The sequence below is a fragment of the Achroia grisella genome, unplaced genomic scaffold (assembly GCF_030625045.1).
Source record: "Achroia grisella isolate CSIRO2021 unplaced genomic scaffold, CSIRO_AGI_Agris_v1 utg460, whole genome shotgun sequence".
Lineage (NCBI taxonomy): Eukaryota > Metazoa > Arthropoda > Insecta > Lepidoptera > Pyralidae > Achroia > Achroia grisella.
The window spans coordinates 1863570-1928828 of record NW_026712870.1 but is presented as its reverse complement, the minus strand read 5'-3'; the positions used below and the strand labels follow the sequence as shown (position 1 = coordinate 1928828).

At 46.4% G+C, this 65259-nt stretch overlaps 2 protein-coding genes across 2 annotated transcripts; both read right to left on the bottom strand.

Moving 5' to 3' along the window:
• Nucleotides 1-4829: 4829 nt before the first annotated feature.
• LOC131845210 (uncharacterized) lies at nucleotides 4830-6448 on the bottom strand (the record flags this gene model as incomplete). The annotated part of the gene is made up of 2 exons (XM_059194252.1): nucleotides 5486-6448; nucleotides 4830-5421 (listed from the first exon to the last, which is right to left on the bottom strand). Coding segments are annotated over exons 1-2 (1555 nt in total), but the record flags the coding sequence as incomplete, so codon positions are not given.
• Nucleotides 6449-10236: 3788 nt separating this feature from the next.
• Nucleotides 10237-13840, bottom strand: LOC131845209 (uncharacterized). The gene is made up of 2 exons (XM_059194251.1): nucleotides 13738-13840; nucleotides 10237-12476 (listed from the first exon to the last, which is right to left on the bottom strand). Exons 1-2 carry the CDS (start codon nucleotides 13838-13840, stop codon nucleotides 10237-10239), a joined length of 2343 nt encoding a protein of 780 aa, XP_059050234.1.
• Between the last annotated feature and the right edge of the window lie 51419 nt (nucleotides 13841-65259).

Here is a 65259-nt window from a genome sequence, read left to right as displayed (position 1 = left end):
GGCTGTACAGGTTAAGGTTAAAACGCAATGGCTGTCTCTGAACAGCACCTCCCCCTCATTCCTTCCCCCCTGTCTCTTTCCCCCCTCATTTCCTTTGCTGCAGACCTAGTCTGCCTCCTCTCCGCTGCAAGATCGCAGTCCTCTTCCTCCTCTACCTCCTGGCGACTTTTGCCCCCCCCAGAATACGGGCAGACCGGCCCCGCCGAATGCGGTGCGCCGGTGGAGGATTCTCCACCCGTTGAACGGGTGGTACCTCCCTGGGGTAAACTACTTTTTAAGTGCGCCATACCCATCTGTTTTCCTTTTTAACGGGTGAGGTCCCGTACCTCCGCTCTTCGAAGAGAAGATGAAAACGAAAAAGGATAGACAACATAAAGACAGAAAAGACGAAAGACAAAACGAAACAAAACAAAACCCATTTCAAAATAAACAAACACACAAGAAGAAACAACAACAAAATAAACTAAACAAACAAACTAATAACACTATATACAAACTATAATCAAATCAACCCTAAACCTAAAATAAATATATTAACAAGTATATACAGAATATTTACATCTCCTCTTCTTGGACGAGCGCCGAATACGACACCCGCCCCCTAACCTACTCGCCGGACTATCGGCCGACATAGTAGCAGTATCCCGAAGGAACGTCTACTATCCCGCCCAGGGCGTACCAGAACCAAACCATTGCTCGGCCACCGTTCCCCGCGGACGTATCCACGAGGATGGGGAAGCCTCCCAATGGATGGCCCATACTTGGAGGTTGCCCGACACACGCCCCAACCTAACCTAACCTAACCTTTTTTTTTTTTTTTTTTTTTTTAACGTGTGGAAAAATCTTCAAAAGACCGTCACCCCGCCGGAGGGATGGCGAGGTGGTGTGTGGGACTTGTACCCACTAAAAAACCACACGGTGTACCTACGAGCGCCTATGCCGGAGCCAGGGGATTCGCAAGTGCATTCTACCCCAGCTCCGACGGCGACGGCCCGCCCTGTAGATGTTGTAGGGCAGGCCCCATCTCGTTTTGTGGTTAGGGCGACCTATTTCGCCCTACTCCATTGTGGAGGCGTGTGGGTACACGCGCACACCTCCGGGGCCTTTGGATTGGGGGGACTGCCTCCCTCAAGGCAGTCACCCCGGCCCCAGTGGGGGATAGAGGGGGACGGAGTTGGATACGCTCCCACCTCTAGGCCTGGCTCTTCTGCGGCGGAGGGAAGCGGGACGAGCTGACTCCCGCTCCTTTCCGCCGCCTCCTTCCGCGAGATAACTTCCTCGCAGAAGGAGCTCACCGCCAGCCACGATCTCTCGCTACTGACCATCCTCCGAACTAAATTCGGCAGCGAGAGATCGTCCCCCACTATTCGTGTGAGGACACGGCGCTCACTCTCGAACGCTGGACATTCGTCCAGCGTGTGTTGCGCCGTGTCCTCCACACCTCCGCACTCGTGGCAGCCGGTCGTCGGCTCCTTCTTCGCCACATGACACACAGATACCGCCCGAAGCACCCGTGCCCGGACAGTATCTGCGTCATGCGGTACGTCAGTGGCCATCTCCTATTCATCCACCTTTGAGGATGGGACGGACAGCCTCGACGGTCCTCAGGCCGGCCGATGGACTGGCCAGCCTTTCTCTCCACCTGATCCTGAGGATCCGCCGAAAGTCGGACCTCCGCGCTCCAATCTCGTGGCCAGCGGGTGCCTCCCCATGGAACGTCGCTCCGCGCGCCAGTGATACACTGACGCGTGGAGCTCCGCTACCAAGTCCCACGGAGGAGACCCCGCCAGCAGACACGCCGCCTCCCCGGATATGGTGCGGTAGCCTCTTATGGCCCGTATGGCCATGACCCTGTGTGGCCTGTTAAGGCAGGCCACATTTTCCCTACCTAGGGCCCCCACCCAGATGGGGGCTCCGTACAGGGCCATGGACCGCACCACGCCGAGGTATAGGCGGCGGGAACCTTCTCCCGGGCCCCTCACGTTTGGCAGCAGCCAGCTAAGAGCGCCGGCGGCTGCCATAAGGCGAGGGACCAGGTTCCGAAAGTGAGCGCGGAAGCTCCAACGACTGTCCAGGTCAAGCCCCAAATACCTAATACAGGGCTTGACCCCCACCCTCTGGCCACTGACGACCAGCTGGGCATCCGGAGGTGGCGCGCGCCGAGGCCCATGAAAACATAGGACCTCGGTCTTCTCCAGCGCCACCTGGAGCCCAAGCCTCCTTATTCGGCCGACGACCAGTGCCACGCTTGCCGTGGCAAAGCGGGTAGCCTCCCGTAGGTCCCGCCCCCGGGCAGTGACCAAGGTGTCATCCGCGTAACACACGAGGTCAGTGCCCGTTAAAAGGGCGCCCCGCAGGTTCCAATCATACCCGATGTTCCACAGGATCGGGCCCAGAACCGACCCCTGTGGAACACCGCGTTGCATGTCCCTCGGCACTACAACGCCGTTCCGCCCCGTGCATAGCACAGACCTGTCTTCGAGATAGGCCCCGATCACGTCCCGAATGTAGGGAGGCGCGCGATGGTATTTCAGCGCCTCCCTAATAGTCGCAAAGGGCAGGGTGTTGAAGGCGTTCTTTATATCCAACGAGACCGCCAACAACACCCCACCCTGGGACGTCGCCTCTTCCGAGAGGGAGCGCACACGTGAGATCGCGTCAATCGTCGAGCGCCCCTCTCGGAACCCGAACTGCTTCGGGCTGAGATCGGGACCTACCTGAGACAGGTGTTGGACGAGTCGGCCCGCCAAGATTCTCTCGAAGAGCTTGCCGATCTCGTCCAACAGCACTATGGGGCGGAACGCCGAGGGAACCACCGAACCTGCAGGGTGCTCCGCTTTGCGGAGCAGGACCACTCTACCCGCTTTCCACTGATTGGGAAACCGTCCCGACTCCAGACACGCGTTGAACAAGCGCCGGAGTCGGTCCCCTAGGGTGTTTAGGGCCAAGGCCAGGACGCGGCCGTGGATACCATCCGGACCCGGGGCGACGTTCTTGCCCCGGAGTTTATCCACGGCCGCGGCGAACTCCTCCTCGGTGATGGCAGGAACCGCAGCAGCGCGGACGCCGCTGGCCTCTCCATCACTGCCACGCGGCATCATCGGAGGAGGTGTGAAGGGAGGCTGTCTCGGGAACAGCTCCTCCAACACCTCCTCCAGCTGCTGCGGCTGGAGACCCTCTGCCACGGGGGGCGCCCAGGGGCGTAATTTGCCCCTGACGAACCTATAAGGTCGCCCCCATGGATCCCTGTCCAGGGTCTCCAGGAGTTCTTCCCTGGCTGTCTCCTTGGCCCTGCTGATGGACAGCTGCAGAGCTTTCTTCTTCTCTTTGTACTGCTCGTACAGCTGTGCTTCCTCGTCGGCGTCGCGGCCCCGCCTGAGTCGGCGGTGCCTGGTGTACCGGCGGCGGGCGGCGGAGCACTCCTCCCTCAACGCCGCTATCTCCTCCGACCACCAGTACACCTGACGCCTAGGAGGTCGAGGGCCGGCTCGGGGCATCGCCGCGTCGCAAATGTGCGACAGAGCCTCGCCGAACCAGCCCACCTCTGCGTCGACCTCCACAGGCCCCTCCGGTATGGGAACCCAGGCCTGGACGATGGAAGCCTCCATCAGCACGTCTTTATCTAGACGTTTCAACACCCATCTGGGGAGTTGTGGGACATTCCTCTCCTGGCGACCGGGGTGCGGAGCTACGGGTGAGGGGAGAACGTCTATCCGAATATAACGATGATCGGATAGCGTCTCCACCTCATCCAACACCTGCCAGCTCCGCACCCTCTGTGCGATCGCTGGACTGCAGAGGGATACGTCGACATGCGACTCCCTGCTGTCTCACGCACGTGGCGGCCGACCCTCGGTTCAACACCACCAGGCCGGCCGCGGCCGCCCAGTCTTCCAGGACCCTGCCTCGAGAGTCGGTGATGGGGGAGCCCCATGCCGTGGATTTGGCATTGAAGTCCCCCATCACCATCATTGGACGGGCCGAGTATAGCTCCAGAGCGGCCCCCAGCCCGTCCATGAACTGCTCGAACTCGGCGAGAGTCCTGTTCGGAGAGAAGTATGTCCCGACAACGACGGTTTCCCCCCAACTCACTCCTATGTACCCCGCTCCGCCGAATAGGCGGCTGACGAGCGGGGTCGCGGGGTTGCCCGCGCCGACAATGGCCACCAGGCCAGAGGGGTCGCCGAACCAATGGTCGCTTTGTGGGACGCGATATGGTTCGGCGACCACTGCAAGGTCAACTCCCCACTGCACCGCGCTCTGCAGAAGCAGATCCTGGGCGCGCGCGCAGTGGTTCAGATTCCCCTGCAGGAGGCGATGGACTGCCATTATTAACCGGTGTCCATCACCTCAGCCTCTCCCCGGCGGCCATTGCCGCGGGCCGATGACAGTGCGGATCCCCTCGCTCTCTTGACCGGGATTGGGGGCACTTTTGGCCCCCACCCGGTGATCAGCTGGGCGACCCGCCGCTGCGCAGACCACGCAGTGTGGGGCCGCCGAACATCCGGCCGCTTTGTGGCCGGGAGCCCCACACCGGTAGCAAAGGCCACTCCGGTCCTCCTCGTGCGAGCACCGTGCCACCACGTGCCCGCTTTCGAGGCACTTGAAACACCGGAGTGGCTTCTGCCGAAGCAGCTCCACAGCGGCCGAGACCCAGCCGATCCGGATCCGCCCTGCCGTCGAGACTTTCTTGACCGCGGCCAATGGGGCCCGCACCCAGCAGGTGCCCAGGCCCGACGCGCCGCGCCGAATCTCCCCGACGTTGACGGCGTCCGCCGTGCACTCGCCGTGCTGTGCCACGGCGGCCGCCACCTCCTCCCGGTCGGTACCGTCATCCAGGCCCATGACCCTCATCTCCGCGGTCTTGGTGGGCCTGGCGATGCGGACCGTACCGTCCGGGAACACGTCCCGGAACTTCGACGCGAGCGCGTCGGCCTGGTCTCCCGTCTGGGACCCTGGGATCTCTAGGATCCGGGCCCCAGTGGCCGCGGTCTTAAACCGCAGACTGTTTATGCCCAAGGAGGCGAGGTCAATCTTGTCCTTCGCCTCCTTGAGGACCTTTGAATAGGTCATTCCCGCCGCTTCCGCCTCCGGACAAAGGGAGACAACTACAGCCGCCGAGCGCGGTGCGCGCAATTTTGATGGTGAGGGCGGGGCCGGTTTGCCCTTCTTCCCCTGAGAGGGGGCCCCCGAGCTCCTCTGAGTACCTTGAGTACTCTGGGTCTGCCTCTCAGGGACGTTGCGATTTTTACCGCCCCGTCTCACCACCGTGCTCCAGCCATCGTTTGCGCGCCCCGCGCCCGACGGCCCCGGCTGTTGACTACCGGAGGTCGGCCGGCTGGTCGGTTGAGCCGCTGGAAGCGGCGGGAATTCAGCACCTCGCGCCCCGCGCAAATGGGGGCGTCCCGAAGCCCGGTCCCCCTGCGCCAGGGATGCGGGACAGAACCTCATACTGCCCATCGCTCTGCAGCGGCGGGCGGTGTACCGGGCGGATCGACGCCTCCTGAAGGGAATGAACCTTTTGGATCATTTCCTTCAGCTCCTGGAAACGGGCGTCGACCATAAACCCGGTCGAGCGCAGAAGTTCCGCCCGCAGTTCCTCGGTGTCTATCACTGACGCCGGGGCCGGGCCAGGTGCCCTCACCCTCGCAGGCCCCTGTGGTGCCTGGGAAGCAGCTGAGGGAGTCTGTGGTGTCCTCGCCGCGAGCTGCTGCATTTGTGTTTGGAGCTCCTGGATCTGGCGACGGAGCTCCTTATTTTCTTTATGGAGCTCCCCAATTCGCTTCTCCATATCCCGGCGCTCCACAGCCATCGCGGTGAAGTCGTTGTTGGCGGGGGCATTAACATCCAAGCCCTCCGCCAATCGCATCACAGCGCCGATGTTGTCCCTCAGCAGCTTTTGGTCGGTCCCCTTAAGGTTTCCGCACCTGCGCACCGTCTCCAGGGCAGCCACCAGCTTTTTCTGGGCCTCCGCCCTGAAGACGGCCACAGGCTGCATGTCATCCTTTGGGGGGACCTTCCCCTTCCCCACAGGGACCTCCGAGGGTCGGACGAACATCTCGTCGTCCCCCTGTTTCTCTTGCCGCCGGGATTTCGGCGACGTTGCCGGACTCTCCGTATTACGGCCCAGGGGCACCAATAAGGTGACCCCGTTTCCGGCCGACGGGCAGGGCATCTTCGACGGCTTGGCACTCCCGCCCGCCGCCCCGGAAGGGCCCGGTCCATCCGCGTGCGGCCGCTTCGACACGGCCGTTTTTGCGAGCCCGTCTTCGCTCGACACTAAACATCCGGACATCTCGTCCTCCACCAGCATCGAGCGCGTTGAGCGCGTAGAGCGCGTCGACGACGCTGAGGAAGGCCGAGACGCCCGCGACCTGGCCCGCGAGACGGGCCGCGACCTCGCCGACCGCACCGTGTCGGCATCCGCCAGCGTGATAGAGTCCGACATGGACCAAAACGCTAAGTCCCGCGGCAGAGACAAGCACTCCTCGTCCCCCCCAGTGGGGGACGGGAAAAGGAAGGGGCTGCTACTACCAGCCAACTTCCTCAACCCGGCCGCAAGGACGTCACGCCCGACCTAAGTCGGGCGGGTACTATGGAGGCTTGCGCCTCCACAAACTGCTCCAGGGTTTCCCCTGGAGCGGGGCACACGAGACTGGAGGTACCTCCGCGCCGTTCCCGGTGACACACCACAAACACCTCAGCGCATACAATAAAACAAAAACAATAACAAACCTAACCTAACTTACACTATCTTAACCTAACTGGCTTAACCTAACTATATGTACAGACCTAACTATGTATATACAAACTTAACCTAACTAATTAGTAAGAAAAGGAAAAGAAAAAGAAAAACAAATCACTGCAAAAGTTGCGCCAAAAACATCCAAAACATAATCCGACTCGAGTCCCAAAATGCAACCAACCTAACCTAACCTTTTTTTTTTTTTTTTTTTTTTCACGTCAGGAAAATCCATCATGGAGAACCATTCCCTTAGGGAAGAATGGATACTGCCGGACTCCTACCTGCTAAAAACCTGACGACTGTTCCTCCTCGACATAATCGCCGTGGCCATGGGATACGCAAAGCATTCACCAAGACCACCGGCATGGTTCCCATCGAAGGGACCTCCATCTAGGCGTGCAGGGAACAGTCTCTGCACGCCACCTCCAGACCCTAATGCCTCCCCGGTGAGCTTCGGATTGCCCTAACAATCCTCCACCCTAGGGTCAAGTCTGGAGTCGATGCCCACCTGATTGCTCAGGTGTCCATCGACTCCCCCCCCCCACCTGTGGCCCGTGCCGCGGCTCGGGCCGTTGGCGGGCGACACAGGCTTGTGACGCCCACTCGATGGTCGGACTTGCGACCCGCCGCGGCACAGTACCGACAGTTCGGTGATGGCGCGGCGCACCGTGCGGCCTTGTGGCCGGGCTCGCTGCAGCGGAAGCAAATTCCGCTGCTGTCTTCCTCAGCGGTGCATCGCAGGCCCACGTGACCTGTGAGCAGGCAGCGATAGCACCGCTGCGGCCTTGGGTCCAAAGGACTGAACCCGCGCCATCACCCAACCGATCTTGAGCCGACCGGCATCGGCCAAGTTCTTGGCGGCGGCCTCAGGACACCGCACCCAGACTGAGCCCGTACCCTGCGGGTTGCGCCGGATTTCCCCGGTTTTCACCGAGGACTCCCGGCACCCCCCGCCGCATGACGCGACCACCACGTCGGCTACCGACACCGAGTCGTCCAGGTCGACGAGCCTGAGCTCGGCCGGTTTGACAGGTCTCGGGACCCGGACGTCCTCGGGCAGGACCTCCTCTATTTTGGCAGCCAACGCGTCCGCCTTGTCGCCTGTGTCTGATCCGGGGACTTCGAGGATACGGGCCCCAGTCCTTCCCACTCTGTACCTAAGGTCGGTGATACCGAGCTGGGCCAATGAGATATTGGCCTTCGCATCGGTGAGCACCGACCTATAGGTGACGCCCCTCTCCTCGGCTCCCGGCCTTATGGTCAGAACCACAGCCGATGACCGAGGGGGGCGCGCCTTCACCTTCCGCGCGGGCTTCTTTTTCCGCTGCGGTTCCTGCGCTTGGCCGCCGCTTGGCCCCTTCTCCGGGCGCGCGTTGGCAGGAGCCGTCTGGCTTGCGCCAGCGCCCTTGCGCTTCCCGCGCCGAACCACCGTCGACCATCCCTCCCGGTTGGCTGATGTCGACGGTTGCGGGACGTCCTCCGCCACTGGGCTCCCGCTGCGGGACCCTAGTCGACCGCTGTACCGGATGATCCGGCAGTAGGCGTACTCTTGGCAGCTTTTGGCGGCCGCTTGCGCTTCGCCGAGATCCGCTCTTCCATCTCGGCGAAGCGGCGATCCATCAATTCGCCTACTCGCCGGATAATCCGGTCTTCGGCGTCCTCTTTGTGTGTCTGAGGTGGGGCACCTTCCGGCGCAGCCTCTGCGGTTCCCGTTATTACGACCGGTGGAAACTCGGCCGCAGTCTTCAGGTCCTCCACTTGCTGTAGGGCTTTTTGGAGGGCAAGGCGGTCTAGAGCGTTCTGTTTCCTCAGATCCTCTATTTTCTGAACGCTCTCCCGCGTTTGCCTCTCCCACCCCTCTCTCTCCGCCTTCAGCGCTGCCAGTTCGTCGGCCAGCGCGGCGGAAGACTGTGAAGCCATTTGGAGCTGTCGGAATTTCTTCCGCTCCTCGACGGACTCCTTCAACATGGCCGACTTCATTTCCTTCACGTCATCCAGCTCGGCGCGAAGCTTGCGGACTTCCCTCCTTAATGCGTCCTCCTCAGAGGAGCCGGACCTCAGCTTCAGGGTTCTGGACGCCGAGCGGATGACGCCAATGGCGCGGTTTATCTCTCCTGATTATTGTGCCCTTCAGGTTGCCGGACTTTCTCACGGCGTCTAGTACCTGAAGGCACCGTCCTCTACTTTGGCTCCGAGTTCGTCGGATCCCAAATGGTCCCTCGGACGCTTGGCAGATGGCAGCCACAGTACCGGGAGATTCCGCTTCGGACGCCGAAGCCTCAGTCTCCATACGGGACGACGGCGTGGCTGTCCGCGCTCCTCTCTTGGCCGATTGCTGGCCCCTGGACCGGTTCGACCTGGACCCCGTCGAGGCAACCTCCACCAGGTCCACCTCATCATCGTCGGAGTCCAACTCCCGACGCTTCTCGATGATCCTCCTCTTGCGGTGTTTCTTGGGTGGCGAGGTCCTTCCTCGAGCCAACCCAAGGCTGTCCTCAGATCTTAGTGACAGCGACGAACCTGTCCGCTCAGAGTCCATCTGCGACTCCCTCAAGTGCGTCGAGAACCTCCAGCTCATCCAGGATCACGACCCTTCTCATCATCAATCTCCTCAAAACTTCGGCGCTGGTCGTGTCCCCCCCAGAATACGTGGGACAGTCCACCCCCGGCAAATCCGGTGCGGTGGTGGAGGATTCTCCGATCGTTGAACGACCGGTACCTCCCTGGGGTAACTTCTTTTTCCGATCAGCCATGGTCATAATTGTCCTTTTTACGGGTGTGGTCCCGGACTTCGACGAGAAACGGAAACAGAAAACAAACCAAAAAGATAGAAAGACCAACAGACAGACAAAGACAGATAAGAACCAAACAAACTAAAAATAAAACAAATTAAACCCAAATAAAAAGAAGAACGAAACAACCAAATAAAAGAAGAAGAAACAAAAAACAAAAACAAAACGAAGAGAAAGTTGGGCGGGTTCCTGACTATCCTCGACTTTTGTCGAGGCATAGGAATCCTAAACCCGCCCAACCTGTGTGGGCTACTGGCCGACATAGTAGCCGTATCCCGAAGGAACGACTACTATCCCGCCCGGGGCGTACCAGAACCAAACCATTGCTCGGCCACCGTTCCCCGCGGACGTATCCACGAGGATGGGGAAGCCTCCCAATGGCAGGCCCATACTAGGAGGTTGCCCGACCCACGCCCCAACCTAACCTAACCTAACCTAACCTAACCTAACCTTTTTTTTTTTTTTTTTTTTTTTTACATCAGGAAAATCCGTCATGGAGACCCATTCGCCATAGGGGGCGAATGGGTACTGCCGGACTCCTACCGGCTAAAAACCTGATGGTATACCTCTCAGCCCATGGCGGGCGAGGTCGCGGGAACAGAGAGACATTCTTCCGCTTCCCCGCCCTGGGCTCGGATGGACACTCCCGGAAGGCGCCGCGGGGTATACGCCGGGCGCCTCCGCTCGGGCCACTAACCTTCATGGAGCTTTGGATGGCCCTACCCATCCGCCGCTCTGTGGCCCAGGTTGGATTGGATGGACTACGTGTCCATCCTCTCCTCCACTTCCGCTGGCCGGCGCGGGTGCGCGGGCCTTAGGAGCGCGGCATTGCTTGCCGCTGCCTATCCGGTGGTCGGCGTCACGACCAGCCGCCGCGCAGTACCGACAATGCGGCTTTGGCGCGACGCACGACGCGGCCTTGTGACCGGCCTGTCCGCAGCGGAAGCACATGCCGCCGCAGTCCTCTCTCGCGGTGCACCGCTGTCCCACGTGCCCCGTGAGAAGGCAGCGGTAGCACCGCAGTGGCCTCGGGTCTAAGGAGAACACCCGCGCCATCGTCCATCCAATTTTAACCCTGCCGGCGTCGACGAGGGCCTTCGCGGCTGCTACTGGGCAGCGCACCCATAAGGTGCCCACACCTGAGGAAGTGCGACGGATTTCCCCCGACTTAACGGTTTCCACCGTGCACTTCCCCTCCCGCGCCACCGCGGCCACTACTTCGGCTGCTGTAGCCGAATCGTCCAGGTCTCCAATGCGGAGCTCCGCCGATTTCATCGGCCTGGAGACCCGGACGGATCCCTCTGGCAGGATGGACGCCAGCTTATTTGCCAGCTGATCCGCTTTATCACCGGAGTCGCCCGGCACCTCAAGGATGCGCGCTCCGGTGATGGCCGGCTTGAATTTCAACTCGGTAATCCCGAGTTCCGCGAGGGAAATCTTATCTTTCGCCTCGCGGAGCACCGAACTGTATGTCAGTCCCCCCTTTTCGGCTTCTGGCTGAATTGTTAAGACAATCGCCGAAGAGCGGGGGGGACGCAGTCTTCTCTTTTTCGGCTTGGCCGATTCTTTTGTAGCCTCCCTTGTAGGGGCCGCTTGTGCGGCCGGCGCCTTCTGGGTTTTCGTCGCCGCCGAGCTCTTCTTGCCCCGCCGTACGACCGTCGACCACCCCTCCTCTGCTGTGCTTGTCGACGGTTGCTGGGAGAGGCCAGGGCTCATTTTGGCAACCGGACCTGGTCGATCCGTGGCCTCCTTTTTGTTCGCCGCGGCCCTAGCTGCTGGAGTTTTGGGCGGCGGCTGCACAGTCTTCTGGACGTCTTGCTTGGGAGGCGTCTTCTTCTTCTCCTTCTTTTTCCCTTTTTGGGGAAGTGCCTCCTCTAGTTTTGCAAATCGGGCGTTGAACATCTCCCCGATTTGCCTCACTATGCGACCCTCCATGTCGTCACTCGGTGTCAGGAGCACCGGTGGGTCGCATGACGTCACCTCCATCTTTTCCGGGATCGGCGGTGCGGGTGCAGGACTCGGCTCCGCGGAGTTCTGGGAAGCACTCCGTTGTGCCTTCCGCAGCGCCACATTACCCGCCAGGACTTTCTGTCGTAGCTCCACGTTGTCCTTGACGTATCGGTCAAGCTGTGCCTCCAGTTCGGCGTTTTCCTGCTTGAGCCGGGCGACTTCTGTCGGATCCGGCCCAGGTGTTACCCCTCTCTTTTTTAGTCCGCGGAGTTCAGCCATCTCCTTATCCATTTGGGCGAACTCGACGCGGAATCCCGCCATCATTTCTTTCAGGTCAAAGACCTCCTTCTCCAGGCGGGAATTGGCCGCCCTAAGGCGAGCGCATTCCGCCGTTGCTGACCTTGTCACTAGGACGTCTGAAGCCCGACGGATCGAGGCAACAGCGTCCTTTATCTCCCGGATGACACTCCCTTTAAGGTTGCCGGATCGGCGAACCGCCTCCAATATCTGATGCGCTTCCACATCGACCTGCTTCCCTAGGTCTTCTGCATGGCGCAACTCCTCCTCCTGCGATGGCCGACGGAATACCGGGCGCGCCGCCGGTTTCTTCGCCGACACATCCGAACCGTCGTCCGAATCCGTCTTCGCGTTTACGGGCGTGGCCCGCTTCCGCGTCCTTTGGCCGTGTTTCGGCGTCTCCACACTTAGTGCCGCTTCGAGCTCTGAGTACAGCGACAGAGATGAAGCCGTGAGCTCAGAGTCGAATTCCGTGTCCGGGTATGCGCTTAACGACCGGGGGACACTAGGGATCCCGGCCCTTTGGCGCTTTGTCCTGTCCCTGTGGCGCCACCTATCGACGCACTCCTGTTGCGAGTCAGCCTGACTGCGCACTCTTTCATCACTACGTCCTTCGCGGACCCACTCGGTGCTCCGTCCTTCGCGGACACTCTTCGTTCGCCGTCCTTCGCGGACCCACTTCGTTCGCCGTCCTTCACGGACCCAACATCGGATTTTTTGTGTTGTCTTTCCATATTTGTTCCCACGAGTATGGGGGAAAGGTTGCACAGCCGGCGTTGCCCCCTGCTACCGACTGCGGCCTAATACTCTTTGGGTGCGGCTGGTGCCCAAAGGTTGGTGCCCTTGCGGCCGGAGTTACTCCTCCGACCCGGCCGCCCCGGAGAACACGCTAACTGAAACGAATTCCAGCAGCGTGCTCCGCGTGACGACCTGTCCCTCGCCAGGCACCGAGCTTAGACAAGAGGTTTTTTATAGAGGTTGACTCCTCGCGGCCCCGGGCAATTAAGCCAAGAGCCCCCGCTCCTACACTGGGCCGATAGACGTGATCACCGACACCCAGTGCAAGTTTACGGTTTGAAGTCAGTTGCACCGAAGTGCTGTCCGGCTGCGCAGTTAAGCACCCACCGGACCTGACTTGCCAGTAGGCAAAGAAGAAAAAGAAGAAAAGAAAACAGAACGACAGAAAAGATTGAAAGAGAAAGAAAAGAAAAAGATGAAAACAGAAAAAGACAAAAGAAGTGCCTACTCCTACTCGCCGGACTATCGGCCGACATAGTAGCAGTATCCCGAAGGAACGTCTACTATCCCGCCCAGGGCGTACCAGAACCAAACCATTGCTCGGCCACCGTTCCCCGCGGACGTATCCACGAGGATGGGGAAGCCTCCCAATGGCAGGCCCATACTTGGAGGTTGCCCGACACACGCCCCAACCTAACCTAACCTAACCTAACCTAACCTAACCTAACCTAACCTAACCTAACCTAACCTAACCTAACCTAACCTAACCTAACCTTTTTTTTTTTTTTTTTCACGTCAGGAAAATCCATCATGGAGAACCATTCCCTTAGGGAAGAATGGATACTGCCGGACTCCTACCTGCTAAAAACCTGACGACTGTTCCTCCTCGACATATCGCCGGGCCATGGGATTCGCAAAGCATTCACCAAGACCACCGGCATGGTACCCATCGAAGGGACCTCCATCTAGGCGTGCAGGGAACAGTCTCTGCACGCCACCTCCAGACCCTAAAACCTCCCCGGCGAGCTTCGGATTGCCCTAACAATCCTCCACCCTAGGGTCAAGTTTGGAGTCGATGCACACCTGATTTTACTCAAGTGTCCATCGACTCCCCCCCCACCTGTGGCCCGCGCCGCGGCTCGGGCCTTAGGCGGGCGACACAAATTAGTGACGCCCACTCTATGGTCGGATTTCCGACCCGCCGCGGCACAGTACCGACAGTTCGGTGATGGCGCGGCGCACCGTCTCTCGCCTTCATGGCCGAACTAAATTTTGCAGCGAGAAACAGATTCCGCTGCAGTCTTCCCCGGCGGTGCATCGGACGCCCACATGGCCTGTAAGAAGGCACCGATAACACCGCTGAGGTCGCGGGTCCAGAGCCTGTACCCGCGCCATCACCCACCCCATCCAAAGCCGGCCGGCCGCGGCCAACTTCTTAGCGGCGGCCACAGGGCACCGCACCCACACGGAGCCCGTACCCAGGGAGTTGCGCCGGATTTCCCCGGTTTTAACCGCGGACTCAGGCAACCCCCCGCGCATCACGGCGACGACAACGTCAGCCACCAGTGTCGAGTCGTCCAGGTCTCCGATCCTAGCGGCGGCCAGTTCGGCCGACCTAACCTGGCCTAGACCCGGACGACGTCCTCGGGCAGGACCTGGACGACGTCCTCGGGCAGGGACCTCTCGATCCTGGCGGCTAACGCGTCTGCCGCCTCGCCTGTGTTCGCGCCGGGTATTTCTAAAATACGGGCTCCGGTCCTTCCCACGCGGAACCTCAGGTCGGTGATACCGAGCTGGGCCAAGGAAATCTTGGCCTTCGCCTCGGTGAGCACCGACCCATAGGTGACGCCCCTCTCCTCGGCTCCCGGCCTCATGGTCAGGACGACCGCCGACGATCGAGGGGGGCGTGCCTTCACCTTCCGCGCGGAAGGCTTCCGCTGCGGTTCCTCTTTATGGCCGCCGCTTGGCGCCTTCGTTGGTCGCGCGCTGGTGGGACCTGTCGGCTTGCGCCAGCACCTTGCGCTTCCCGTGCCGCGGCGCACAACCGTCGCCCAGCCCTCCTTGTTTGCTCCGGACGTCGACGGTTGAGAGGCACGTCCTCCACTGGGCTCCCCGGTCTGCGAGGTCCCACCAGCCACCGTGCCGGATGATCCGGCGGCGGGCGCACTCTTCGCGGCCTTCTGAACCCGCGTTCGCTTCACCGAGATCCGCTCCTCCATCTCGGCGAAGCGGATGTTCATGAGCTCGCCCACTCGCCGGATGATCCGGTCCTCAGCGTGCTCGGGCACGGTCTGGGGCGTGATACCCTCCGGCACTTCCGCCGTCGCCCCGGTGATCACCACTGGCGGGAGTTGCGCGGCGGTTTCCGCCTCCTCCAGCCTTCGCAAAGCCTTTTGCAGGGCTACACGGTCTAGAGCGCTTGACTTCTTTAGGTCTTCCAGTTGTCTGGCGCTCCCCCGTGCCTGCCGCTGCCACTCCTCCCTCTCCGTCTTCATCAGCTCGAGTTGTTCCGCCAATGAAGCGAAGGAACTGGCCTTCACCCGGAGGGCGACCAACTCGCGCCTCTCCTTCAGGCCCTCCTGGACCGCCGCATTTGACAGCTGCTGGGCCTCGTCCAGCTCAACACGCAGCATGGCGACCTGCCTCGTGAGGGCCATTACCTCCGCGCTGGTCGACCGCTCTTTGAGGACATCGGACGCCGAACGGATGGCAGAGACGGCGTCCTTTACGTCCCTTACAATGGTGCCCTTCAGGTTGCCGGACTTCTTTATGGCGGCGAGTACCTGAAGTGCACTGTCCTCTATTTTGGCGCCCAGCTCATCGGCGCGCAACGACTCGTCCGCAGTTGATCGGCGGACGGCAGTCCTCGACGCGGAGACGGACCTGGAGGATCCGGCCGAGGCCGAACCCTCTGTCTCCATGCGGGAGGCTGGCCTGCGCTTCCCCTTCCCACCTATCTTCGGGATCGCAGCCCGCTCCACCTGCACCACTTCGACGTCGTCGTCGGAGTCAAGGTGTTGTGACTTCTCGACGACACGCCTCTTACGCCTAAGCCTTTTGGGCGACGTGCTCACCCTCAGGCAGTCCTCCGTCGTTACCGACAGGGAGTTGCGGCAGTCCTCCGACGCAACCGACAGTCCGGACTCCGTACACTCGGAGTCCATGCCGGCCACGTGGATTTCCAGCTCCTCAATCCCCTGTACGGCCTCGACGCACCTCATGACCTCTTTCTCCCACTCCCTCCTACGACTGAGCGTGTCCCCCCCAGAAGACGCGGGACAGCCCACCCCCGGCAAATCCGGTGCGGTGGGGGAGGATTCTCCGGCCGCAGAGCGACCGGTACCTCCCTGGGGTACTTTTTTATTTCGTTCAGCCATCGTCATTTTGTTCCTTTTTACGGGTGTGGTCCCGGACTCCTACCTACAGCGAAACAGAAAAAGAAAGAAAACCAAAAAGGACAGAAAAGACAAAAGACAGACAAAGACAGATAAAAACCTAAGACAAACTAAAACCAAATAAATAAAAACACAAACAAAAAGAAGAAAAACCAAACAAAACAAAAGAAGGAGAAACAAACAAAAAGAAGACTAAAAGAAAAGTTGGGCGGGTTCCTAACTCCGGGATCCTCGACTTTGTCGAGGCATAGGAATCCTAAACCCGCCCAACCTGCCGGGCTACTGGCCGACATAGTAGCCGTATCCCGAAGGAACGACTACTATCCCGCCCGGGGCGTACCAGAACCAAACCATTGCTCGGCCACCGTTCCCCGCGGACGTATCCACGAGGATGGGGAAGCCTCCCAATGGCAGGCCCATACTAGGAGGTTGCCCGACACACGCCCCGGAACGCTTCAACCTAACCTAACCTTTTTTTTTTTTTTTTTTTTTTTTTTTTTTTTTTTTTCACGTCAGGAAAATCCATCATGGAGAACCATTCCCTTAGGGAAGAATGGATACTGCCGGACTCCTACCTGCTAAAAACCTGACGACTGTTCCTCCTCGACATAATCGCCGTGGCCATGGGATACGCAAAGCATTCACCAAGACCACCGGCATGGTTCCCATCGAAGGGACCTCCATCTAGGCGTGCAGGGAACAGTCTCTGCACGCCACCTCCAGACCCTAATGCCTCCCCGGTGAGCTTCGGATTGCCCTAACAATCCTCCACCCTAGGGTCAATTTTGGAGTCGATGCACACCTGATTTTACTCAAGTGTCCATCGACTCCCCCCCCCTGTGGCCCGTGCCGCGGCTCGGGCCTTTGGCGGGCGACACAAATTTGTGACGCCCACTCTATGGTCGGACTTGCGACCCGCCGCGGCACAGTACCGACACTTCGGTGATGGCGCGGCGCAGCGTGCGGCCTTATGTCCGGGCTCGCTGCAGCGGAAGCAAATTCCGCTGCTGTCTTCCGCAGCGGTGCATCGCACTCCCACGTGGCCTGTAAGCAGGCAGCGATAGCACCGCTGAGGACGCGGGTCCAGCGACTGCACCCGCGCCATCACCCACCCGATCTTGAGCCGGCCGGCCTCGGCCAACTTCTTTGCGGCGGCCACAGGGCACCGCACCCACACAGATCCCGTACCCTGGGTGTTGCGCCGGATTTCCCCGGTTTTCACCGAGGACTCCGGCAACCCCCTCACGCATCACGGCTACGACCACGTCGGCCACCATCACCGAGTCGTCCAGATCTCCGATCCGCAGTTCGGCCGACTTAACTGGCCTGGAGACCCGGACGTCCTCGGGCAGGACCTCCTCGATTTTGGCGGCCAACGCGTCTGCCGCCTCGCCTGTGTGCGTTCCGGGGATTTCCAGGATACGGGACCCGGTTCTCCCTCCTCTGAACCTCAGGTCGGTGATACCGAGCTGGGCCAAGGAAATCTTGGCCTTCGCTTCGGTGAGCACCGACCTGTAGGTGACGCCTCTCTCCTCGGCTCCCGGCCTCATGGTGAGAACCACCGCCGATGACCGAGGAGGGCGTGCTTTCGCCTTCTTCTTCCGAGCGGGAGTCTTCCGCTGCGGTTCCTCTGTTGGGCCGCCGCGTGGCCCCTTCCCCGAGCGCGCATTGGCGGGAGCCGCCACGCCTGCGCCAGCACCCTTGCGCTTCCCGCGCCGTACCACCGTCGACCATCCCTCCTTGTTTGCTGAGGTCGACGGTGGCGGGACACTTCCTCCGCTGGACTCCCCGATCTGTGGGGCCCTATCAGCCGCTGTACCGGATGATCCGGCAGTAGGCATACTCTTTGCGGCTTTTGGTGGCCGCGTTCGCTTCGCCGAGATCCGCTCCTCCATCTCGGCGAAGCGGGTGTTCATGATTTCGCCTACTCGCCGGATAATCCGGTCTTCGGCGTCCTCCGTCAGGGTCCGGGGCGTGGCACCTTGCGGCGCTTCCGCCGTGGTCCCTGAGATGACCACTGGAGGCAACTCGGCAGCGGTTTTGGCCTCCTCTAATTGCCGCATCGCTTTGTGAAGGGCGGCGCGGTCGAGAGCGTTCGAGTCCTTGAGCTCCTTCAGCTGTCGAACGCTGTCGCGCGCCTGCCGCTCCCACTCCTCGCGCTCCGCCTTCAACGCGGCCAGTTCTTCGGCCAGCGCGGCGGAAGACGCGACGCCATCTGGAGCTGTCGGAACTTCTTCCTCTCCTCGACAGACCAACCTTCAGCATCGCAGCCTTCATTTCCCGGACCTCGTCCAACTCCTCACGGAGTTTGCGGACCTCCCGACTGAGGGCTTCCTCCTCCGGGTTTGACGAACTTTGCCTCAGGGCACCCGCCGCCGATAGGATGGTGTGGATGGCGCGGTTGATCTCACCTTGACTATGGTACCCTTCAGGTTGCTGGACTTTCTCACTGCAGCAAGGACCTGAAGGGCACTGTCTTCAACCTTGGCGCCCAACTCGTCGGCGCCCAGCGTGGTGTTCTCCGCCGACTCCCTACGGGCGCGCGAGACGGACCTGGACGATTCGGGTTCAGAGGCCGAAACCCTGTCCCCGATCGTGCCGCAGACTTGGCCGCTCGCGCTCCCCTCTTGGCCGTTGGAGGGCCCTTGGCCCTACTTCTTCGAGCCGCTGACGACAGCTGGATCTCATCATCGTCAGAGTCCAACTCGTCCTGACCCCTCTCCACGATCCGCCTCTTTCGATGTTTTTTGGGGGGCGAGGTCCTCCCTCTAGCCTCCCCAATGTTATCGTCGGATCGGAACGACATGGAGGACCCTGTACACTCCGAGTCCATGTCCGCCACATGCCGTTCGAGGGCCTCCGATAATCGACGGCCCCGTACTTCCTCATCAGCTCCCTCTTGTACATCTCCTCATTGCTGTTCGTGTCCCCCCCAGAAGACGTGGGACAGTCCACCCCCGGCAAGTCCGGTGCGGTGGAGGAGGATTCTCCGGCCGCTAAGCGGCCGGTACCTCCCTGGGGTAAATTCTTCTTTCGATCAGCCATTCATAGATGTGGTGTGATTCCTTTTTTACGGGTGTGGTCCCGGACTTCTACCAGAAATAGAAAACGAAAACAAAAACAAAAGGATAGGAAAGACAAAAGACAGAAAAAGACAGACAAACAACCAAAACAAACTAAAACCAAAACAAACAAATTTGAACATAAAGAAGAAGAACAAAACAACCGAACCAAAAGAAGAAGAACAAAAACAAAAGAAAAACGAAGAGGAAGTTGGGGGGGTTCGCCGGCTCCGGCAGCCTCGACTTTGTCGAGGCATGGGAACCGCGAACACGCCCAACCTGCCGGGCTACTGGCCGACATAGTAGCCGTATCCCGAAGGAACGACTACTATCCCGCCCAGGGCGTACCAGAACCAAACCATTGCTCGGCCACCGTTCCCCGCGGACGTATCCACGAGGATGGGGAAGCCTCCCAATGGCAGGCCCATACTTGGAGGTTGCCCGACTCACGCACACGCCCCAACCTAACCTAACCTAACCTAACCTAACCTAACCTAACCTAACCTAACCTACCCTAACCCTAACCTAACCTAACCTAACCTAACCTAACCCTAACCTAACCTTTTTTTTTTTTTTTTTTTTTTTTTTTTTTTTTTTTTTTTTTTTTTTTTTTTTTTTTTTTCGAGGGGAAAGGTTTCAGTACCGAAACGTCCGCCTTTATGAAGGGGAGCGGACGAATACTGTGGGACTGGACGAATCCGACCCACCAAAACCCCCGGTGTTCCTCCTTTAAAACCGCGTGAAAGCGCCGTCATGCGGGTCCGCCGAAGCATTCGTCCGCATGCCGGCCGCGGGTCTCCACTGAAGGAGCCGCTCGGATGCGGGCGCGGGGACCACTCCGCGCCCGCCCTCCTCTGACCACTCGCCTCCTTGGAGCTTTGGATGCCCCTACATCCGCCGCCCCGAGTGTCTAGGTTGGGACTTCGGGTGCACGCACCGTCCGCCCCCCTCCACGCCGGGCGCACGAAGGCGGCGGAATAGCAACACCGCCCCGCCCGGTGCCCCGACACGGGTCGGGGACTCTCACACAGACCACCAACAGCGACCAATTCAGCCGTCAGTGGTCTGGGCCGCTGACCGTCTTAGGGAACGGTCCACGGCATCACTCACGCGGGGTGCAAGGCACCCCACAAACATACATACCCCGGGTCGCAAGGCGTTCCCCGGGGTAGTACGGCTCTACTACGAACGCGGTGGATTCACCATCACCGCGCCCGGCCCCCGCAATGGGGGGGCAGCTACTCTCATCGGGCTTAAAAGCCCGGCGCTCCGAAGAGCCACTACACCGCTCCGCCGATCGTCCTTGCGGACGCCAGGCAGGAGCGAGCCACCAGGGGAGCAAGTCCCCATCGCCGGAAGGAGGGCACTAAGTGCTCGCCTCCTCCAGCGCCACACAGTCAAGTCCGGGTTCGGCACTCCACACACAAACAGTCCCGTGTCCACACACTTGCGGAGCCCACACGGCTCCGCCAGGGGCCACAGTCCTGTCGGCGGCGGCGGGAGCAGGCCACACCCGCCGCATGCCAGTCCTCTCCATAGAACAAGTCCCGCGGGACACACCAGCGGCGCCCACCCGGCTCCGCTGGGTCTCCGCGGTCCCGACGGCGGCGGCGGGGGCCAGGCCACACCCGCCGCAAGCCAGTCCACACAATTGTACCGCGCGGCGCGACGCCGAGCGACGCATCGAAGCGACACCGGGTGCGCCGCGCGGTCCTCCAAATGGTCCCGCGGGACGCGCCGGCGGTGCCCACGCGGCTCCGCCGGGTCCCGCGGTCCCGCACCGGCGGGGGACGAGCCACGCCCGCCGGCGCCACCACACACAGTCCGCCGCGACACACCGACCCGCCGAGCGGCACCAGCGGCCCCGCGGGCACCGAGCGGCCCCGCAGCGGCCCCGAGGCGCCACGGAGGCGGTACCCGGCGCGCCGCGACAGTCCGTCTCGCATAGCAACAGGGCACTGCCTCACTATTGCTATGGCGACTCACCTCAGTCCGTGTATTGCGCGTGGGCGGGGGCCGAGCCACACCCGCCGTTCGCACAATAAGTCCACTCCGGTAGCAACAGGGGCCACCTGCCCGCTGTTGCTATAGTGTCACTGTCACTCACTTCGCACAAAGTCACTTTTTCAGTCACACGGTGTGCCATCTGACAGGGTCACAGACACGACCGCCAAATGACACATCATTTGACCTACTTCCGTGACCTCACTCGCGATGGCGTACGAAACACGGAGAACAAGTCTCGACGTGTTCGCAGCGCGACTCCCGGAGCCGCCAGAGCGGCGCCGGGCCCCGCCGACGGACGCCGGGCGCCCGCGGAGCGGACGGCGGCGGCCGCGGAGCGACCCGGCACCGCTCCGGAGCCACCGTGCGCACGTCCGCACGCCACGGCGGCTCGAACGCGACTCCAACCTAACCTAACCTAACCTAACCTAACCTAACCTAACCTAACCTAACCTAACCTAACCTAACCTAACCTAACCTAACCTAACCTAACCTAACCTAACCTAACCTAACCTTTTTTTTTTTTTTTTTTTTTTTTTTTTTTCGAGGGGAAAGGTTTCAGTACCGAAACGTCCGCCTTTATGAAGGGGAGCGGACGAATACTGTGGGACTGGACGAATCCGACCCACCAAAACCCCCGGTGTTCCTCCTTTAAAACCGCGTGAAAGCGCCGTCATGCGGGTCCGCCGAAGCATTCGTCCGCATGCCGGCCGCGGGTCTCCACTGAAGGAGCCGCTCGGATGCGGGCGCGGGGACCACTCCGCGCCCGCCCTCCTCTGACCACTCGCCTCCTTGGAGCTTTGGATGCCCCTACATCCGCCGCCCCGAGTGTCTAGGTTGGGACTTCGGGTGCACGCACCGTCCGCCCCCTCCACGCCGGGCGCACGAAGGCGGCGGAATAGCAACACCGCCCCGCCCGGTGCCCCGACACGGGTCGGGGACTCTCACACAGACCACCAACAGCGACCAATTCAGCCGTCAGTGGTCTGGGCCGCTGACCGTCTTAGGGAACGGTCCACGGCATCACTCACGCGGGGTGCAAGGCACCCCACAAACATACATACCCCGGGTCGCAAGGCGTTCCCGGGGTAGTACGATCTACTACGAACGCGGTGGATTCACCATCACCGCGCCCGGCCCCCGCAATGGGGGGGCAGCTACTCTCATCGGGCTTAAAAGCCCGGCGCTCCGAAGAGCCACTACACCGCTCCGCCGATCGTCCTTGCGGACGCCAGGCAGGAGCGAGCCACCAGGGGAGCAAGTCCCCATCGCCGGAAGGAGGGCACTAAGTGCTCGCCTCCTCCAGCGCCACACAGTCAAGTCCGGGTTCGGCACTCCACACACAAACAGTCCCGTGTCCACACACTTGCGGAGCCCACACGGCTCCGCCAGGGGCCACAGTCCTGTCGGCGGCGGCGGGAGCAGGCCACACCCGCCGCATGCCAGTCCTCTCCATAGAACCGCGCGGCGCCGCGCGCGCGCGCGGTCCAAGTCCCGCGGGACACACCAGCGGCGCCCACCCGGCTCCGCTGGGTCTCCGCGGTCCCGACGGCGGCGGCGGGGGCCAGGCCACACCCGCCGCAAGCCAGTCCACACAATTGTACCGCGCGGCGCGACGCCGAGCGACGCATCGAAGCGACACCGGGTGCGCCGCGCGGTCCTCCAAATGGTCCCGCGGGACGCGCCGGCGGTGCCCACGCGGCTCCGCCGGGTCCCGCGGTCCCGCACCGGCGGGGGACGAGCCACGCCCGCCGGCGCCACCACACACAGTCCGCCGCGACACACCGTGCCGAGCGGCACCAGCGGCCCCGCGGGCACCGAGCGGCCCCGCAGCGGCCCCGAGGCGCCACGGAGGCGGTACCCGGCGCGCCGCGACAGTCCGTCTCGCATAGCAACAGGGCACTGCCTCACTATTGCTATGGCGACTCACCTCAGTCCGTGTATTGCGCGTGGGCGGGGGCCGAGCCACACCCGCCGTTCGCACAATAAGTCCACTCCGGTAGCAACAGGGGCCACCTGCCCGCTGTTGCTATAGTGTCACTGTCACTCACTTCGCACAAAGTCACTTTTTCAGTCACACGGTGTGCCATCTGACAGGGTCACAGACACGACCGCCAAATGACACATCATTTGACCTACTTCCGTGACCTCACTCGCGATGGCGTACGAAACACGGAGAACAAGTCTCGACGTGTTCGCAGCGCGACTCCCGGAGCCGCCAGAGCGGCGCCGGGCCCCGCCGACGGACGCCGGGCGCCCGCGGAGCGGACGGCGGCGGCCGCGGAGCGACCCGGCACCGCTCCGGAGCCACCGTGCGCACGTCCGCACGCCACGGCGGCTCGAACGCGACTCCCAACCTAACCTAACCTAACCTAACCTAACCTAACCTAACCTAACCTAACCTAACCTAACCTAACCTAACCTAACCTAACCTAACCTAACCTAACCTAACCTAAACCTAAACCTAAACCGCAGGTTTTGTTTGCATTCTCAGAGATATGATGATTCCTTGAAACGAAACTTAATCGCGTTGTAGGTTTGCTATACGCGCCATTTGGTGTGTAGTAATGATACTGATTAATATTGTAAATTAAATGAAATAGATAGATAAATAAATAAATAATTTCTACCTGTTATTCACACCATCGTCATCGTCGCATTGATCACTCCCCCCCCGATATTAGTAGTGTGTACCCCCCCCCCTTCCTTCCCCCCCCCCCTCCATAAACTAACTCCAACCCCCCCCCCCCCCTCCCCCCCCTCCCCACCGTACTTTACGTTAACTCCCTCCCCTCCCTCTTCCCTTCTTCCCCTTACTCCTTCTACGTTTACCAGTCATCCAAGTTTCCGGTGTTTCCGAACGGACTCAAGAACTTCAGAACTTCACCCTCTTCGAGCGTGAACTGATTACAACAAAAGAAGGTCGAAGCCGCTCAATTATAGTTGTGACGGCGGCTGTGAAGGAAGGGGGGGGGGGGGGAGGGGGGGAGACATCTCCATCGCAGGCCCATGGAAGACCCTCCGCCATCGTGAGGATTTTTATTATTATTATTCAAACCTATGTAAATGTAATGCTCGCTCCACGAGCTTGACCTTCGTCTCCTCTGAGACACGACTGACAGGATATGATATGATATGAATAACTTCCGTGGTGCAGTGCGGTGTAAATGTTGGGTGGCACTCGCTAGGTTGTCTCTCCTTGTTGTTCCAACACCAGGGAATGACAGATGTTTCCCGGAAATTACCACCCCATCCTTTTTGGCATACATGGGAAAACTGCGAAAGCTGCAACTGGGAAATTTTCAGGTGATTCGGTTATCAGTCAACAAAGCTGCGGCCGGAGCGTGTGCTCCACCATCTGGCTGTAGAGCAAAACCGTGGTCGGCTCGTCGTCGGTGTCTTTTACGATAAATATGAACAATAATGGTCAGCTAAGCTGATGTAGTAATAGTATAGTTATTAGTGGAATCTCTGATCAACAATTTGGATAAAGTTATTGTTAGCTACAAAGAAACAAGTACTCACTACTAATATCAGGTAAATCAGTAAGGCACAGTTTGTTTATCGGCTTGTAATTTTAACTCTATTAACAAATTAACGTCTAACGTTTCATGATGCTTTGGACCAAATTTGAGAAGTATATATATTTATGAACGTGTAGGTCATCCAAATGGAAAGCACATTTTTTTTTTTTTTTTTGTCTTTTATGTATTGCGAATGTAAGCGTGAATTAATGAGTTGCAGAATGATATTGAAAATCGACAGGAACGAGGAGGTTCGTCGCAATTTATTAATGAATCGAGACTTGAGAGGGGAGGAACAGTCAGTGGTAGTAATTCTATATTGAAGCGAGCCCCTGATGGGCAGAAGCTACTGCGAACTGGGAAAGCAGGACGACCGCGAAAGATTTATAGGACGGTAGAACCTGAACTGCAGCAGCAGTCAACCATGATGGATGTTGATTAATCACTCATATATTAATGTAATGTAAGAACGACAGCGCCACGGAAACGCAAGTGTTTGAGTGCACTACATGCTACTATCCACTGTACCCCACGCTCCCCTATATGGTGAGTCAGGAAAAGTCGCGTACTCGTCATGTGACTCGCTACTCAGCCTGAGTATATGACTTTACCTGAGACGATTGAAAGAAGCTGTTTATATTAATAGTCTATAAGGTGTAACAGAGCAATCTACGTACGTTTAACGTAACGTTTAACATTATATGTCGATAACTAAGGGAGCCTTTACCTGCTTTAAACACTAGAGCCGTGACAAATGTCACAACTCACAATTAACATCTAACATTCAGTAATTATAATATATATAATGAGTATTTTTTTGTTTTATGCATCACAGTAAAGATTGAAAATAAAGTTTTTTTTTTTTATTATTATTTTTGTTTTTTTTTTTTGTATGTAAAAGTATAATTACCAAAAATAAAGTAGGATACGTTATTTTATAGTATGGTTGGCAACCCTGGCAGTAAACATGTTATGGACAATGATGAGATTGAAGTGAGACATGAGCCCACTGAAATTATGGTAGCTGATGTAGCCGTAGGTTAACAAGTGTTTGGGTGTTTGTACTATTTTATTTAACCGACTTAAATTTAAATATAAAGGTGTGTGTTGGAACTTTGTTAAATTTAAATTTATATCTGGCCGTTATTGATAGAAGACAACTTGAATTTCATATTTACAAATGTCTTTAATAGTTCGCAAATTTTGCAATGTTCGCAAATTTAGTGGACAATGTCCTGTTCCTTGTTGTCGTAGTGTCGAAAGATGTTACATAATAAAAATCCTTACTTAATATTATAAATGCGAAAGTAACTCTGTCTGTCTGTCTGTCTGTCTCGCTTTCACGCCAAAACTACTGAACCGATTTAAATGAAATTTGGTACGCAGATAGTCTAGACACAGAGGAAGGACATAGGCTACTTTTTAATGCCTAAAAAGGGTTGTAAGGGGTTCAAAATGGAAATACAATGTTATCTTTATGCGGTTGAATCCTTATTCGTCATCTTTTCATTTCACTAGCTAACAACCAATCAACACATCGCGTGCGTTTGCGCCATTCGCCATCTTTTCATTACACTAGCTAACAACCAATCAACACATCGCGTGCGTTTGCGCCAATACGGTATCCATCACAGAGAATAAAACCACAGATAACATAATGTAAAACGAAAGATCTTGCCGGAAACATGACGTTGACGTTTAGTGAAAATATTGTTTTTTGACACTTTTTTTTTTATGATAAAATCGTATATCGTGTGTATGTGTTTTTTCTTTAAACCTGAAATTGGCCGATTGCGAGACAAATTTGGCGATTTTTTTTTTTATTAATTTATTTTACGGCTCTGGATACAAGCCCAGTTTAGCCCAACTTAAAGTTTTACAATATATATTACAAAAATTAAAGTTAATGTCCAATGTTAAATAATAATAAATGTCAAATGTTGTTTCCCTGTTCTGACAAACTTAAAAAAAAAAAAAAAAAAAAAAAAAAAAAAAAAAAAAAAAAAAAAAAAAAAAAAAAAAAAAAAAAAAAAAAAAAAAAAAAAAAAAAAAAAAAAAAAAAAAAAAAAAAACTTAATGACAATCACAATTTCTTCACATTTTATTATTTACATTTTTTAAAGAATGTTGTGGTGTGGCACTATCCGAAATTAAATTATTTACCCATTTTTGTAGGTTATACAGAAATTATGTGTGGGTGTTTATTTAAAAAGCATTAACACAAAATTAATAAAGTATAGGTATTAATAAATATATGGTTGTTGTATCCAAATAGAATTTTCTTATTTTTCACTAAAATAAAAACTAACTGTCTCTTTTATAAAATAAATGACCTTTTCATTGTGCCATATATTTAAATTATTTAGCTGATTGTAAGAAACAAAATGTTGGTTTGTAGATTAATACTGTAAAATTATTATTTGTACGGAAACGATAAAAATATATTTTTGTGCTGCGACAAAAACTAATATTATAAATATGAAAGTAACTCTGTCTGTCTGTCTCGCTTTCACGCCAAAACTACAGAACCGATTTGAATGAAATTTGGTATACAGATAGTCTAGACCCTGAGAACGGACATAGGCTACTTTTTAATGCGAAAAAAGGGTTGTAAGGGGTTAAAAGGGGGGATGAAAGATTGTATGGAAGAATCGTCATTTTTGAAGCTAGAAGCTTGAAACTTATTTTTGAAACTGTTGATTAAATATAAATAAAAATGACATTCAATGTTTGTAAAAAAATACCCTTAAGGGGGTAAAATAAAATAGGGGATACAAGTTTTTATGTAAAATCGTCATTTTTGAAGCTAGAAGCTTGAAACTTATTTTTGAGGCTGTTGATTAAATATAAATACACATGACATTCATTGTTTGTAAAAAAATTACCCTTAAGGGGGTAAAATAAAATAGGGGATGCAAGTTTTTATGTAAACACGTCATTTTTGAAGCTAGAACAATGAAACTATTTTCATTGGTTCTTTTGGGGTAGATTTTTAAATACCCCACTAATGTTATAACTGTGAAAGTAACTCTGTTTGTCTTTCTGTCAGTCTTACGCTCCAAAACAAAATAAAAATTTAAATGAAATTTGGTACACAGTTAGTTTACACCCGGACAAAGAATATAGGGTACTTTTGAATGTGAAAAAAGGATTGTAAGGGGGTTGCAATGGTAGGCTGTATGGAAGAATCGTCATTTTTTAAAACTAGAAGTTTGAGACTCATTTATAGGCTGTTGTTTAAATATCAATAAATATGACATTTGTCTTGCGTTGTGAGGATAGCCGTTTGGGTTTTATATAAAATAATAAAGACGGACGACGACGATTGTATGTTCTTTATTCGAGCACCGGAAACGGACGACAACATTAGGAAAATAATCTAAGCACAGAGTACAACATAATAAAATAACTTTTTCTAAATATTAAGTATTTGGATACTCTAACAACATTCAATGTTTGTAAAATTTTTACTCTTAGGGGGGGGGGGGGTAGTAAAATAAAATAGGGAATGAAAGTTATTGTGGAAATTTGCTGTTTGTGTGGTTGTGGAAGCTAGAACGATTAAACTTTTTTCTTTGTCTTTTTAGGGTTAGTTTATTAAATACCTTTCTGATATTATAAATGTGAAAGTAACTTTGTCTGTTTGTCTCGCTTACACGCCAAAAATACTGAACCAATTTAAATTGAAATTTGAAACAGACATAGATAGACTAGATCCTGAGAAAGGACATAGGTTACTTTTTAATGTGTAAAAGGGTTGCAAGAGGATTGAAAGGGTAGATCCAAGGTTATATAGATGTATCGTCATGTTTAAAGCTAGAAGCTTGAAATTTATTTTTTAGCCTACTGATTAAATATTTATTTTTACTTTTTATCATTTTTGAAGCTAAAACGATGAAACTTATTTATTTGACTTATATTGTGTTAATTGAGTTAAATATTTTTTCATTATTTACGCGGACGCAGTCGCGGGTACAGCTAGTAATAATAATAAGTTTATTTATTTCATTAACCAGATGTTTTACGTTGTATTACATATCAACAAGGGCATTATTATTATATGTTATTATATTCTTATTTGTATATTTTCTTGAGCCGGGGCTGGGATCTCCTTGTAAACATAATTAAATACTTGTGATAGGAGATCACGCTCTTCTACGGTTATTTATTACTATATTAAGAATTTGTTTCTACTGTAACTGACATGTGTGTGTATGTGTGTATGTGTGTTGGGTGCGAATGTATGTTTATTAAAATATTATAATTATTGTATATCTATTAGACAGCCACGAATAGAGCTGTCCACGGACCATCACACCATAAGCTGTCTATAACAGACAGACACATAGGCCATTAGTATTAGTTAGTAGGTATATTACATTGTGACTACATTCCTCAGGACTGCAGTCCAATTGCACATACACCATGCTGTCATCCAGCACTATACAAAATAGCTTCAATTTCGTCATAGTTTTTAGATTTTAGCCACTTTGTTAAAGCTATTTTTTTACAGGTATAAAGATTCATAGCGTAGATGTTAAGAATTTTATTTACAGCGATATAAATATAAGTTGATTGTTTACCAAACTGTCCAGCATTGTGCTTCCTTCTTTTGCTTAAAGGTTTGTAGTCATAAACGAGGTTTTTATGTACTCTTACTTGGATTATGTAAAGTTGCCTGGAAGAAAGAAGATCACACATCTGATAAAGGTTTTCCGTAGGAAACCTATGTTTCTGGAAATACTTATAATTAATAATGGCGTATCCCTTATATTATTTATATTATAATAACAGCAGCACTGCAACGACGTGGCATTGATTCAATCAATTTTATACATTTTTCTAGGAGGATTGAATTCCATGTGTCTATTGGACAGTAACAGAAATTAAACTCCTACATGTGTAAGTAATATGCTTTATATTTTACGTTTCCAGTCATTTTCCTCTTTTTTTTTTTTAATCTATAGAAATGTCTAACCTTCTCTTTTATTTTATTATTATATATCTGACTGTGGGGGAGGGAGGGGGGGGGGCGGTTTAAGTCCACAGTTCCGTGATAATGATATTAGTTGATGTATTGATTGATTGATTGATTGATTGATTGATGAGGGGTTTTTGCTAAATAGAACCGCCTCGGTTGAATGCTACTCGAACACTGATTTTTATTACTAAAATAAATATAATGAGATGAAATTGCATGTGCAGGCAATTGTGTCAGTACACAATACACGGTAAGCAGACATGTGCGGTTGCCCGTACACTGGCCATTCTTAAATTCTAAATCTCATGACTCATGACGAATAAAATGATATAAATTTGTGGGCTTTTGTCCTGTACAATGACTCAGTAGTAAATTACATTTCAAATTTTATAAGTCAATATATTTCCATTATTCTCCATTTAACATAATAACCTACTAAAATAATTTGATGTACAGAAATAACCTGAAGATTCTCAAAGTAATCTGTTTCCTACATCGCCCGAGGTGTAGGACGATCCTCGCAGCGGTTGAACAGATGCTGTCACCCATTCAGCGGGTAGCAGGCTCCAGCGGCATCCAGGTCTTCATCCTGCCGTCCTGCACAGTTCCACGGACTGGCGAGCGGGGTATCGCACATTCGAGTCTCAACTTCTGTATTTTAACCTATGCTACAGTGCACTGTGGGCTGGCGAGTGTGAAGTGTGTGAAGTGAATCTCTACCGCACCTTCGGGGCCTCCCGGGCGTCGCGCCCTCCTCTAAAGAAGACTATGTTTAATACAGTTGTGTTTGATACTCGTGTCTGTTTTCATATTTATTTGTATTCTTTTTTTTAGGATGATAAGATCAGCATGAGGTCAAATCAGTTAGCCCATTGACAATTTCACGGGGAATTTATGACAATGGTTTCCAGGGGGAGCCGCGTGGAGGTCACTTACACACGTTATGTACTAATTATATAACTATAACTTAAGTAATGTACTATACATTGCTAGTAATTGTATCGTTAGTGCACGTCACTACAATCCCCTTGCCCCCTATATTCCTATATTACGTCTCCACAATTGTTCTGCCTCCCGTAACGTGATATAACACACGATGCGTTCATTAGCAGTCTCCTCTCCAAATGCAGCGTTGATATTGCTAGCTGTCTTTGTCGCTTTACTTCCGCGACGCAATTCGTATTAAAAAAAAAAACAAACTCGGATTTTCGAAGTACCTACCCATCTTTCACGTCTAATCTGAAAAAAAAACAAAAAAAAAAAAACCATGACACAAATTGAAGAAATAGAAGTAGAAATAATATTTATTCAAATAAACTCATTACAAGCACTTTTGATTAGTCATACATTAATTCTACCACTCATTTGGAACTCAGATTCATGACAAGAAGAATGAGCCAGAAACTTGTGTGTTGCTCTTTTGAATAGATGTTTTTTTTTTTATATAAACTATTACAATATAACAAGTAAGAGGCATGCGATAATCAACATAGAAATCGCTACACACTCATTATTAGTGTAATCAGATAATATTGTCAGCGCTATGGGTTTTAAGTTTTTCTATAAAAACATTATTATCGTTAACGAATTCTTCAATTTTATAGTAAGTTTTTTAACAAAGGAAGTATTTTATATGACATTGAAGTCTTTTTTCAGGCAGATTTATAACAGACTCTGGTATTTTGTTGTAAAAACCTTACGCAATTACCATAAAACGAATTACTAACTTTTTAAACCTTAAAATACCATCCATTAATTATTTATCCGTTATATGTAATAGTTTTGGCATATAGTAAGTAAAAGTTACATAGAGAGCAGTTAATATATGTATATGTATACAATAAAAAGTGTTTATTATGTACCGGAGCGGAGACAGACTGTATATCAGTTGTCTAGTACCATAACACAAGCTCTGCTTACCGTGGGACTTCATGACGCTGTCTTAATTGTCAACGGTTATTTATTTATTTCAAGAAAAACAATATTCAATGTGTATACTATTACGAGGTAGTAAGTATATATTATGAGAACAATATTTAGAATGAAACAGAGTTACGAGAAAAATTAAATTATATAATATAGCTGAAATAGTAAAAGACAGTGAACCGGCTTGTAGAAGTTTACGAAGAAACTTTATAATAAGGTGTTGGTTTGTCTGATACAAACGATGAGGAAGACATTTTGAGCATGTACTGTAACAGAATAGTTTAATAAAAGGGTTTTCACACAAATCGTATTTTTATAATTATTCTGAAAATATCCCATGATATTGAATGAAATAATAAAAATGTTACTTTTATATCTTAGAATTATACCTTTTTACAATTAGTATGAGATGTAAATGCTTTTAAAATAAAGTTTCAAAAGGTTGCAATACGTTTTTTTTTCACCAGCTTAGTTCAAATTTAAGTTAGAAAACTTTTAAACGTATAGTTTGCATATAGTTTTCTGTTCTAATTTTCTTGTTGTTGTCCAATATGCTTGAATGTCATTTATGAAATTTAATTAGGAAGACTTATGTATTCTTAACTATCTTGAACAAAAAACAACAATAAAATAAAAAAAACAAATATGCTAAAATTTAATATTTAGCTTACATGGATGATGTTTTAACCACATTTTGAAAACAAAGCTTAACTTATTAATCACAACACCTAGGACTGCAAAGTTTAGTATTTTTAATAGATAATAGGTCTTACTACCCCCCATAATCCTTTGGTCCACTACTTACGAGACACCCTGTATATACACATATATGTACTGTGTAGTCCAAAGTGTTTACTATGTACCGGACACAGACTCGGCGCGGGCGGCACCAGTGGACGCACCGGGCGGCCACCACTCACTCGCCAAGTCGGACCGGTGCGCGGAGACCACACAGGACTCGGGAGCGACTTCTCTGTGACAACTCGCGAACAATCCGCAGAGATCGCGTCTGACGTGGGCGCCCCCCGCGCGCCCGCCCCGCCCCCGCCGCCGCCCGGCCGCCCGGCCGCCGCGCCGTGACGCGCCGCCGGCGGCAGTGTGCCGCGCGTCCTCCCTCGTGTAGCACGTCCCGCAGCTCGGCAGCGGCGCGCCGCGTAAACTCGTAAACGTACACGTGGTGCGATGCCTACATGATTGTTGTCATCGAGGCGACTCAATGAAATAGGAGCATATCGAGTGTGTTCGTCATTATTGTCGTGTATCAGTACTGGTGTACGGCGGCCACGAGGCCCGCGAGCCGGCGGCGCGTGGTGAGCGGTGTGGGCGGCGGTGGCGCGGGATGGCGCGGCGGCTGCGGGCGCGGGCGGCGCCGCGCGGCGGCTGAGCGGATGTGCGCGGTGCTGGCGCTGGCGGGCGCGCTGGCCGCGCTGGCGGCGGCGTGCCCGGCGCCCGGGGCCCCGCCAGGGACCGGCGCCGGCGCGGGCGCCGCGCTGCCGGCCGGCTGCGCCTGCTCCGACGGCGGCGCCCGGCTCGTGTGCCGCGCCGCCGGCCTCCGCCGATTGCCCCCCATGACCAGCGATCTTATATACATGTGAGTATCTCATATGAAAATCCACTGCATTTTGAGATTCCTTCCAAAGTGACGGCACATATAAACAACATCTGACGAGTGACAACACATATATATACAAAGCAATTCAACGTTACTATTTAGTGATCAGATACCTCGTACTCTCTCTATGATTCTCTATTATAATTCAATTTTCACATAAATATATTATGTATAATTCGGACCAGAACATGACTTAAACATGACTATTGTTTAAACTCGTATATTTTTGTGTGAATATTTTTTTTTTGTTATATTAATATAAATATTGTACATTATATTTTCTTTACATACAAAATAAATAAACTTACATTTTGTTGTATGTAAATATTCATAATATACCTAGAAAACATCTAGACCGATATAAACAGTCATACTCCTGAATACAAATGTTCGTACCGTGCGAGGAATAGAATCCGTGACCATCGGAAGTAAGCGTCATAGTAACAAATGTGCACACCGCCGCGCTGCAACGGCTGTACTGTACGGGTACAACATGAGGAACTGTCTGTCCGTGTGTCTGATCACAACACAACACGCCACTACATCCGCGGCGCGCTGCGCTGCTGTTGGCCTTCGAGCGGTGCGAGTGCGGTGCGAGGCAGTAGCAGCCGCTGTGTACGCGTTGATGTCTTTTGTAGTGACGCGAACAGCCGCCGGCCGCCCCAGCTGATACATACTGATTATCATTAGCGAGCACATTATTATAGGTATTATATTAATAATTCATTTATTACTCAATACAAACATTAATTGTAACCTTACTACATGTAGTATTTTTTAGAAAATGCAGTGAAGCTGTCATCAGAGATAGGTGTTGCCTGAAATACAAATCACCAGTACTCCAAGCGACATTCGCATGTGATTGAATATAGTACGATGGTTATATTACGTCAAATGAACTAAAATCGTACAATGTACAGACACAAACAAAAATGATTACTAACTGAATAGGGTTGAAAGTACTTCATAGTGAAAGGAGAATGACAGAACAAGTGCGAGAGTAGGTGTGTCTATGTGCGTATTTGTGTGTGTATGTATGTGTGTGTATGTATGTGTGTGTGTACCTGATATAGTTTGGAGTTAAGTTGACGTATGAATACAGGATACAAATATAAGCTCTTAATAAATAAAAAAAAAACTTAAGAGGATGATAAGTTAAAGTATTATCGAACATGATTCAAGGTATCACAACTGTCAGGAGCCAGTCTCCGGGTATCTGTTTCATTGTTAGGGCAGAGGCCATGTGTTTAGTTTTAGTTATATGTAGGATACAAATATTGGTGCCACCCGAGTTGCTGGCCCTATTGAATCCCACATAACCAAATAGCATTAAAAGCAATAATTTTGCAAGTTATTTTTATGTAGACCAGAAATAAGGTGGAGCAAAAACACTGTCACTAAGTGACTGACACACTGTCACTAAACCATTGGTCAATTTTAATGTGTGTGATGTATGATTTACATAATCAGTAATAAGTATATTATAATATAATAATAATATGTAATATTATATTATATGTGAGATAATAGCAACAAAGATATTTACCCCCGTTTGTCTGTTTATCAGTTTGAAATTTTGAATGTTAGCGATCAAAGTGGCCACGGAACGAGTGGTTTTGTTATGTTTTAACGATATAATAAAATATATACGTATCGAGTAGTATCGACCCAACTAAACAATATCGTAATTTCAAATTTATTATTGATCCTGAATTACTATTGTGAACTCTTATATTTATTTGTACGTGATATGCTTTCAAAGTTGAACGGATTTTGGTAATTCTTTCATAATTTATTTATATGTTAAATGTTATGTTAATTGTATATGTATTACTATAAATATTTTATATTTATAGTAATACATATACAATTATACATACATAGTAATACATATACACATAATGTATCGGGGTAGGTGTCGATGTGTGCCTATACAAATACAATCTTCTACAGACACACACGAAACAAACAAACAAAAGGACGTGCTACGTGTATGTATGTACAACAGAGGACTTAACCCCGTATATTATAAATTCCACCAGTAGTATGTTCCACTATGGAGCTGGAGCAGGCGGGACCCCTGATGATGGCCAAACGAGCACCGGTCGTGCGGGCCGCGGGGGCCCTGAGGGGGGCGGGGAGGTGCGCGGCATCTCATAGTATTCGTCGCTAATAACTACCGTCCGTGGTGTCGCGGCGTGATTGATGGCGCTGCCGGCGGGCGGACGCGGGGGGACGGGGGGCGCGGCGCGGGGACCGAGGGGACGCCACTCAGCTTTTAATCAGAGCGGAATGCCAGCTATTTTTCGACGTCGACCTAACACCGACATAATTTTTATTACCTACCTACAAAATACATTTTTACTGCTTCTCGGTCTACACTCCACATATAAATCACACGCGTATAGTTTACGCCACATGTAATACGTGTAATGGCTATTGTTACAACTCACGGTGCGTTATGAAATATGGCGATCACGTGTCCCTGCTTTATTACGTCTACAATAAACAAACAGTAGTCGGGTACCGACGACGTGCGAGTTAGACACACTCAGCACTGAGCACTGAGCACTGAGCACTGAGCACTGAGCACTGAGCACTGAGTACTGTTCTGTACGTTGCCCCACGTTGTGCCGCCGTTGGCTACGGTGGCGCCGAGCACGCGACCACCAAGGACCAGTCCGCGGTGTCCACCTGACTGTTGGTTATCACTTTTCATTACAAAATAAGTAATAAATAATCACAGTCATTCTCTTAATGTACAGCTGACAAGTCTCAAGTAGGACACTTTAGCCGCGTATGTAAGTACGTCAAGTTTTTGTATTAACTTTTTTTTCTCTACCGTCCAGTTGAGTTTATAAATCCAATTGAGAGTAACTGGAAAAAACTCCTTTAAGTAATCTCTTAGTGAGGCTTAAGCTTTGCTCAATTAATGTTACTCAACAAAAGTTTAAAGGTTATATCCAGAATATCCTTTGGCTTGTTGTAAACGTTTAACGGCTCAGTTCATCCGTAACAACTGTACCTAATGGATACAGCAGAGCATCGAGCCCTGCATAATGTTCCGATGCGAGACTAGTGTCTGCGGACTGCGGGTGGTAGTTAACTGAGCGCCGCCGCGCCGCCGCCGCGCCGCCGCCGCGCCGCCGCCGCGCCGCCACCGCCGGGGCCCATGACTCCGAGGGGGCTTAGTCTAGTGTCGTAAATCAACTAAATGAATTATTACTCGCTAAACAGTACTAATAATGTTATATTCTACATTGGGTTTACGCAAACTCAGTGTGAAAAGTAATTTATCATAATTAATTGAAATTTCCATAGGTAATTAGTAAATTTTGTTATAACGAATATTCTATACATATAAATAAAAATGGAGTGTCTGTTTGTAATATTCAAATAACCATTTTTTTATTACGTGCATATGAATATAAATACGTACCGTATTTATACACCAAAATATTTTTTTTTACAATTTTTGTCTGTCTGGAAGTAAATGAGTACCTTATCTTCTTTTATTTTAGAAAAATAAATTCAACTCCACGCGGACGAAGTCGCGGGAACAGCTAGTTTGTCAATAAAATTAATGTAGACACATTTTTGAAAATAGTCAGATATGTACGTACGAGAGCCACCATGATTATTAAACAACAATTATTGTGAAAAGTGAGTGTAATATAGATAACAAGTCCCGAGGCCGTGGTGTATCAGAGACCAGATATCAGTGATGTGACTGAGTGTCGTGCACGCTGGGCGTATTGTACTAGCTATAATATAATGATACATACCACATACCACATACCACACACCATACTGTCCTATAGCACCGTCCACCGTCCACGCACCGCATACTGTAGTAGTGCGCTGAGAGCCACACTATGGAGCGCTGGTTCAGACACACGTTCCGATTCTTCAGATGAGTTGCGGGTCGGGTCATTGGGTTCCTTAAAATATAGTCGAGCGTAGTAAGGGTGGCTCATCCGTCATACTCGTGAATGAGTGCTGCTTGTAGGGACTGGTCTGTTCTATTCATTACGACTGATTTAATCTTATTGTGTATTCAACATCTCGACTCTACTAAATTGTGTAAAGTGCTAGTTGGTAGTTTGTATTCACAAATTTCAACTTAATAATTAAAACATTACAACAACATTTATTTAAAAGAGCAACACGCAAGATTCTTCCTTATTCTTCTTGTATTGAGACACATCATTCCGAATGCACTGTACATTAAAAAAAAACTATGACTATTCAAAAGTGCCTAAATTAAAATTTATTTCAATAAAGAAGTTTCTATTGTATTCAATTTTACTGCCAATGTACCTATACTGATCTCAGTGTATTCACAGAGATTCGCGTATAGTGTAGTGGTGTAGCGGGTACCTAGGATGTGCAGCCGGTCAATTCGTAGACTATACCACAATATTCTGAGATCGATCACAAATGAGAGAGGTCGTCACGCTTCTAGAGTGGCGTCCACGGCTCTACACTGAACATGTGTTCTCTCACGCGTACTAATGACGGCAGCAACAAACAATGCCGCAAACTGACACCTAACTCAATAATATATATATATATATATATATATATATATATATATATATATATATATATATATAATACAGTCTGACGTGATCACGCGATCAAGTGATGACTTGTGATTAGGAAATCAAAACTATAAATCACTTGTTTATATTTCTATGATTCTGCCTGCGGTTTTTAAGAATTATCGAGTAGCAGTTGAAGATAATATCCTTAAATGTAATTTTTATTTGAAATATATTAAATAAATGAAATGCAAATAAAGTATAACACTAAATATTTACATTTCGTGTAACGAATATGTTTTTGAAGTTCTAACACTAGCTATTTTATTTATTTATTTAGTTTGTATTCACACATTTAAACTTATATTGTATGTAAGAATAAATTATTTAAAAGAGCAACACATACATTTTTTGCTCAATGTTCTTGTGATGAGACAGCTTTCCTAATGAGCGGTAGATTAAAAAAAAATATGATGACTATTCAAAAGTGCTTCAATGTAAGTTTATTTGAAAAAATGATTTTCTATTCTACTCTATTCTATTCTATTTCAAGAACTTTAGATTTGAAAGAACAATGGAACGAATGTACCGGAGGTGCGCGCCGCACATGCAGCACCCACTATTTATAGAATCAAATAGAGTCGAGGACGAGGGCAATTAGTTGCACCGTCAGATGACCCCTCTGCCTTTCTCCACCCTCCCCTACCCCCAGCTCAACTCTGTCACTGCACCCGACCCTATCCTCGACCCCCACAGCATCCTCGCACGCCTTGTATCGGACTGTTGCCATCGCTACCGGGAAGGACGTCTCTGCTGCGATTAGATCCCATCAATTAACAAGCTCTTCAATACAATTTAATAAACATCGAGAGCCAGTACCTTAGTACCTACTACAGAACTGAAGTGTACGTTATCGTTATTATAGCAGCGAAAGGAAAATATATAAAGAAAACAATTTAGAATCGTAGGTCAGTAGGTGAATACGGTATTACAAGTTTCATCGGTATATAGGTCAGAGTCTCAGAACGAGAAAAGTGTTCTCGACTTATTGTACTCGTATGTATTATACGTAATACTATGCGTTGTTTGCGCGCTGTATGTGTGGGCTGTGGAGATATAATTGACTTGCTGTACAGCTGTACACTGACACGTACAACATCGCCTGCATCTTATTTTTCACTTGTATGCAACATCACATTGTTTAAATTATTAACCGGGTCTTAACACGAATAATTTTATGGCAAATAAAGGTATTTACCTCTCTCGACGTTTCGGCTAGGTTGCACTAGGTTGCACACACAGTATACCGGAAACCAACACACGCAGATAGATACCTACATGCCTCCTCACATCATCACCCACGACATCAAGAAGTAATCAAGAGAAACGGTTACATAGTGAGTAGAAGGCGGAATAAGCGCGTAACAAAAGCTAAAAAACCGGAAGTGAACAGACAGCCAGCGTACATGACTTACTTAAGAGGAATAACGGACAAAATTGGAACAGCACTTAAAATACCACAAATAAATAAACCAGCAAATAAATACTCCATTAAGACTGTGTATTATCCGCTCTCAAAAGTAACGAACAATTTACGTTCACCAAAGGATAAGCTACCTTACGAAGCTCCAGGTGTCTACAAAATTGACTGCAGTTGTGGTAGCTCTTATATTGGCCAAACAAAACGATCAATAGCCGAGAGAGTCAAAGAGCACATCGCAGCGGTTAAAAATCGATAACCACACAAATCAGCGATTGCCGATCATCTACTGAACGCTGGAACAAATCACTGGATTGAACTGCATGCGCCTAAGGTCCTCTCTACTGATCGCCACTATTACCCACGAATGGTCCGGGAGGCGATTGAAATTAAAAAACATCCCAATTTCAACAGAGAGGATGGCTTAAAATTATCATCTGCGTGGAATCCAGTCATAAATAAATTCAAGCAAAGTTCAGTCAATAAGTGTACGGATACCGTGAGTGCTGTGTGTCGCGAACTTTCGTTAAACAATCTAGTGACGGTAGATGAAAAAACTGCTGTCACCTATTTACATTGACATCGCTGTTACTCCAGTCAGCTCGTGACCACGGCTAGTGCAACCTAGTCGAAACGTCGAGAGAGATAAATACCTTTATTTGCCATAAAATTATTCGTGTTAAGACCCGGTTAATAATTTAAATAATGTATATTAAACACGAAAGTTTAAAATTAACTATGACATTGTTCACTGCAGTTCCGCTCCTGTATTCCGCTCCGCTGGTAGCGTGATGTCACAAATAACATGGCTAAAGGTTAAGGTTGGTAAAAGAATTTTTAAAATCGGTTCCGTACATCTAGTCATTTTATTTATTTTACAACCTCACAAACTTTACCTCGTTTTTAATATTAGTAGAGATATAATGGTCTAGTCTCTATGACGGGCTGACTGGCAGTTAGTCCTCGTCATGTTCATCCTATAATACTCCACGTATGCCCCGTCAGCGTAAACAGTAGCGCAGGCGGGTGGTGGGGTTATTTCATAAAAAACGAGACATACGTTTGTGGTCCTCTCACATGGACACACCGCAGTGTATAAATTAATCGAATGTCAATACCAATATGTGAACTTTGTTTATTATATATATTTATATAAATATATAAATGTATGTATGTATGTAGTATACTGTTATATATATGTATACTCTTATATAGTATTTATAACTGTTTAATATATGTATTATATAAATTTATTCAGTAAACTAATCGCCTCCCAATATCTCTGCACTACGTAAGGTTGGCTGATAGAGAATGTATATATTTTATAAAAATGTTAATAGTTTAAATAAAAAAATAATAATGTCAATATTGACCGCAAATCCGCGGCCTGAGGGCTGTGACCACGCCACACAACAGACTGACGGACAAACGCACGTGATATAGCTGCTTCACTAAGGTTTCCTTCGCGTCTATTAACTTCCATATAAAAATAAATTAATTTAATTGTGAGTGCAAACAAGGTGCGTGGACAGTGGACAGTGGACAGTGTCGGTCCGGCGGCGGTGTCGGCGGCGGCGCCGGTGCAATATAAATACCCGCGGCTATATTCATCTGCGACGAGCTTTATTAATGACCGGCCTACATAGAAACATACACATCAACTGTCACCACTTATAACTATTTCTGTCTGTAAATCACTCCGGCCTGAACCCACTATATCACTCACATTTGATATATATTCTCATTTCAGTTGAAACAGTGGACGATCAAAGAACGCGGAAAAATATAAAATAGATGAATTATATCTGAATATATAAACTAATCTGGCTGTAGAACATTACAAAAAAAACTTTAAATCATTATTCATTGGGAACATGTGTTTTTAAATTGGGGGAAATAAATTTTTGTTTTTTTTTCATGATTGTAGAATTTCATATCAATCAACCTGCACTAAGCTAGGTTCTTAACATCTTACTCAGCTTCTTACACCCTTGGCCATGAGATCGAGGACTTGAAATGTTGATTCATCTACCATAACAGTACATCAATGACTCAGTTATCGTAAACTGCTTGGTAGTGTAATAATTCTGCCGTTGGGGGTTGCCGGTTTAAGTCCACAGTTCCGTGATAATGATATTAGTTGATGTATTGATTAATTGATTGATTGATTGATGAGGGGTTTTTGCTAAATAGAACCGCCTCGGTTGAATGCTACTCGAACACTGATTTTTATTATTAAAATAAATATAATGAGGTGAAATTGCATGTGCAGGCAATTGTGTCAGTACACACTATACATACATACATACAATACACGGTAAGCAGGCATGTGCGGTTGCCCGTACAGTCGTTATATTTATTTTAGACTCCAGGTCTTGTCGTCACAGAGGCAGCTGGTGTGTTTCTATCAAAGGTTGTTGGAGTACAAGACGTGTCTCTACCGTACAGACACTCCATGTACTAGATCTGTGGACCTTTCATGGGAACTCACCAGGAATTTGCTAGCTCGGCAGCTGACCGCGCGGCGCGCGCGCACATTTCGCAATCTCACATGATGTAATCACCGCACGCCGCACGCCGCACGCCGCACGCGAAGGCCGCGGTGCATCTGTACAGCGACATGCACTCCACTGCACTCAGTATGCATGCACGAGAATATATATATATATGTGTGTGTGGGAGTGAGGATTTGCAAATAATAAAATGATGATATTTACAAGAACTCCTTTTATTTAACTAAAAAAAAACTTATAACAAGAAGAAACGACCTCACTATATGGCAGTCCACGAACAACAGAGCGATGACCATTGCCTTTTCTCAATCATTCTTCTCATCATCCATTCACTGTTTCGTTTCCATTCATTCACACCGCCCAATTTAAAATCCTACATGTACATCGTACAGATGTAAATATATCTGAAAGGAATCCACAGTGAAACATCCTACATAGAGACCTATATATTACATTTTAAACGTATACGTTTCAAACCAGATGAATTATTTATTAGTTATATGAGTAATCTAATCTAAATTTTACATGCCTTTTACACGTAAAGTTAAGAAAATACGGTAACTTACCACGTTTTGTTTATTATTATCGAGTTCCCGATATTTCGGCTGTACAACCGCCAAGATCATGGATACATGAAGAGCAGCGGGTGGTAAATTGTGGATAGACATTCGTCAACTTTCACACGTCTTGGTTTGTTGCTACCACTGAAAATTAGTTTTTTTAAATGAATTTGACTCCACATGTTCGGTCCAATTTGAAACATGATTATTTTTTATTGACTTCAACATTCAAACTATAATAAGTATCAGGTGCTATTTTTAACTACATAACATTTATTTATTTGATTGTAATATTAAGAAAATAACAAATGTAAATATTATATATACATATAGATATTTAGAAGATTAGGTATCTTATCTTCTAAGAATAAGTACGTAAAACATTTTACATATATAATTTCCCATATATTATACATATATTTAGAGTTAGTTCCGATATAACATGCATGTTTTCATAATTTATTTATGATTACTATTTGAGTTAATTCTCTGTACCTACTTTGCATTAGTCTCAACATGTTTGTTACGTGCGCCAAATTATTTCAATACACTTAAATATTGCTTAAATACTTTCCAATATAACCGCACGGCTATTAAAGAGCGCTGTCCAGCTGCAAAGGTCACGGACACCAGAGCCACAACACCAGCTCCCGCTCTGACACACACAGAGTACACGTGTACACTAGTCGCGGCATGTGTGGCAGCTCAGCGGCTCAGCTGATAACTATTGAACTCTGTACAAAGTGTAGCGTGTGAGTGTGAGCGGTCACGTTAAATCATATTTACTGAGCAAAGCCTATTACGCACTAAACGATTACTTGAATGACGAGCGTGCATGGCAATAGTGACTTAAAAAAATTAGGATTAAAACTTACTACTACATATTATGATTATTACAATAATACGGGGACGACCTCGGTGGTCCAGCGGTCTAGCACACCGCTTTACGATGGTCGCGGGTTCGATTCCTCGCACGGCACAAACATTTATATTCATGAGTATGATTGTTTGTATCGGTCTGGCTGTTTTCTATACGTAGTATGTAGTTACAAAAAAATATATCTACGTATGTGCATCAATTATCTAGTACCCATAACACAAGCTTTAGCTAGCTTAACTTGGGTCTAGGCGGCGCTGTGTGAATTGTCCTGAGATTATTATATTATTATATTAATAATGGGTGTGTTCGGATCGATGTGTGATCCGTAAGTGTCGTTATATAAAATAAAAAATAAAGGAATTCGGTAGTTTTGCTGCGGGAATTGGAATGCTGACTCGACGCAGGTGTCTTTCTTGGTAGCGCACCTTGTTGCGTCATGTTTGGTGGTCCGATCCGATGGTATGTACTGTATGAGGATGTGTCGTAATACTTTCTAGGTATCTACTATAACACGTGAGAATAATTCAATAATTGTTTTAATCTCAACAGTCAAGACCAAGGTATGTTCCTTGTGCTCAGTTTTTCGACTCTCCACTACAGGATCGAATATAATTATACAAGAAAAATATATCACGATCCATATATCGCCATGGAAAAGGTTGACGAACGTTTTTGCTGAGGGTCACCAGGTGACGAGCGACCTCCGCGCCTCCGGCCGCGAGTGGAGTATCACCCGCGGCTGATTTGTTTAGTTCAATTCGTTTCAATTGAAATTATATCTTGCCTTATATGACCGTGAGCACCGCTGCGGATTCCTTCTGTTTAAATATTTGTTTATGCAAGGCCTGCGAAGTAAATATAACGGATGTCCCCCCATGCTTTAGTAGGGGATTGTTAGCAATGTGGATTACTATCAATACACCGTGTCAAGTTGACCTCCACGCGCTTCCCCCTGGAAACCTAACTGACCGGACCTCATGTTCATCTTATCATCCACTGGTGCTCCACCAGCGTAAACCGTTATCACAGGCGGGTGCAGCATTCCATTATCATCTATAAAAAACATATACATAACGGATGTGACATTTCGTCATGATCCCGGTGCCCGGTGCACACGTGAGCCGGGCGGGCGGCGGGCGGGCGGGCGGCGCGGGCGCGGCCCATTCACCCGCCGCTGTGGGTCGAGGCCGACAGCTCGCGCACTCGCGCGCACATTTCATACGTCCCACCACCGCACCGCCACCCCTCACCCCGCACACCACTCGCGAGTGATACATTCACACCGCGCCTGGCAGGGAGCCAACACGCGGTCGACGATCTCCCAATTCCATATTCACAATTATTTTTTAAAACGTGTGTGTATTAAAATAATTCACCATAGCCACCGCTGACTTCCAATATCCAGGTTAAAACTTATAACGACAACAAACAACACATGTGTACATGCGTACACGTTCACGTGGCTGGTGGGACCTTGCTATACAACATGAACACGACCAATGTCAGGATTGTCGTGCCTTCTCGTTACAAACAACGAAAACCGCAAACATAACATATACTACATGTACCTACGTACGTATCGGCATCGAAACAAAGCTATATCGAATATTATGATTTACGTAGGTATCTGTTTACAGATGGAGCATAAATATTTATTAACGGGTATCAGGAGTGCGGGGTCAGTTAATTAATTAGCCGTCGGCGCGGGGCGACTCGATCGGCCCCGCGCCCCGCGCCCCGCGTCCCGCGCCCCTGACCTCCGCCCTCGCGGCTGCAATCTCGCGTCCTCACCCACCCGGCGCCCCCGATGTCCCCGCAATCCCCGGTGACCCCAGAGTCCCCGGCGTCTCCAGCACCCCACGCCCACGCCCACGTCCGTGCCCACCAGCTGCTACGTCTTGCCGACGTATCCTCCGCTCCTCACAAACCTATTAGTAATATAATGGACCCGCTGTGACTTTGCTTCGGTGTTCAGCAGTGTCCTCTGTTTGCGATCGTAAATAGCCATATAATACATTTAAAAATAAAATTATAAAATTAAAATTTGAAACGTCACGCATGGTATATCGACGTTGTTTTGTTTAACTTTATATACATTTCTTCACTTCTTCTCGTACATTCCTTGGCTTCACTATTAAATTCTGTGCACAATACATTCTAACCAATTTTAACGAGCGGCGTGTCGCGGCGTGTCGCGGCGTGTCGCGGCGTGTCGCGGCGTGTCGCGGCGTGTCGCGGCGTGTCGCGGCGTGTCGCGGCGTGTCGCGGCGTGTCGCGTCGTGTTCCGGCGTGACGTGGCGGCTACGGCTGCGGGGATAGATCACGTCACCGGATGTCACAACACGTTCACACGCCGTCCTCTAAAAGGCTACCAATGTTCTAACATTAACAACAAGTTCAACTCTTTATAGTGATGATCCTTTGTTTATATGGAGTGAGGTTTACGATTTGCAATTAGTTTTATTTATGTATTCTCGCTTTATAACATTACACCTTAGTAATTAAATAGGAGTTAAGTCGCACCATGAACAGAACAGAACCTACATCAGACAGAATCCAGACGAGTGTATTCATAATATAATCATTTATTCAAATAAACTTACATTGAAGCACTTTTGAATAGTCATCACATTTTTTTTAATCTACCGCTCACTAGGAAAGCTGTCTCATCACAAGAACATTGAGCAAAAAACTTATGTGTTGCTCTTTTAAATAATTTTATTGTTACTTTACATTTTTAAATTGAAGTGTGTGAATACAACTACCAATTAGCACTAATTGAATTATATACTCAAATAGAGAAAATATTAAATATATAACCAGCTGGTTGAGAACTAACTAAGAGAGGTTTGCTCGTAGTGATTAGAGCTAACCAGTCTCTACAAGCAGCACTCGTTCACGAGTATGATGTAAGTAGTGAACACCTTCGAGATAGTCCTGCAGCGAGTGAGGTCACGTAACACACCAACTAAGAAATCTTTTCAAACAAATTAATCTGATACCGTATGAGATTAATTGATTTACATCCTCAATATTATATCTCAAAATCGCACTAAAATACACGAATATAAAAAATAAAAGATCATAATGTCCCTTACTGAGTTTGTTTGTATAAGTTAAGGTCACAGTTTGACCCAGTAATTTGAAGTGATGTCTGCTCAGTACGAGTCGTCCCACCGTACAGCCTCAATGAACCGAATACCGATCCTGACTCCGACCAGTTGTGTACATTGGTTATGATTACATACTCTTACTCTGTTAGCGGTTCTCTCGTTAAAGATATATAAATATAGAAAATGTACGATTTTCTTATTTAACAAATTAATGTCTGTTTGCCTATAAACATATCCTTCACAAATAGAATGTATATTTTATTACGTTTCATTAAGTCCTTGGGTTTCGGTCAGACGCCATCGCTTTAATAATTAGTCAGTAATTACACAAATATATTACTTATTTATTTCCGAAAAACTAAGGCATTTACAAACATAGTGATAAATAAAATTAAATCAGAAAGGCCAGATAGAAACGTAATATAAAATAAATTTACAGTATCAACACGAGAGGCGTGTATGTACTCATAAGATCATACATCAGGCATCAGAAATAATAACAATCTGATAAAATTAAAATTATTAAAAATATAATTATATAAAGAAAAACTATTAATAGTAAATGATTTGTGCTATCGTATCAGTACAAAGAACTTGTTCCAATGTAATTATTTTGATGAGTGTTTACGAGGGTGTGTGGGGGTGTGTGAGGGGCGGAGGGGCGGCGTGTCGCGTATCTCACGTCTGGTATCGCTGCGACGGCGAGGGTGTCATAACGAGGTCGTAGTAAATCCAACGGCCGTTAGATCGTAATGTTATTGTCGTGTCGCTCGCGCGACCGCGTCGCGGCGTCGCGTCGCACGCGCGACCGCGGCCCGCAGCCGTCGCCCGACACCCTCGGCGCGGCGCGTGCCCTTACTTGTTATCGAGTTCTGTTTAATGAACACTTTACGACTATCCGAGTTCATCGCTGCCGCGATAGTGGCTATCACCCCACGAGGGTGGCGGATATATTTCTTTGTGAATGGCCGCGCATAACACTTTATCAACTTCCTTACTACTACCTAATTTCGAAGACGATCCTAACTATACTTAGTTTTAAAGTGTTTGCGTAAGCTTGGTCGATCGTTTATGAGGCGAGCAGTAAGATTTCTCGCAAGTAAAACTGCGTGATCTGAATATAACGTGTGGTGTGGTGATAACGCACTCGTAACAATGTCATTGGAGGTGTACAGGCGGAGATCACGGCGCGGCGGCGCGGCGCGGCGCGGCGCGGCATATTAAATATTCATGTAGATAGACGCGCGATTTGCTTGTAAACTGCTTACATGAATTTATATCACACGCTGCCGTGCGTACTCAGACGTACAGAGACAGGCTAATATTGTCTCTACATTCAATCATCTTGGGATAATTTTATACTCAAGCAAGCGTTATTTCTGCATTCAAACATTGTTTTAAGTGAAAGTATACAACATTTTAATATCCATCAATACTTTTTTTAAATTATTGGTGTCTGAACTTAAAGAGGGAAAAATGAGATTTTGAGTAAAGGAGTTGTGTTCACAATTGACATAAATAAACACGTTTTTTTCTTAAGAAGTATATAATGTATTGGTTCAGTATTTAGTATTGCTCACTCTAGCCGTAATTACAGCCCGTAGCCGGTTCTTCATCGACCTTAATTGTGTGACGGTGTCTTGAGGAATTTTTTATTAATTTTACTGTAGTTGAATTCACTTATTTTACTGTGTATCTGAGAGCATTTGGAGATACAAATATGCCACTTGAACCTGATGGGCTCGTGTGTGATGATAACTATTTTTATTAATATAATTATTTATTCTATACGTGCTATTATTGTAATTTTAGTTTTTAGTTCCTTTTTTATTTTATATTGTATCAAAATTTTATAAAAATTGAATCATTTATAAATACCATCTTTGAAGTGACTACCTGATCATGATAAATGGATAATTAGTTTATTACATGCGCATTGTGTACTGTAGCTCTGTGAGGTGTGATGATATGATGTATGGCTGTATATATAATGATGAAACTGATATTGTTTCAGGGACGTGTCGAACAACAACATTAGCACGCTGCCGCGGGACGCGCTCGAGCCCGCCGTCGCGCTGCGTGACCTGTGAGTACACACGTGTCTACCACTCACACACACACACACACACACACACACACACACACACACACACACACACACACACACACACACACACACACACACACACACACACAATGTGAGCACACAGTTAGACCAACGCTAATCCAGAACCAATACCATCCCCAACTCATGCGGTTGAACAGTTTGTATTAAGATGCAATTATATAACAATATGGATATTGTTATATGCCTTTACTATACATACTATTTTGTGCACCTTTGTTTGTTATAGACTATGTAGTAAAGTTTAGATAATAAACAAGAAACGTGCAAACATTATACGAATGGAAGGATTGCTTTTAATTGTAACACGTCATTTCTATAATAAAAGTTCATGTATTGGGAAGGAACTGGCTTCTGTCATACGGCTAATGCTAGTTCAGAAGACAGGACCACACACAAATAAAAGGATCGATATTGTCTTGAAAGTGTACCTATTGTATAAATAATATTGTGACGATCCTTCTGAGTTAAATAAATATTATTATACAAAAATATATGTAATACTAAAATTATGTAATATTATGTTATCTGTGCTAAAATGTAGAGGCGAAGAATGAGAACTGTATCCGGTTTGTGTACTATAAATGTTGTAGACATGGCTTTTATAGTTTTCCAAATACGTACATATCAATCGATACACAACGTTCATGTTGACGTGATACGAGCACGCGACCATTGAAATTATTCAACGCGGAAACAATCATACCACATACTGTTGTATCATAAAAGAAATAGGAGTACTTAAACGAAACGGCGGTAATTCTATAAAACTATGTAATCTAAGGATAATAGAAAGGTACCTAATGTTAAGCTGGAACATTCAATAAAGAAATCGACTTTATGAGCTCTGGGAAACTGGACGCAGAAATGAGTGCAAACCAGACGCCAGGTATAGCGCTAATTACAGATGTGGTAGACACCAGCGACCGTCCAATAGTATCGTTACTGTCCCAAATCCAGAATTAAATTCCCTGGAATTTAAATTAAATAGGCAATTAGTTATTGGATGCGAGCAGCGCAGGACCGATCGTCGTGGAGATGTTTGGGGGAAGCCTGTGTCCAGCAGTGGACGTCTTCCAGGCTGCGATGATGATGATGAAGATGACACAATTAGTAAAATGTAAATATCAATCTCATTGCAACATATACCGTGATCCCAAGTAGCGAGGCGTCGTGTAAACGAACAACATGCCCAGATGATACCTTGATGAGGCAGTCAAGGTTTGTATAAAAGCAGGAAAACTGTTGCCTTAAATCTAATTTAAACTACAAAGGCCAATCTATATTGGTTGGGTTAACGATTACATATATATATACCAGGGACAATATCAGAAATAGTAATAAAAATAATCATTATTCAAATAAACTCATTACAAGCACTTTTGAATAGTCATAATTTGATTCTACCACTCATTCGGAACGCAGATTCATCACAAGAAAAATGAGCATGAAACTTGTATGTTGCTCTTTTGAATATTTTTTTATATATATAATAATTACAGTATAACAAGTAAGAGGCATGTGATAATCAACATAGAAATCGCTACGCACTCATTATTAGTGTAATGAGATAATATTGTCAGTGGTATGCATTTTAAGTTTTTCTATAAAAACATTATTATCGTTAACGATTTGAATCAATTGAAATGAATTGAATGATAATGCTGACTGACAAGATAATGGTAGCTAATGAAAGCAAAAAAATGCATTATAACATTTTATTTATTACTCCTACTTAAATAAATAAAATAACTTTTATAATTGACACTTGTAATTTATCAATATAATATTAAAATGCATCTGTGCGATCGTCATCTCGCTCGGCCGTACGTAATGTTTGTTCACTCTCCGTACACTCGGGTACACTCGGGTACACTCGGGTACACTCGGGTACACTCGGGTACACTCGGGTACACTCGGGTACACTCGGGTACACTCGGGTACACTCGGGTACACTCGGGTACACTCGGGTACACTCGGGTACACTGGAGGTTCATTTGACGGCTCGCATTACATTTACTAAGTCGCGCTCAATAGTGACACGCTTAGTTGATCAATCATTTAAGTGTATGTGAAGTGAAGCAAGACATATACTACGAAATTAATTTGTCATTGTAGACGGAATAAAATCCTTACTTCCTTACTCCTTACCAATATTATAAATGCGAAAGTAACTCTGTCTGTCTCGCTTTCACGCCAAAACTACTAAACCGATTTAAATTAAATTTGGTAAAAAGATAGTCTACACTCTGAGAAAGGACATAGGCTACTTTTTATGTACTATAAATAGTAAATTTTTTAATGCGAAAAAGGGTTATAAGAGGTTAAAAGGGGGCATGAAACGTTGTAAGGAAAAATCGTCATTTTTGAAGCTAGAAGCTTGAAACTTATTTTTGAGACTGTTGTTTAAATACTAATAAATATGATATTCAAAGTTTGCAAATGTGATACCCTTAAAGGGGTAAAATTTTTTATCTAAACGGGATTGAAGTTTGTATGGAAAATTGTTCATTTATTTGCCTTTTTTTGTGTTAGATTATTGAATATTTTTTCTTTGTTTGACCGAGGTCACTGGAATACGCAGACGAAGTCGCGGGCACAGCTAGTAGGTTATATATATGATACTTGTTCTTTCATATATACAACCAAATATCAAACATATATATGTATATAAGGAATTCAGTGTATATTGATCTATATACTGAACTGGACGGTAGGGAATATTACAATATAAAAAAATTACGTACTAAAATGTCCTACATGAATAAATGATTTTTTAATTTAAATCAAGCTCGATGATTCCTGCTCTGAGCTGTAGTGTCCTGACGATGGTGATGGTTGTGTTGTGTGTGCAGGAACCTGTCGTCGAACCGCCTGGAGTCAGTGTCTGGCGGCGCGCTGGGCGGCGCGGCGCTGGCGCGGCTGTGGCTGGACCGCTGCGGGCTGCGGCGGCTGCCCCCGCACGCGCTGCGGGACGCGCACAGACTACACTACCTGTGAGTGACAACATCTCGCATTATCATCATTACATACTATGAAACGAAGTAGCTGTCCCTGTCCCTGTCTGTCCGTCCATATGTATGCTTAAATCTTTAAATCTACGCAACGGATTTTGAAGCAGTTTTTTTAAATAGATAGAGTTTAAATTCTAGAGGAAGGTTTATATATATTATATATGTATAGCCGGGCGAAGCCGGCGCGAGTAGCTAGTTATATTATATATAGGTCTCCATCAGGGGTGTCGCAAATATTCATATCTGCATCCGCAAATGCGGAACTTCCGCATCAATTTAGACATCCGTAACCAGTTACGCATCCGCAATAATTGATGCGGAGTTGTATGTGGATGTCGCACAAGTTGCTACAAGTTATACTGTTACGTTCAGCCGGCGATCATCACGTTCTCATTGACCAACAGGGGCGATGTTTCGTTCGATGACAAATTTCGACGCGTCTGTTATTGTGTATCATTTGTATACCGTAAATTATACATTACGGATTGTGTATGAAAAACCATTCTATTCTTGTTACTTTATTTCTGTGCCTATATAATATTTTGTAAATAAAATCTAAATCCGCATCCGCATCCGCATCTGCAGATGTAAAAAAATCCATCCGTAACATCCCTGCTATGTATGTACTTAGATGGTAAAGAGAAAGTCGACCCAGTGCCCCCTCATTGTGACACAACACATCGACTCGCGGGGGATCGTATAAGTGAAAGAAATTGGTACAAGTTAACATGAAGCACCACCATGATTTGTGATTACCATCGAAGTCGAAGAGCAACCTACTTGATTATACATAGTAGTGTGATGACCACGACAGGTGTTTGTAAGATGAACAGTCAAGTGAATCAGAGGAGTCAAAACATTGAAAGCTTTGCGATGAGATATTTATATATCTGAGCAGCTTGTCATCAAGTGTATAGCGGGCTACAACAGCCCGCAAACAACCCCCTATTTTTACAATGATCAATAAAGTTGGAAAAGTAGATACAGAGCAGGGATGTTAAGGAGCTCCGTAACCGGAACCGAAACTATCGGATCTGCGATATAAAAAAAAAAAATAACCGTAACCGAATCCGAAATAAGTTACGGACAATATCGGATAGGGACGGAGCCTAATTGAGACTAGTTATGTAACCATTTTATTAGCTATTTGTGTTTTACTTTTGAAATTTGTTATGTTTTTATCTAGAGATTATTAGTCGTAAACCAATACAAGAGATGCAGCGAGGCACTGTTTACATCGTCATAACTCTGGGTCAATTGATCTAATCGTTTAAAAATCCTTATTGAGTGTGTAGCGTTAAAAAATATGCTACTGCACTCTTAGATTATATATTTTTTTTATTTTGTGCTTTATTTAAGTATAATCTAATCTATACATATGTATAAATAAAATTGGAGTGTCTGTTTGTAATATTGAAATAACCGTTTTTTTATTATATGCATATACATATAAATACGGTACGTACAGCAAAATAACATTTTTGTCTGTCTGCTTGTTCCGGCTAACATCTGAAATGGCTGGACTGATTTTGACGGGATTTTTATTGGCAGGTAGCTGATGTAATAAGGAGTAATTTAGGCTATTTTTATTTTAGAAAAATATAGTTCAATTCCACGCGGACGAAGTCGCGGGTACAGCTAGTCTTAAATAAAAAACAAAAAAAATCAATCTACTGTAAAAATCGTGAGATGTCATCAGCAAACAATACAATGGTAGGTACATGTATCCTGCGTGGTGAACGGAATATCATGAATGTAAATAAGTATGAACATACGTTACATATGTAAATTATATAATAACATGTACATATATATATGTACATATGTGTATACCTGTACCATATACTCTCACTCACGTATTGAAGAATCACTTTTGGTCACTCGCTCATGTCTGGAAGCGAATGAAGTGCAATTCTAACCCCATCACCTGTGGCCCGCGTCAATAACTGTATCTGTGAGTTGTCCAAAGAGACCGGGCGACGGGAGCAGCGCGCTGCCGGCTGCTGGCGCGGTGCCAGCATCCTTCCTCCCCCCTCCCCTCCAACCCCCGTCCCGCGTAGCTCGCGCTACCCCCGCGCCACGTTCGCACCAACATTGATAAATCGATTATAAATTATTCATGCAGCTGACGGCCTCTTCCAGTGGGTAGTAGGCCTCCCCGCGGCCGCCATGCAGCGTGCCGAGCTGCCGAGTCTTCATTTTGACTTCCATCATGCCGCTGTTCGTTCAAGACGTGTTGTATTCCTAATGTCATTCAAATCAGATACACTTTCTCAATATCTAACGCCGAAATTATATTACTTGCGAATACCCAGTCTTTTGTCGAATTTAACGAAAAAGAATATGCTTACCACTCAGATATATATTAGTATAAATCTCTGTGAGTGTTCCCAAAAACCTTTGTATATTATAATTCCGAATACTGTCCTGTATGTTGATGGTACGTAGCATACTAGCTGTCTCGCGCAACTTCATTTGCATCATACTTACTTAACATTTCACACAATTTACATAATATCTTTTTAAATTATAACCTATATGTTATTCTGATGTATAATCTATATTACTATAAAGTTTCATAAAGATCCGTTTAGTAGTTTTTGGTTGAAAGAGTAACAAACATCCATCCACAGTCACAAAATTTTGCGTTTATAATATTAGTAATAGTTTATTACCTTTTTTGTTATACTTAATATTGATTAGAAAATAATGCTAAATATTGCGTAATAAAATAAATGCGTGTTATTCGACTTATAAAATGGAATGTAAGCTTTAACTTAATGAAGTTTTCGTCGGTTTAAACTTGATTGTTTCTCTCAAAATGTTAAGACATCCTCGCATACCTGCAGCGGCACACTCCTGTACACAATTATGAACACGATTTCAAAGTTATAATGAAAACTGCAACCGCACTTCTACAATTAATGCTGCAATTTCAATTTAAAACTTTCCACTATTAAATATCCGCATGTGCACACACACACACCCCCACATGGACTTGACAGAGTGTGTCTCTTCTCTTAGAATTATAATCAAAGTATCAGAAATAACAAAATTTCAGGAACGGGTTATCTATACATATAAATAAAATTGGAGTCTGTTTGTAGTATGTTTTTTACTATATGCCTACGAATACGGTACATACACCCAAAAAAATATTTTTCACAATTTTTATCTGTCTGTCTGTCTGTTTGTTCCGGCTAATCTCTGAAATTGCTGGACCGATTGACGAGACGTTTTTTGGCAAGTAGCTGATGTAATAAGGAGTAACTTAGGCTACTTTTATTTTAGAAAATTTCTTTCATTTTAGAAAAATAAAGTAAAATTCCACGCGGACGGAGTCGCGTGTATTATTATAGCTGGTTAACAATAATTGCGTTGAAAACGGTTCATTCAATTGAGTTACGAGGCGGCGACGCTCCGGCACCCTCCGTCCGCTACATCGGGCCTTACAAAACATTAGCAGGAAAACAAAACAAATTAATCTGTGCGCGGGAAATTAATCAGTTTTAGCGGCAGACGCGGGACGTACAGCCGTGACATTATTTAGATACCTCATTATGTAATTATATACCAAAACCGGTCCCCTGGTCCCCTCACGTGAACATGTAGGTACAACAATGAGTAGATACATTTGAAATAAATACGAGTATCTACTCGTAATATTGTGTTCAAATATTTATTTGCTGAACAGACTGGGCTGAGTAGCCTTCAGTTTTTCAAACTTATGTTATTATATCAACTTAATACAGAACAATATCTCAACACAGACTATTGTTTTTCATATTGAAACATACATACAATTGGAATAGTTTACTGACTCTTGATGCTGACATTATATTGATACAATGAAGAATACTTTTTACTGCATATTAGAAATAGAAATAGAATTAATCTTTGTTCAAATGAACTCATTACAAGCAATTTTGAATAGTCATATTTTGATTCTAGCACTCATTCAGAATGCAGATTCATTACAAGAAGAATGAGCAAGAAACTTGTGTGTTGCTCTTTTTAATAGATGTTTTTTTATATATATATAATTACAGTATAACAAGTAAGAGGCATGCGATAATCAACATAGAAACCGCTACGCACTCATTGTTAGTGCAATCAGATAATATTGCTGTGGGTTTTAAGTTTTTCTTGTTCTTGTTGAAATGTTCTATAAGTATGTGAAACTTATAATCGTTGTAAAAGGTCAATCATGTATGTAGATTTCACAGCTGTTAATGTACGTAAACCCAATAATTTAAAATGTGCCCTTCTAATTGTATAAGCTATCTATTGTACACACTTTTTAAATTGGTCGAATTAACTACATATATGCCACTGCAGCTTCATAGTAGTGTTTTATCGATAGAAATGATTTATGTTGCCGTCACTCGATCTTACTTGATCGCATTTTTTAAATTGAAATTATTTTATATTGCATCACAACTTCAACAGAAACGATTTCATATAGTGTTACATACTTAGGCCACAGGACACGCTGATTTATATAGAACGCTGTGTATATGTACAACAATATGTATTTAAATCTTATCTTATGTATAGAATTCTCGTGCCACAACGTTAGTTGCCATACTCCTCTGAAACGGCTTGACCGATTGTTATGAATATATGCATTGCATATTCAGTAGGTCTGACAATCGGCTACTATCTATTTTTCATACTCCTAAGTTATAAGGGGTGTCCACACCTAACATTTTTTTTTAGTTTTTGGACAATTTTATTTATTTACTTATAATGTGGTATTTAAAATACATACAATCCTAAATGTATATGGCAAGCGATTTAAATTTATATGGCAAAATAACGTTTGCGGGGTCAGCTAGGAAATATAAATATAATAAAATTTGATAGACAGACCTACAGTCGTTTTAATTGTTTAATTTGCTTATTTAAACCTGATAGTTTCATCATTCCCTCGGTTTCTTATTACAGTTTAGTTTCGATACGCTGAGGTCGCCCTCGCTAGCAATAAAAACGGCTGTATTCCACCCGAGGGGCTGACAATTCTCGGAGCGTGGTCCGTAAAGCCGTTCATAGCATTATGCCTTCCGTTCGATTAAGGCGACGACGACGCGTCGTTCACTAAACTGTGTCCTCTATACAAATGTACTCACAATAAATATTGCAACCCTTTTATAACAACAGATCTCATTTTATTATCGCATACAACATTAACACTTTTTTTTTTTATTATTAGATCTACAAAACTGGATGTCTTACAGAGTACATAACTTTACACAGATAAAATAAACTATGTATTTAAGTAATACATACTACTAGATGTAGACACAGCATGCATAACTTAATTTTTACACACACAAAATGACACTATACAATAATAAGTTGTATTAATAAAGAATTATGTCATAAAGCTTTATGGAACCACTTCCGTGTCTGGTGTTCACTTCCAGCTGAGCAGACAATTAAAGAGAGTTGTGACATTTAATGTTAAATATCAATTAGATATCGTACAGCACTATCAGCATGCCCACCGGTGTCTCGCTTATTATATTTATAAGAGTATTCTTTTCTATTCGTTTTATCTCTATTCAGAGACCTTGCCTCTCCTCTCACCCAACCCCAATAATAATACTTCCAATCCATTTTTTCCATAAATATTTGCTTTCTGCTCTACTCGGCTTACTCTGTTATTTCAGTAAATAAATAAATAAATATATAGATATTTTTTCGGTATTCTGCACACAATATCTTGCATATATTTTGATGTTCTTCTTAATTTTTTTTTCTCTATATTTCTCTGTCGTGTTCGTGTGAATGAGCTCAAAGTAGGTCCTTTTTGTGTATATCGAATTTTTCAGATACATGTTAAATCTTGTAGTGTGAAACGTTGATATTAGTTGCCTTATCCTATTGATAAAATTTCATCGATTTTAATTAGTTATTGTGGTAAGTTTTGTATAGAGAGGGGTTGGGAACGAGCATGCTTAACCGGAGACGTTTCGCAAAACTTTAATCCGATCGACGTACATATGTGTATAAATCAACGTTACATGATAACAAATAACATGGCAACGAATACAAAGCGACAAGCAAACAGAAAATAAATCTGCCTTTTATATGTATTGTATTAACGTAGTCTCCGCGTGTGTAGTGTAGTGTAGTGTGTAGTCAGCGAGTGATAGTAAACAATGCTGGGCTCACTACGGCGCGGCGCGGCGCGGCGCGTCTCCACGCTCACTCCATTAAAGTGATATTGTGTTACATGGCTCCAAGTGCCGCCTGTACAACGCCTGCTGCATTCTATATTAAGAACTATTTTCAATATGGCTATTTTAAATCCGCCTATTTTTCCATAATAGTAGGGAGAGCAATCCTATAACCAGAGCGGTCCTGCGAGTAGAGGCGGTACATCAATGTTTCAGGATCCTGACTGCAGTCCAAAAGTAATATAATGTGACCCTTATGACCTCTACTAAGGAGCAGAACATTGTCGATTATATATGAAGCAAGAGTAACCTGATATTTAGTGTGACTCACCTGGAGTCGAGTCATAACGCAAATTTCAAGGCTTGTGGCCCGGGTCCCCACCAACTTGCTGCCCACCTTCATGAAGGAGGACTACTGGCCGAAGGGTGTGGTGTATCGCCGCTACCGTGGCAGATTGCCGTCGTCAGTACCGTGACCATAGTGACAATATCAATATATTAGTTGTAAAATATTAGTTCATACGTATGTTAGTCTATAAAGTATTTATAATATGGGCCTAGTTGCTTGAAATAAATACATAAATAATAAAATAGTAGATAGAAGTAGTAAGTTTCTACAAAGTTAAATCAATTTATATTGCCTGTGAATATGGTAGTAAACAGTTCTATCGGATACGACATCGTGTCGTGTTAAGCCGCCATTTAATAAGGGATCGTGTACAGATACACATAATCTCCAATTTATAATACATACTAACACTGTTTGTTCCCTCTGGCGAAGCGAACACTACATATTATGTAGGTACATAAACAGTCTCAACAGATTACAAAATGGATTTGAAGGGATCCCGTAACTACTAAATTATTGTTCATAAGGTAAATAGTTAACGTGTGTGTAACATATAGAAATATTCATATTAAAAAGAGATATGACTTGAAGATATTGAATATATATATAGTACATGTACACCCGGGCGAAGCCGGGACGAATAGCTAGTGTATAATATACTTATAAATGATTGAAGCAAATATGTGTAGTACGTATTTACTTCAATCACTATTAGTGAATTATGAAGAGCACTCTCAACCACAGAGGACTTTACATATATGCGGTAATAATCTCCAGAGGCGGGCAGAGTGCAGAACTCGCTGACCGGCATCACGCACGCACTCCACGCTTGGACCCTGTGTGTTGGCACGATACTATGTACACAAATAGTACATACTAAAGCGAAAGTTCAAATGACTGTGCATAACGATCACAGACAGCTTGTGTGCTCTCTACATATTCGGATATCATTGTATGATACGGTCAATTTCCACATGTCGCTTGGGGGACCAATGTCCAGTTCAAACGGGGATCGATATTACGACGGCCTGAGCTGAGGTTCGGAAGGAACGGAAGTTGCCCTTCATCCGCTCCATAAGTCTTTGCTTTGGTTTGGAGTGCCACCTGCACTCGCCTCCTATCGTCCAGTGAAGCTGTAAAGGCCAGCGGCCAGCAGCATTAGAGTAGTCCGATAAAAAAGTCATTCAACTGGTTAGTAATGGAAACAGGTATATCTAGAAATAGTAAACGGAATCGAGGGCAATAATAACTACTATTTTATAATTGATAGAAAAGACAACTTTTAATATAAAAAAGCAAAGAATTGCATTTTAAAATCGTTTATATACATATGTTGTCAGAAAGTAGCACATGATTGTAAGTTATTTATTCAGTTATTCGTCGACCGGTACGTGGGTATTTGTAAACAGTGCACCCGCGACGTCCGGCGTCCGGCGTCCGGCGTCCGGCGTCCGACGGGACGCGACACCGCGGCGCGCTCCGACTCTCCGGACACGGAACTTAATAAAAGTATATAACTTTTTGACTCTAGATACAGTCGCCAGCATCGTTTAATTGGAGCGAACGGAACTTCTAACAAATATGTAGGTCTGTTTAGTTAGATCTTTAAATAGATTTTTACAATACACATGGGGGTACCTTCGTGTATGTATTTTACAGGTTCTATCAACACTGTCTGTCATGTATGTATGTAGGTATCTGGCGCAGTTCTATATGTGTGTTGTTATACGGCTGGATGATATATAATGGAATCGTGTTTATTTGTGGATGATGACGAAGAATTGTTACAATTGTGGCACTAGTGTATGTACATATGTCACTTACGTACTTACATCACTAAACTGTTTACAATGTTATCCAGAGAGAGAACCGTGTAATATAATTAAAAATTAGATTCAATAGCACGACCGCACAGCAAACAACTGAGACTCTAAATGTAAACAAAGTGACCAATTCCAAACATTGCTCGTCATCCATTTAATTAACAAATAAAAACATTGAATCATTACACAAATTATTAAATCATTTATTCATGTAGGACATTTTAGCCGTCTGTGATCGTCGATTTTTTATATCATAATTTTTTCCCTACCGTCCCGTTCATTATATAGATCCAATTTAGAAGAACTGCCAACAAACTCAATTGAATTACTTTTTTTTAAAAGCCAGTTTATTTACAATGTATATTCATATAGGTGTCTATTGTAACATTAAAAGAAAATCCCGTGCATGAACAACTATTGCCATGCACGCTCGCCATACAAGTAATCGTTTAGTTAGAGAATGGGCTTTGATTGAAAACATGACACGAACTACAGAGGTACGTTTCTCAGGTGTGCACAGCATCCGCTCGCATGTACGCATGTACATACATGTCCCCCTGCAGATAGGTGGTCGGTGCGGCCGGCTGGCGGCTGGCAGGGTGCGGGTTGCGAGCCTGGGACGCGGCCGCCGTCGCCCGCAGGCCCATTACGGAGGTATACGGCGCCATCCGTCAGCTTTATCGGCTGTTGTCGTCGCTACTCTACTCTGTAGTCGTATATCTGCCGCCCGGCGCCGCCCGCCCGCACAGAACAGCGCCGGGGATGGGGCCGCGCCGTTCTCTATACATTTACATTAATCTACGATAATGGCGACTCCATTGTATCGCTCGTTCACATCGCCGAATCGTCCCTAGATACATCTTTATTGGCAATATTTCAGAAAGCAAAATATTACTGCCGCCAATAAATTTGTCCAGTGGGTTCCCTGGGTGCCGGTAAATCACGCCGTTAAATCATGCGTTGTAAAACACGATCTATAATTTCTTTGGTGATCCGACAAGCAATATTAGTTGCGACAACATAATATATTGATTTATAATAATTGATTTACTTATGTGTGAGGAATGTTTTACAACAGAAAACAGATATCATACGACTTTACAATGGTAACATTTCATCTATTTATTTACTAACTAGCTGTGCCCGTGACTTCGTCCGCGTATTCCACACGGACGAAGGTTAACTTTATTTTTCTAAAATAAAAGTAGCCTAAGTTACTCCTAATTACATCAGCTACCTGCCAATAAAAGTCACGTCATAATCGGTCCAGCCATTTCAGAGATTAGCCGGAACAAACAGACAGACAAAAATTGTAGAAAATGTTATTTTGGTATATATATATACCGTATTTATATTCATATGCATGTAGTAAAAACCGTTTATTTCAATATTAGAAACAGACACTCCAATTTTATTTATATGTATACATTAGTATATAAATAAGTAAGTAATGTAGTAACTTACTATACAGGTTACTACATTGCATATTACCAGTAGTACATGAGTAGTGAGTAAGTATGTAGTGTGAGTGTACAATACAATACAATACAGTACAATACAGTACAGTACAGTACATGCGTGTAGTGTGTGTGACGTGGACGTGCGGCGGTACGGTGTTGCGGACGACAATTTATTAGTTCGTATACACATACACATACATACATACATACATAGATCCCGTGTCGTCGTATTGAGTGCACTTGTTATTCGTTTGCACACAAAATTGTATACGTGGCGGACTACTGATACTGATGACATTCTCTATCAGTCAACTGTCGCAGTGATCAGTAATAATAATAGTAATTATTGTAAGAGTACATCACTAACGTGAATATTGATTGTTGTTACATCACTAGTTATAGATGGCAACTAGCTTTTGCCCGCGGCTTCGCTCGCGTTAATTTATCCCCTTAGGGGTGGAGTTTATCAAAATCCTTTCTATGGGGATGACTACGTCATAGTAGCTTTATGCATGCAAAATCTCAGCCCGATCGGTTTAATACAGACAAAGTTTCATACAAACTTTCATCCCCTATTTTATCCCCTTGGGGTTAGAATTAAACAAAATCCTTTCTTAGCGGATGCCTACGTCATAACATCTACCTGCATGCCAAGTTTCAGCCCGATACGTCCAGTGGTTTGGGCTGTGCGTTGATAGATCACTATTTCAGTCACCTTTGAGTTATATATATTTAGGTAATAGTAAAAATGAATCTGAATGTAATGGCTACTCAATAAAGTACATATAATCATTACGTGTTATAAAATAAAGTCACTGTCGCTGTCTGTCCCTACGTATGCTTAAATCTTTAAAACTAGGCAACGGATTTTGAAGCGGTTTTTTTAAAGAGTGATTCAAGACAAAGGTTTGTATGTATAATACATGTATAACCGGGCGAAGCCGGGGCGAGTAGTTAGTTACTAAATAGTTATTTACATATAAATAAAATATATATATTTTTTTTATTTTGATGCGTATATAAAACCTATTTTTTACTTTAAGAATATATTGTATTTATTTCCAAATAAAACAATAATTTGTTTTGACTTTCATTCAGTACTAGAATGGAAGATAAATAAAGAAAAATACAATTTTTTTTTACTATTGATGCACATAAAAAACTTCTTTTTACATTAAGTATATGTATTTCCAAATAAAATACAATATTTTGTTTTGTCTCTCATTCTATAATAGTACGCACGTATCTAGTAAGTTGTTCTGTTATTACTGAATGACAGAGTCGTAACAAGTAATGTGTTTTTCCATCCGCTATACTTACGGCGCGGCGTGGTAGTACACTGGTAAGGTAGGTGGTAGGTGGTGGGGCGGCTGCGTGCTGGTGCTCACCCGCCGACCTCTGCCTGTCAACGTGAGCGAGTGCTGCTTATGCGCATACAAATGCACGCCGCGCCGCGCCGCGCCCCGGTGTAATACAACTAAGGACATATCATTTACATTCACCATATAACATTACTTGCTGGCAAAATATTATATATAGGAGTGTTATTATTGATGATAAAACTATCGTATGGGCTTCAATACGGCTGGCAGCCAGCGTTTGCAATGTAAGCGCAAAAAAAGTGTTTATTTAAGACATCAAATTAGAAACCTCTGAATTTATCAGTGTTTCTCTACAATATTATGCATGTATTATATATATAAACCCTCTTCTTGAACCACTATTTAAAAAAACTGCTTCAAAATCCGTTGCGTAGTTTTGAAGATTTAAGCGTACATAGGGACAGACAGCTACAGCGACTTTATTTTATACTATGTAGTGATTACGTCTATTTTTTAATGACATACCATTGACAGTAGATGGTGAATGTGAGTGTGGTGACGTCACCGGGCGACCACTCGTGTGAACCCACCGCTCGGAGCTTTCGCACGCCACTCGCGAATTTATGTCCATTAATAGTACCACGTGACACACGGGCGTGACGTCACGACACGCGCCTACATCGCAATCACTCACTACTGGCACAAGGAAAACGGTTCTCGTTTTTATTATCCATGCCGGGCAGTCAATGTATGGCAAATTTTAATAGAGAGGCCGACGGTCCCTCAAGGGATATTGAATACGCAACGTGAATTCTCATAGAGATCAATGTTTATTAGAGGTCACACAGACTGGTAGAGAGTCTTTGAGGTCTATATGTACGTTATATTTGATTCTAACACCAATGACAACCAGTCTATACATCATTACATAGTATAAAACTAAGTCGCTGTCGCTGTCTGTCCCTATATATGCTTAAATCTTTAAAATGGCGCAACGGATTTTGAAGCTGTTTCTTTAATAGTTAGAGTGATTCAAGAGGAAGGTATATATATATATATATATAATACAGGTACACCCGTTCGAAGCCGGGGTACCCACCCCTACTATAATATAAATATTAATCTATCAGAACTCAAGGTAATCATTGTTAAAATTTTTGTCTGTTCGTCTGTTTGTGTGTGTTAATATCAGAGTCGGTTCAATCGGTTTAGGTGCGGTTTTCACTAATGTACATAAATATTACAGTAAACTTCACTTAATACTTAGTGCTTGATTTGTTCCAATCGGTTTATAAACAAAAAACTTTTAACATTCGGACCGCGCTGTGCTCCGTAGTCGCGGCCCAAGTTGTTTTTAAATGAAAGTTAAATTAAAAATCCCGAGGACGAAAGGTTGTCGATCGGCGATCCCAAACAGCATCACAGTGTGGGACCTTGTGTCGCATAACACTAGCAAGCGGCTCGCTGTCGGCCCACTCCGGTTGAGGTTGTCACGCCCGTACACCAATGCCGCATCCAGCTTTGGCGCCAGGAGGGGTCACATAGTCGTGGTCAAGTCATAAACTTATAATTTAATTTTGATAACAATAGATACAAGTAAACAGTAGGTATTTTATTAATGTACGTAAGTACTGTACTTAAAAATATTAATAAAAGCTGTACGGTGACAAAATATATAAATAAAATCATTACGTTCAATTAATTACATAAAATTTAATATGTTACTTTTTAAAATATAATCATTTCAAATTGGAGTCAGATTATCATTCATATCCACCTCGGAACACCTTGTAGCGCAGTGGTTGTCACCCACCACTGTAGTGTTATGTATGATGTGTTGAGGTGTCGTACATAATATATTGTTTACTAGCAGACCCCTAAAAATAAAAGTAGCCTAAGTTACTCCTTACTACATCAGCTACCTGCCAAAAAAATCCCGTCAAATTGGTATAGCCATTTCAGAGATTAGCCGGAACAAACAGACAGACAAACAAAAATAATAAAAAATGGTATTTTAGTGTATATGCTATATTTATATTCATATGTATTTATTTATATGTATAGATTGTAGAGTCTAGTTCGTAAGTATATACCGGTACAAAGAACTTATATCTATGTTAGTGGAGACGTAAACTAATGGAAGGGTCTCAAGTGTTGACAGATATATTACAAGTGTAGGCTGTGCCTCAACGACGGCGACCGACGCCACGCGGCGCGGCGTCGAGTGGCCGACCAGCCTTCTGCGTGCTGGACACGAGGATCGCTTACGTTACGTTTAATAATGAACAAGGACAGATTACAACTATCCATCACAACAAACTAATACTGTCCCCAGGGGCGGATCGTGAATGTGGGGCCCTGGGCTATATCTACTTAGGGGCCTACCCACCGTACCTAATTATTTTACTCAACTAAAAAAATACACCGACCAAAAACAAGCGACCAGAAATTCCCCGTTCCTTTCGCTAGACAAGCAATTGCATGGGTTGATTGATCTCAGGGTTGCCAACCTTATGATAGGTTTTTTAACGACCTCGGTGGTCTAGCGGTCTAGCATATCGCTTTTCGTCCAATGGTCGCGGGTTCGATTCCTCGCACGGCACAAACATTTGTATTCATGAGTATGATTGTTTGTATAGGTCTGGGTGTTTTCTATGTGTAATATGTATGTATTTACAAAAAAAAAACATCTATGTACTTGTCTATCAGTTATCTAGTACCCGTAACACAAGCTAGATAGCTTAATTTGGGAACTCCTGAGATTATTATATTTTTTTTAAACTTAAAAAAATCTCATCGCCCCTCTTAAAGGGAGGAGATGGCAAATTATTGTTATTATTATTAACATTCTATTCGATATGTTTTTAT

Excerpts from the sequence above, each read along its gene's own strand:
- LOC131845209 (XM_059194251.1), bottom strand. The coding sequence starts at position 13,840 with ATGCACCGCCGGGGAAGACTGCAGCGGAATCTGTTTCTCGCTGCAAAA. Across the intron at positions 12,477-13,737 it reads GCGCCATCACCGAACTGTCG|GACGGCGAACGAAGTGGGTC; the intron begins GTACTGTGCCGC and ends GGGTCCGTGAAG.